At 29.8% G+C, this 72089-nt stretch overlaps 1 long non-coding RNA gene across 2 annotated transcripts; it reads right to left on the bottom strand.

Moving 5' to 3' along the window:
* Positions 1–33732: 33732 nt before the first annotated feature.
* Positions 33733–41724, bottom strand: LOC126748642 (uncharacterized). 2 transcript variants are annotated; one of them, XR_007664787.1, is made up of 8 exons: positions 41571–41724; positions 41347–41517; positions 40088–40230; positions 39953–40010; positions 39762–39894; positions 36364–36440; positions 34844–35250; positions 33733–34766 (listed from the first exon to the last, which is right to left on the bottom strand). It is a non-coding gene; the product is annotated as an uncharacterized LOC126748642 (long non-coding RNA). The 2 variants fall into 2 exon arrangements; XR_007664786.1 differs by lacking the exon at positions 33733–34766 and having other exon boundaries at positions 34787–35250.
* Between the last annotated feature and the right edge of the window lie 30365 nt (positions 41725–72089).

Genomic DNA, 72089 nt, shown 5'->3' with positions numbered 1-72089 from the left:
AACCCTAACAATGAATTATCCAATTAGACAAAAGGTTGATCAGCGACATATGGCTGCCTAAGAAATACAAATATTTATTTAATTAATTCCGAAACATTAGGGGGTGTGTTAAAACGAATGGCAAAGGGCTTGAGAGGTAAAGGTTCAGGTAATTTTGAATTTATTTTTTTTTTTTTTAATGAATGCTTTTATTTGTCCAGTATGTCCTAATTAACCGAGATAACTCCGGAGTCTCTCTGGGTGTAATCGATCATAACCTGCTGTCTTTCCGTATGACTTAGCAGCAAAGTCATTGTCCGAAACAAAACACTATTCCCTGATAGCCACATGTTCGAAGACCATTCCCTACAATTTTCGACAAAGAGAATTGAGAAAGATATCGAATCCATCATTGCTTTCGTGTTCAAGTAACGTTTTAAAAGCACAGATGTCGAAACTGATATCCGATGTGAAATAGCATATGTGGTTTTGAGGGTGGTTTTCTGATAACGCCATAGGAGAAAATAAAAAAATAAAAAACTTTAGGAGGAAAGCAAGATGAGGCGAAGTATGTGTAATAGGATATTTTTATTATCAATGCATGCCAATTTTTAGTTTGGGTGCTGGACATGGCAGGACAGATTTTCGGTTTATATAGAGTTCACTTTAAAGGTCAAGATAAATATTTAGTAAAAAAAAAACCTATACAATAGAAAGTGGTACATCACGTATATACACAGCTCCAAACAGTCATTTAACTTCTAGACACGTCCTTATAGAGCGATAGGGGTATTACATCGACAAATGTGTTTACAAGACTTACGTTTTTACTTTTTATAACGCTTATTTTTAGTACTCTTTATTATTCCAAGCATAACCCCTAACAAATTAATTTCACCCTAATTTAATTTCAGTATTATGCTAATTGCATATGCATATAATATAAAACTAAGACGCTGCTTATAATTAAGGGTAAATAATGTAGAAATTGTAGCGTGCTTAAAATTCAATTTCGAATTCCGGATTCTCTTTGTAAGTTTGCTCAAGTCATGTCGAGCAAGAACATCGAGGGGGGGACAAGGAAATTCGCTTAGATACTATAGGTATTAATGCTGGAAAGTTCACATGAATAACCATAAATATTTCAAATGTAATTAATTTTTAACTAGCTCTATACACATGAAAAAAATTCAAGACATTAAGGTTCATTAATCTTAATTTGTCTTTATTTACTGTCTTGTTAATAAGCGAAGATTGGCTGAACCGGGGGTCAAGAACAATCTCGAAATTTACGTACAAGATTTAAGCTTAGATTGTTTAAGAATCCATGTATTTTTGTCAGTTAAATTTAACGTTCCGTAAAACATTGCTAAAGGAAAAAACTCCCCTGGCACCCCAAACATTATCGAAACAAAAATGATTTATGTCAAATCCCTGTACTGTGTTCGGGATGCACCCGGCTCTTTATTAACGCAAGAAGATGCATTTCTCCACTCTGCCATTACCCTAAACGGGGGGGTTACGTAATGTTCTTTTTGGACTTTCCAACGTTGGCGAAAAACTTTTATCTTAAGGGTGGAAGTTGCGCCCGAGTTGCTCTTTTTTCCCCCCCGAAACATAAACGTGATTATTTTTGGTAAAAGCGGAAAATTTACGCGTGAGAGCGACCTAAAGTTTTCGGCACAAAGTGGAAAACATGGCGGAAAATATCATCGATGATATTGGCGGAAGGGGTGACACGTTTTCTATAAGGGCTGATATGAAACTTCTCGAATTTTCATCGTAAACTAAGAAAAGCAATTATTGCATGAACTTCGTCTTATATTACTTTAACGTCATATCAAGTCCGTGAGTTTTATTAGATAAGGAAGTGTATAAATATAAGCAACTGCTATTGTTTAGACACTTCTTTTTATTAGTATAAATATGCAATAATATAAATTTTCTTGCAGTCAAACAAATACTGGCGCAGTCGGGTGGGATTTTTTTTTTCAAAAATGTATGAAATTTTTTCATTCGATTTTTGCAGTTTACTCTATAACGTAATTTAATGTTGAATTCCAATATATGATAAATAAAAGAAAAACTAATATTTACAAATCCACATAATATTTTGTGGTCGATAATCTTCCTCATGTAATTCCTTTATTGCAGACAATTCACTATTTTGCTCAAAGTTTGTATCAGTAAAGTAATTAAATATTTTTTTGTAGATGTCGGTATTTTTGTTAAAATTGCCGTTTGTCAAGGAAAATCAAGAGTAGCTAGATCCGGTTAGTGGCAGGGCCAATGCTTCATGGGAAAGTAGTATATTTGATAGGAAGTACCGATTGTCTCTTCTGTGCTATATACGGATCTTGTTCAAAAAGAATATAGGGCACTTAAACCCTTAGTGCTGAATATTTTAATTGGTTTGAGGGTTTTAATGTTTCAAGGTGAGACAAATCACTCGTTTCCTGAAAGAAAGTTATCATAAAAATTACAGGGTTTCCAGCCCAATTATTTGGATGAAAATTTTTAAGACTTTAAAATTTACAGTCAAAGAGGCTAAAATCGCATTTTAAGAAAAAAACCTCTATACAGCGATTCCTAATTTTCTGTTAAACGATTGGTAATATGGAGAATTTTCTTTTAGCATTTGAATCTAAATTAAAAAATGAACAAATGATAAAAAATAGTATTTAGTCGTAAACCTCGAAGTAAAGAAGTTATGCAGGATTTTCGGAAAACTGGACAATTTTTAGGTGAAAAATTTGAAAAATAAATTTTTGAGGAATTTGAGTTTTTTTTAAATAAATCGATTAATTGCTTAAAGGGCTCGAAAAAAGTCCTATAAAAGATTTTTGAAAAATGTACCAGAAAAAAGTTATACCCAATTTTCCCGAAAAAGTCTTCAACAAAAAATCCAAAGGGGCACCCAGGGGAAAATGTTTATAATTTTGGTTTTTAATTTTTTTCCTAGAAAACTATTGGATCGAGAAAAAAATTTATGAATCAAAAGTTGTTTGGAATTTCAATGCACATTAGATGCAATAAAAAATTTATTTTTAAGTTTAACAGTTTTTCAGGAAATTGGGAAAAACCTCTGAACAGTTTTTTCTCATTTTCTCAAAAACTAGTGGGAATATGGAAAATTTTCTTTTGTCATTAGAATGCCAGTCAAAAATAGAACAGATCACAAAGAATAACATTTAATCGCAAATCGAAAAATAAAAAAGTTATGGAAGATTTTTGAAAATTTTTCTAAAATTATAGATTTTTGAGTGAAGAATTTGGAAATAATTTTAAGTAATTAATTTCAATGGTTCAAGTAATATTCCGAAAAAACCAACTGCTCAACCAACACATATATTATTATCGTAAATATAATGTTTATTCGACGATTTTTTAGTAAATTTTTGGTTTTAGTACATTTATCAACCGTATATGGTGAATGTTGTTATGCCATGTATGTTCTGCAAAAACATTGTTTTTCAGCAACAAAACCCTTACACCCCCCACCCACCCCAAACATTTGCCCAGTAAGAAATTTTTTTGAAAAATCACTGTTTTTCGTCCATAATATCCAATCTAATATAGCTCTGTCTTTTTATTAAATATTTATTAATATAAATATATAATTATATTAAATGTAAATAAGCAAACTGTGTTATTAGATTAGATATTAATGACGAAACCAGCTGTTATTCATGCATATTATTTTTTGGAAAACAATGATTTTTGAAAACAATTTCTTAATGGTAAGTCATGTGGGGTGGGTGGGGGGTTAAGGGTAAGTCTAATAAAAAACGGTTTTTTTTGCAGAAAATAATTGCCTGAGAAAAAATACTTTATAAAAAAATTATAAGTGATAAAAAAATCTATAGTTTTTGTATCTATACTGTCTCACTTAAGGTTTTCCAAGGCATATCGCTATGAAAATTACAGTAGTTGCGCCATTTTCTTATTGCAAATAAGTGAATCGCAAATAAAATTATTGACAATGTTTTAAAACAATTTTTCTAATAATAAAACAAATTAATTTTAAACAAAAACAATTATTATGCGCAGTACTGAACCAATATACGTGTCTAAAGCTGCCCATCCGCGCAAGCCGGCCACATCAAAGGACAACTCGTATAAGACAGCTTGCATGAATCGTAGTAATCTTTTTAAACTGAATAAAGAATAGCAGTTTTAGGAAATTAGTTCCTTACAAACTCAATTAGTCATACTAAAATCACGCTTATCTAAAATAAGTTAGAAGGAAAATTATTTTGAATATTTAAAAAATTTAATTAAGCATAATTAAAATTTATTTTAATAGAAAATATTAATCATGCGTGACAGTGTATTAAAAGCGCTTCATCTGCGCAAGCCGGCAACATCAAAGTCCAACTAGTACAGGATAATATGCATGGATTACGCGGCTCTTCATTAACTGATTTAAATGAAATGCTGGGAAACTCAAGTAAAGTTTCCTACTAACAGATTTCGTCACATTAAACCCAGGTTTAACTAAAATACACTAAAAGGGCAGTAATTTTGATTCAAGACTTGCAAAAACGAATAATAGACGAATAAAAATTTACTTTTTTAACATAAATTAATTATAACAAAACATAGTTATCATGCGCGTCATTTGCGCAAGCCGGTAACATCAAAGTCCAACTGGGATCAGACTGTATGTATAAATGGTACGTACTAAATTATAGAGTAATAACTGAAGTGAAATTTCCTAATAACTGAATTCGTCACATTAAAACCACCCGCATCTAAAATACATGGCATGGCCGACATACGCTGGAAGGGAAATAATTTCCCGACTGAAGCAAAACAAAATTCAATCAGCTGTAGTGGAAAATACAGTTCAAATTGAATCCGTAATGCGTTTTGTGATTTACATTTTTCCCAAAACGCGGAAATATTGTTCGGCGGGACGGGCGTGCAACAACTTGTTTACCAGCATAATAAAAAAATGGCTTCCGGTAACAATTCATACGCGATACGGGGTAAATTCCGTTATCAATTTTGGAAAGTGTTTTTTTTTTTTACTTTTAGTTAACATCGGATTTAATCAGTGTGGAAAAAAACACTTTTTTACAACAATTACTTTAACAAGGTTCAGTGCACACGCCGTGTCTTATTATCTCCTTTCATTTCGTTTCTAAGTGAAACTAAGGGAGAGTTGGTTTCCTGGAGTGGAAATGTAAATTCTCCACCGAGGTAATCCTTTGCAAGATTTTTATGAAATTTACCTGGTCCCTTTTTAAACAGTTCCCGTGTATAGGGACATGAATGCAAATAGCTTCTTCTGGCAGTCAACTCGGAATTGCACTGACTTCTTTAAATTAAGCGCCATAATATTACAATGCTACGCTACGAATAAATGGTTATTTCATTCTGTTTGGACGTGTTGTTCAGTTTACTTTTCATCTAAGGAGCAATGCACCGGTAGCATTGAGGTCATTTTATTTGTTTTTTCCCACTGAGAGTCATACTTCTTGTGCTTTACAACCCTATCAATACTCTCAAAAGAAATTTAATTATTCACTGATAAAATCAGATGATGACTGTGCCATCTTTATAATTGTTTTTTTTCTATATCTAATGCTGACTTAGCATTATTAGCCCATTTTCATGCGCCAATGCGGTTTAATGCAATATGAATTATGTGCGCTATTCGAACATCTGTTCATTTTATCGTTAAGAAATAGTGCTCAAGTACTTACCTTTAGCACCGTTAAACCTTTATGTGCGCCATTTAGGATATAAAACGCCGCGGTGTGGAAAAGCAATATAAACCAAAATGCAAAAAGTAAAGTAAAAAAAAAACACTAAACAGAACAAATTTAGATTTGCGCCAAGGACGTGACGAAATTCCTTGCAGGCAATAAGAAGGAAATTTTGACAAAACAGATGTCCTAAATTTCTCCCCATTTGTCGTCATAAAGCCCTTTTGTGTGCAGTGGAACATCTTTTAGTTAAACGTAAGGATTTCTTATTTTAAAGTATCCAAAGGACCAAAAAATCGGGTTAAGAGTTATAAAATATAAATATTTTCCCGCTCAGAGGACCAAAAGGTATTAGAAAAAATAGTGAAAATTGTCGAAATTAAAAAATGTCGAAAACCATTTATTTACTAAAATGGTGAAAAGTTTCTTTTTTTTTAAATGGAACACCCAATATTTTATTTTATATCCTGATAGACAGTTAAAATAATTTTAATTTAATATAACGTATTCCTATACCTAAGTAGCCGCGTTTTGGAAATAAATACTTATTTCCATGATACGTATTTTGTATGTTTTATAAACTTTTTTGAGGTCAGTTTTTTGTATGTAGCTATTATGCTAAATAAACAATATTATTATTATTATTATTAAATTTGATAGTTTTAAGAATTTTTATTTTGTAAATTACTTAGTTATGAAAATATCACAATGGTATAATAAATACGAGTTTTTATTTTGCGGTTTTTCAAAAAATATACAGGGTTTTAAGAAAAAAATATTTTTGGAGAGAATCGTTTTTTTGAAAATTTTACAACAGACTCATATCTCAAAAACCAATAGAAATAAAGTTCTGGAAATTTCTGCGCATATTCCAAAGATAATTTTACTAAACACCTATTTCAGCGTTTTGTAAAAAATTAAGAGTTTTGAAAAAAAAATTTTTTTTAAGGAATTGTTTTTTTATTTCAAAGAATTACAAAATGTCCATTACTCAAAAACCAGTAAAAATTAAATTTCTATACAAGTTCCTGGAATAATTTAACTAATCTTTCAGCATAAAAGAAAATATTTTATATTTTTTGAAAAAAAAAAAATTTACACATTTCTAGAACAATTTAACTCTAGATACCTATTACAGCGTTTTCCAAAAAAATCACAGATTTCAAAAAACATTCATTGGAGAGGTCGAGTTTTTCCAAAATGCCCATATTCCTAGGACTAAAAAAAATTAAAAGAAAATATTCAATTGCCTGGAAAAAAAAATTAATTTCTCGTCGACGTCTTGCATGTCTCAGCATAACGGGTTCCATGCGGACGGCGCCAACTAGAGCGCTCGAGGCTCTGCTAAGTCTTCCGCCTCTGGACCTCGTTGTGCAATTCGAGGCAATGAGCACTGCGCACAGGCTATACGTCCTCGGCGAACTACGTGCTGGCGAGACCAGTCACGCAAAAATTTGGTCACGGGCCATACAGGAACGTCCTCTCCTTCTGATGGGCAGTGACTGCATGGCTCCAGTGACTATGGACTGCGAGGGATTCGTGACGCACATTGCAGATACAGAGGAATAACATGCATTGCTAAATAGGAGGACCATCTGGTACACAGATGGCTCCAGAATGAACAACAGAGCTGGATCAGGGCTTTGTGGTGGGATCCCATATACCAGTACGGCATACTCGCTGGGGGAGCATGCCACTATCTTCCAGGCCGAAGTATTCGCTGTATTAAAATGCGGACAGAAAATCCTAAGCTGCTGACACCGCAGTACAGTCGTATCAATATGCTCGGACAGCAGATCTGCCATTAAGGCTAACACGGCCGCAAAGGTAAGCTCCAAGCTTGTACTAGAATACATAAAAGTCCTGAAAAAACTGGTGCAGGTTGGCTGAAGGGTCCAGCTCGTCTGGATACCTGGCCACGCAGGCCATACAGGTAGTGAGGAAGCGGACTCTCTTGCCAGACTGGGATCCGCGAATGTGCCGGAACTCATAGTTGGTATCGCCAAATGCGTTGCGGTCGCGTCAATGAAGGGTCTGCTGGACAAGTGGACCCACCGAAGATGGACTGAGTTCCCTGGTATGAGACAGGCCAAAGCGCACATAGGTGGGCCCTTTGCCTGTCTCACCACTGTTTCGACAATTTAAATTAATTTCTGTAAAGCAAATGTCAATTTAAAAAAAAAATGCAAAAAGGTTTAGAAGACAAAAATCGTTTTTTTTTTAAATTCCTGTAAAGAAAAATTTATTTGTTTAGAGAAAATGTCAAAAAATCCAAAAAAAATTTAAGACATAGAAGAAAGAATAATTTTTTTGTTTAGAGAAAATGTCAAAAAACCCAAAAGAAATTTAAAACATGGAAGAAATTTTTTTTTTTTAAAAAGACGTCCATATACTCGGACAGAAAAAAATTATTTCTTAAGGGAAACCGTCAATTTAAAAAAAAAAATTGTTCCAAAAGAAAAATGTATTTTTAAGGACATTTTTTTCTTAATTATTCAAATACCTGGAAAGAAAAAATTATTTTTTTAAGAAGAATAATAATTTTGAAAAAAAAATGTAAAAAGGTCTAGAAGAAAAAAATCGTTTTTTTCCAAATTCCTGTAAGGAAAAATTTATTTGTTTAGAGAAAATGTCAAAAAATCCAAAAAAAAATTTAAGACATAGAAGAAAGAATTATTTTCGAAAAAAAAAATTGAAAAACAAACTTCCATATGCTCGGACAGAAAAAAATAATTTCTTTAAGAAAACGTCAATTAAAAAAAAAATTGTTCCAAAGGAAAAATTTGTTTTTAAGGACATTTTTTTCTTAAATATTCAAATACCTGGAAAGAAAAAATTATTTTTTTAAGAAGAATAATAATTTTGAAAAAAAAATGTAAAAAGGTCTAGAAGAAAAAAATCGTTTTTTTCCAAATTCCTGTAAGGAAAAATTTATTGCTTTAGAGAAAATGGCAAAAAACCCAAAAAAAACTTAAGGCATAGAAGAAAGAATTATTTTCGAAAAAAAAATTGAAAAAAAAACTTCCATATGCTCGGACAGAAAAAAAATAATTTCTTTAAGAAAACGTCAATTAAAAAAAAAATTGTTCCAAAGGAAAAATTTGTTTTTAAGGACATTTTTTTCTTAAATAGTCAAATACCTGGAAGGAAAAAATTATTTTTTTAAGAAGAATAATAATTTTGAAAAAAAATTTTAAAAAGGTCTAGAAGAAAAAAATCGTTTTTTCCAAATTCCTGTAAGGAAAAATTTATTTGTTTAGAGAAAATGTCAAAAAATCCAAAAAAATTTAAGTCATAGAAGAAAGAATTATTTTTGAAAAAAAAATTAAAAAAAAACTTTCTTGTGGTCGGACAGAAAAAAATAATTTCTTTAAGGAAAACGTCAATTTTGAAAAAAAAAATTTTTGGAAGAAAAAATAATTTTTCTTGCCAGTTTTTTTGTTTTTAAATTCATAATCACAGTTTTTTAAATGAAAATATATTGAAAATTCTGGGAACCAAAAATCAATTTCTTATTCTAATATGGTAATGTGTAAATGATTATTTTAGTATTCTTAATTATACTGTAAAATTGTCTTTAATTTTAAATATTTAGTTTGTATGCATCCATATCTAGGTCATGGTCTGACGCACTAGGGTGGTGTGTTTCTATGTTGCCGGGATGTCGTCATTGTCCTGGTGACCCGGACAAAACGTGCAGCCATGGAAACAGCGTGGGACTGCACTATTTTGGCTGAGTCAACAAGGCCGCAACCCGACCCGAGCGCAACCAAATCAAAACATCAAACATCGATTGGGGAATTACGTGTGTATGTGTGTATGGATGTAAATTAAACTAAACAAGCTTTGTATTTTTATATTTAATTCTGATATGTCATGTAGCATTTTTGCTAAATAAAGATTATTATTATTATTATTATTATTATTCTTATTCTCAACTACCCTTGCAAGATACTGAAGCACCCTCATGACTGCACCAGTAGGAGATTTCTTTACTCTAAACCCAAATTGGTTATCTATGAAAAATGATTTCTGTCAAAATATTCATAAAGTTGGTATTTTAAAATTAATCTTTGCAACAGTGAAATAGGCTTATAATTGGAGGGTTTATTGAGGGAACATTTCTTGAAAATTTAAAATTTTTTAGTTACCATTTTTAATACTGCAATTTATTAATTTTATCATGACTTCTTTTATTTTTTAAAACTATTATAGCATCTTTCACTTGAACCTTACTTCCCTAAAAGCAATTGTTGACTCTATTTGTTATCTCTATTTCAATAAATATAGAAATAATAATAATAATGTTTATTTATTTACCATTAATGCTACATCTATAACACAACAACAGAAAGAAGAAAAGTATTAAACGTGTAAGTTACAAATCGTATTAGGCAAAAAAATGTATATATCGCAAAAAGTTACGACAAATTAAAATGAACACTTACAATTATATAAGTAAAATAACATAACTAAAAAATAAAACAGGAACAAATATAATGAAACAGTTAAAATGTACCCAGAACATATTTTCTCAATAGGCTTTTTGACCGGTTTAGGACATCACAGTTTTTAAGGTCATGGACATCTTTTATTATTCAAAGAATATTAGGTTATAGTGCAGATTACCAACTAACCTTTTCTATTTTATGTAGAATTCTTTATATCTTGTCTTTTTATTATTATCAGTAGTAGTATCGAATGGCTTTTAGAGTAGATTGGTGCTACTTTGTACTTTTATATAAATTGCTGTGAACGAAATTTTTGGATTATAAATAAAAATCAAAATTTATGTTAAGTTTACTAAGTTTAACTTTTGATTTTTCTTTTTTTATGACAGTTTTTAAGGCATCTTATAAGATTATTAATGTGTTTTTATGATGTACTAAAGTATTTCGTTAATAAAAAAAAAAAAAAAAAAAAAAAAACTTGGTTTTAATTGGTGTATAATGATAACATTTTAGACTAACTCTCATGGCTCTATTCTGGATTTTTTTAAATTCATTTATTTTATACTGAAGTACAACAAAGTCGAGCAGAACTGTAAATGCAATAGTGCAATTGCATTGAATAATAATAATTTATATATTTATAGCTTAGTTCCGATTCTTGATATGAAGCTGACCTTCTTTGAAAACTTCCTCATGACATGATATGCATGTGCAATAAAATCTAAATTTCAATCTAAAATGACCCCCAAATATCCTCCACATTTACTGTCATTTTACTGTTAATTTGTTCAGTATTAATTCTTGATTTTTGGGTGAGTACACTAAATTTGGATTGATTAGTATTTAAACACAAAGTCTGCAATAAATTTTTTTATTAAATGTACCCTATGAATGATGTACAACAAAAACTGTAGTGGGGCCAATACCGTGAAATACTGATCAATAAACATAAACTCTACCGACTGTATTCGAGTTAAGACTGTAGTACATATTTCAAAAACATCACGATTTCCTTATAGAAATATCACCTTTAAAAGGTCAATCCTTTCTACTGAAATTTTATTGAATGTTTCCACTGTTCCCGTACTTGTTCCTCACATCGAAAAGGCCTTTTACTGCAGAAGGACAGTCGATGTCGATATTTTATCTTTTTAATTTTAAAAGCCGGCCCCGGAACAGAGAGAATTTTAAAATTCGCCTGCTTTTGATGCTTTGGAGTTCCAAAGTGTTGCATCTCTCTTAATTAGGTATTCCTTTTCGTTACTTCTTTCACTTGGGTTTATTTTTTCTCTCCCTCGCCTGCCGAATTGGAAAGTTTCACCCCGATAGGGGATGGTCCCGACCTTAATTTATTATTAAAACGATAATTAGCAAGTTTGTAATGGTCGGCAACAAAAATATTGCCTATAATAATTATACACTTTTTATAAGTTAATAAAAACTCAATATTTGTTATTCAAATAAATATTTCACTTTTATACATAAAATATTATTAAAATGAAACAATATAGGGCGGTTTTGGCATTCGGGCCCGTTATTTACGGCCGAAAATGGCTTAAAATCCAAAAACTAAAAGCTAGAAAACTTAAATTTTCTAAAAGCTCTTACTAATCATAAACGAAGTCTTACTCGGAAACTTTCCGGAGTTAGCGCCCCATAAAAACTTTATATGTACTACGTAAACGAAATTACTTCGTTCGTATTCGAAAATAAATCAAACCCTAAATTTTAGCGTCGTCGTGTATGCGATTTTAAAACACGAAAAGTTATAGTTGAGAAGTTTAGTTTACATAAAGTTCACCCTATTCGTCTATATAAGATCTTTTTCATATTTCGTTTAAGATAAGTGGAAAAGCACTTTTATATATTATCTAATATAAATCATTCCAGCACAGTGCAAAAACTCCCATATAAATTCTTAATAAATATTTCAGGTGGCTATCAAAACATCCCCCGATCTTTTTAGTTATATATATAAATGCGCACGACCCCCAAGGGGGGTGAGTTAGCCCCGTTGTTTAGTGTCATTTGTTATAAATTATACATTGCGATTGACAAGCAGACTAATATATTGCAAGGCATCTTTGCGGTTTACTTGAGATGAATACGATATGAATTTGGGGGTGGATATTTTGGGGTTGATAACAGGAGGCGGGATGAGGGTAGACTAGTATATGGGGTACCTTATTGTACGATGTGACGAGAGTGAAGCTTCTGTGAACAATTTCCTTTAAAAACTTATTTTGCTTAAAAATAAAAATAAAATCCACCTCTATGCTTTTACTTTAAAAACTTTCCAGCAGAAGAACATATTTTCTGGATAGAGCAAATTTTTCGGAACCAATAAAGAGTTCACTGGCATTTTTCGACCCCATCCCGGTTTTATTTTATATATCAGTTCACTCCCGTTCCCTTTTTTTTTATATATATATAAAAACGACGCGGCGAGGCAGTTTAGCAGATGGTGCAAGAGACCTGATTAGGCTACGAGAAATTTCATAAACAGGGCAAGTCTTTAGGGAAAATTACGGTTTGGATTTTTACAATTTCAATTTAGAGGACAGGACTTTATTAAAACAAATATTAAATTTCATTTGTCGCAGTTAGATAAAAAAAATCGGATTAAAAGTTTAGAAATATAGAAGCAGTCAAGGCATAAAACAATGTAGTCAAGGCTTTCTGAAAATTACAGAACTCCCTTGGCAAGATATCTTATATTGAAGGCATTTAAATGACAAGTTTTTTATAAGAATATCATAAAAGAATAGTCAAAGGTCTTCTGAATTCCATTTACATTATTTTATCTTTTCGTGAACTCAGTATGTCAAGTGAAACTAAAATTCAATAACAAATTAATTACCAAAAATACATTTGGTAATTACTTATTAAAAACTGAGACGCTACTGCCTAGTTAATACACGCCTCTTCCTATAGTAACGATGTCCATTGGGCCAATTAGAATCCAGCAGAGGCAGAACCACCATAGGCGTGCTGAAAAAAATTAGCAAGAAATCTTATGTGGAATATAGAAGCAGTAGAAGACTTCAAGGGAGTCAAATGATAATGAAGTTTTTTTTTAAATATAAGAAGCACAATTAAAGGCCTTCTAAAAATCCCTTGATTTTAAATCTTAAATTGTTTAACAAAATCAGGTTTACAGTTGAAAGAAAGCATATTGCAAACTAAGTGACACATGACAATTGACAGCTCATTGACTTCCAGTGTTTAATACTTTTGCACAGTTGCAGAGTGATGCTCATTTTTTTTCCTGAAGTTTTTTTTTGTTTAAATTGGAATGAAACATATTCCTTTAATGGTATCTTAGTTTATAATTCATTGAAAATTATGAGTGCTTCCTTTTGTAAAAGTCAACATCATTCATTGAAAAATAACCAAAGGACCTTAATTCTTGCTACTTTTATACCAGTATTGTGAATCTTGAAGATCGAATAGCCGCCTTAACCTCTAAAATTTTGCATTAGCATGTTTACATTTAAATTATGTCATTATCAAAAAATTTCAAGTGATGCATAGCCTCTAACTAAATAAGTTCTTTTAGGTGCATCTTTCTCTCGCATTAATGGTCAAATGTTCAAGATCTTAATAGCATTGGAGTAGCTGGGTAAATTTAGCCACAAGTTTCCGCGACACACACCACAAGTACAAGATTAAATCTTAGGTTATGTTACTAGTAAAGATGTACTATTATAAAGATGGATAAGAATGAGCCAAAGAGTGACAGATGGCAAATGACAGCTTATAAGGCTCCAATGTTGCCGTTTACTATATGTAAGGAACTGGTGAAGAGTGTTTTCTCCGGCTGAAAGGACCAAAAAAAAATTAAAAATGTTGGTTTAATGTGAAAAAGCATAGTCTGGTTTAAAGGACCAAAGGGTTTTAGAGAAATTTGTTAAAACTTTAAAGTAATTGTAATACTGCTAAATATTATTCATAAATTATCCAATAATACATTTGGTAATTATTTATTAAAATTGATACGCTACTGCTTAGTTAATACACGCCTTTTCCTATAGTAACGACGTCCGTTGGGCCAATTAGAATCCAGCGAAGGCAGAACCACCATAGGCGTGCTGGGAAAAATTAGCAAGACATATATATTCCATATAAGCAGTAAAAGACTTTAAGGGAGTCAAATGACAAGTTTTTTTGTTAAATTATCATTAAAAGCATAATCACGAGCCTTCTGAAAGTCGCAGAACTCCCTTGCAATCTTACAGGAGCATTAGAAAGAAAGAAAGAAAGAAAGAAAATGTGCTGTATTACGTAAGAATAATCTTGTGTACAAGCATCCTACAAGCTAAAAAAACAAAACACAAATACAATTTCAAAAATTGACAACGTTAAGAGATAATTTTCTTAAAAAATTGCTAGTATAGAGAACAAGCTTGTAGCGTTTTTATATTTCTTTGGTTCCTTTTATAATGTAATAATTTAATATTGTATGAAAATAGGACTGATCGCGACATCTGGTGTAAAGTCGGTTAATGACCTTGGTAAAAAATAAGAACTCCTAGATGGCGTTAGCTGTTGAATTTTTCAGAAACTGATAGTCATCAAGTTGTTTTTGTTTCTCTCTCTCTGTCACTGACTAAAGTGATTTTTCTATCTGTCTGTCCTGGTCAATGGTCACGTACGCCATTCTTAATTACCAATTTTTTAGGTATTGGCATTTTCGATACCGGGCTGTTGTTGCACAAAAAATTTTATATGAAATATAGACGCATTTAAAAACTTTAATATATAAAATAAACAGTCAATCTGGATATTACTTATTCCATTTACACTATCTTCTATACCTACACTATCTTTTCCTTAGGTCAGGATGACAATAATCAAGTGAAAATTAAATTAAAGAAACAAATTAATTGCCAAAATTTTTAATCAAGTTTATATTATATAAAAAAATACATGTGGGTACGCTACTGCTTATTTAACACACGCCTTCTCCTATACTACGGATATCGGTAGGGCCAATGAGAGTGCTGTGGAGGCAGGACCATCATAGGCGTGCTGAAAAATAAAATATTTTTTTAGTAAGTTGAAAATTAATTAATTTTCTTAACGAATAAAAGTGAAGTATAAAATGGTTGCCAAGATGCCACTAATTTATTGAAAACGCTCATACGGGCGGTGACATTTTACTTTTACTTACGTAAATAAAAAAGAAATAACCGTATCTGTGGGTAATATAATTCAGTGCACATCGAAGCAAGATTTTCGGTTCGATGCATTTTAAAAACATGTAGGCGGGTGAAATTTTTCCTCGGCTGATGGAATTTACCAGCAGCAGACCCTGCAAAATAAGGCAGGAACTGCTTCGCGTACAAACGATACACTTTGAAATTTATTCCCCGGCCAATTTTCGAACAAGGAATACTAAATTACCCGATGTTGGTAAAATAAAATTTGTTGCGAAATTGTTTTTACCAAAGAATTTTAACCTTGACGGACGCCATGCTGTAATTGGGTCTAGTTAATCCACAGCTTAGCCACGATGTTAGGTGTCATGTTCCGGCTCGAAGGACCCAATAATTCTTATAAAAATTTTCGAAATAAAAGCACGTTTTGACTTGAAGGAGCAAAAAATATATTAGGGACTCTTTACTATTAAAATGCCTTTTTATTGTATATTTTTTAAATAAAATAGTTTGCCAAATAAGCAGAGTGTGAGTTGGAAAATAGTCATTTATTCAAAAGAAGTTGAAAATTCTCATGCCTCGACCAATATAAGGGCTACGATCTTGCAAATGTTCTCATTGGTTTCAGGATTAAAATATAAAGAACCTATTGGAATTATGAAGATAGAGCTGGCCTAAAGTGAAATCCGCCATATTATTATTTCAATATAAGACCAAACCCGAATATCCCAAAAGTGTCATAATTTTTGTTTAAACTGACAATTAAATAAGCCTCTGTGCAATTTGCGCCCCTCTGAAACCACCCCTTCGGGAAGCGTCATCAGTCAAAAATAATAGTAAGGCATTTTCCGGTTCGGGCCAATTTATATTTAAATTTTTACTAATTTAGTAAGGATTTATAGCAGAGAGAGGGGAGAAACTAATACTAAGCCAAGTTCAGAAATTGATATGCAGGATCAGTTTTTGAGTGGGTTTATCAGAATTTTCATCAGACCTAATTTCGAATTGTCCTTTATCGGAAACCGGGTCAGATATAACATAAATATTTGATGCGAACGGGTCGGTCACTTCCCGACATTTTGATAAAACAATGCAATCTTATCCGTCTCCAGGGAAATTCTGAATACGACAAAAACTCACGATGATAAATGGCGATTATATAAGTTATATAAGAGTTGAATTCAGGACGCCGAATCCGGATGCTTATTTGATAAGAACGGCACAGTTTCATTTTATTTAGATTAAGCCGTTCTCCTTTTGCCAAAAGGAGGAATTAGAAAAACATGTCGCCCTTTCACGGTCTGGAGTTTTCCACGGTTTTCCCCGGGCCGATCTACGAACTTCCAAAATTCACGTTCTCTTTAATTTATACTAATTTTATGAGCCCGGTAATGATCCGTAAAGCAACGACACAACCAGACTGACATTTCGGAATTTACTGTCGCAGATGTTTCGTGCCGCACAACCCGGAAAAACAAAGTACGAATTTTCCTCGTCATTAGTTTAGTTAGCTTTAAGCTAAACCGAAATTGAACCCCGCGACAAGATAAATATTACATACTTTTTAAAGTTTACTCACTAGTAACGGTTTCTTAAACTGTACTTTTACACAGTTTTATGTGCAAAGCGGGACATTTATTATTTTTACCCTTCGAGGAAATAGACAAAGAGAGTCCACGGACAAGCATTTTGAACCCTTTGAATATGCTGCTTTCCAAGTCTAAAAAAAGCAAACTGAATCACTATAATTAAATGCGACATAATTGTTGATGTAATTCGACATATTTCGATCTCGCATTATTAATATTTATATTCATATTGGATTTCAAAAACTCTTATTGTTTTTTATTGCCAAATATTATCCCAGATAGCACCGTTCGTCCAATGGACATCCAAGCACAAAAAATACATATTCATTGGACCGGATTACCGGTTTAAGATATCCATTATTTCTTATTATTGTCCAATGTTAAAAACATGGATTTCTAAATATTCTTATATATATCTATAACTTTTGGTTCATCTAGCTGCTAGTTCATGCTGTTTTCCTTGTGTATTAGAGCTGAAAGTATAAGCAAATTTTTCAAAAAGTTGAAATATGTAATAATTTTTAAGTTGACTATTGGTATTGATCAGTTAGAAACTTTTTACGCGTCTTTAAAAGAACTACCAGCATATCTTAAGCCGTTTTTGAGTGGCACCCAAAAGTTTTTATATATTTTTGCTGCTTGGGGACTTTGGCTCATAAAACTGACTATAACTCAGAAAGTTTTTGAGCTGCAAGAAGTGTTTGTATATGAGAAAGCTTATGAAGGAACAGCGTAACCGTGGGTCAAAGTTCCATAGTAATGTCTGTAACAATTTTTTAAATATCCTGATTAGAAGTTGACTATTGATAAACAAAATTGCCAATAAACTTGCCTCTTCCAACTGAGTGGTAATTCAGAAAATATTTAAGCTAGAAAGACAATTTATGCCTGAAATACGACTGGGAGTAACGGACCATTTCTCCTATTTTATTTTGGCTATTTATTTGAATGCATATTTACAGTATATTAAAGCTTAAAAGTCAATAGAATACACCCAAAAATCAATAGTATACTCGAAAACAAGATTTTCGGTTGCAAATATAAATTATTTTATTTTTTCCAGGCACTCCAGTAAGAAAAAATTTATAATCTCGATTTTTAGGGTAAGGATTTTAGTTAATTTTTCAGTAGTTGCTCGAAAAGTCCTTCGCGTATCCTAGAAATCAATAATTGCAATATTTGAGCCACTAGAAATCAAGATATTCACTTGCCAATAAGAGACAAATTATTTTATTTCTTCCAGGCACTCCTGGACTAAGAATTTCAATATATTGACTTTTAGTGAACGGATTTAAACGATTTTTCATAAAATACTTAAAAAGCCCTAAAATATCTCGGAAATCACTAATTACAAGATTCCGACCGCTAGAATTCAAGATATTCACTTGCCAATAAGAGACAAATTATTTTATTTCTTCCAGGCACTCCAATGAGAAAAATATCAATATTTTGATTTTAATTATATGCATTTTAATAATTTTATCAGATAATACTTGAAAATTCCTTAGGGTATCCCAGGTATCAATAATTATAAACTTTTTACTTCAATAATTAAGGATATTCACCTGTCAGTAAGAGACAAATTATTTTATTTTTTCCAGGCACTCCTGGACTAAGAATTTCAATATCTTGACTTCTAGTGAACGGATTTAAACGATTTTTCATAAAATACTTAAAAAGCCCTAAAGTATCTCGGAAATCAATAATTACAAGATTCGGACCGCTAGAACTCAAGATATTTACTTGCCAATAAGAGACAAATTATTTTATTTCTTCCAGGCACTCCAATGAGAAAAATATCAATATTTTGATTTTAATTGTATGCATTTTAATAATTTTATGAGATAATACTTGAAAATTCCTTAGGGTATCCCAGGTATCAGTAATTATAAAGTTCTAACCTCAATAATTAAGGATATTCACCTGTCAGTAAGAGACAAATTATTTTATTTCTTCCAGGCACTTTAGTCAGAAAAATATCAATATCTTGATTTTTACTGTATGGATTTTATTAATTTTTTTAGAAAATACTTAAAAAGCCCAATTTATCCCAGATATCAATAGTTATAAAATTTTAATTACCAGAATTTAAGAAATTCACTTATCAGTAAGAAACAAATTATTTTATATCTTCCAGGCACTCCAGTGAGAAAAATGCCAATATCTTGATTTTTAGTGTAAGGATTTTAATTGTTTTGACAGTTATTGCTTAAAAAACCCTTGGAGTATCTTAGAAATCAATAATTAGAACATTTCAGCCACAGGAACTCAAGATATTAATTTATCAATAAGAGACAAATTATTTTATTTCTTCTAGGCACTCCAACGAAAAAAATACGAGTATCAATATCTTGATTCTTACTGTATATCATTTTGACAGTGGTTGCTTAATATGCCCTTGGACTATCCTAGAAATTAATAATTATAACATTTTATCCACTAAAAATCAAGAAACCAGCTGCTTCTTCGTAATACCAGAATGACACAAGTTGCACGACGTCTCGAATGTTGGCGAGAATCTTCCGGAACAGCATTCTGCCGAGTATATAAGGAGCCGCATCGCCGATGGAAAACAATTGTCAGTGAAGTAAAATTTGAAATATTGGCGCGAAATTTAAATAGTTGTGAATAAATAGAAAAAAAGAGTGATCGCGTTTTCGTAGTGAAGTGTGTAAATAAATTAGTTGATTATTTTCGATTGTTTTAATTCACACCTAAGGAACCGAAAAAACGCTGCAATATCTACGGATTTAAAGAAAAACTGATTTTTCTAAAATTGTTTTTTTTTTTGCAATGAAAAATAGTGAATTTTAAAGAGTGGTCAATGTCTTGTAGAAATGGAAAAGTGACCGTGAAACTGGGTCAATTATTTTAAAATACCTATTTAAACAAGACTAAAAAAAGAAAAACTCTACTTTCTTCCAACTTCTATCCTTCTTCTTGTATTTACCTAATTTAAATGAATTCGTTTTTTTTAAGGAAATTCTTAGTGTCCAAAATTGGTACGAGGAAGTGTACATTATAGAACAAATATTGGATTCCCAATGAGCGTCCAAAAGTGACTCGTTTGACTCTCTATTGAATATCATTTGGACAATATTCGGACGTCGTAATAAGGTCCTAAAATAGAGCCTGCAAGTAATGCGTAGTTATTCAAACTCTCTGTTTTCATAAAAATTGTTTGATAAATATGATTTATAGTAGGATGGGTTTTAATAAAAAAAAACTCGAAATTACTAAAGCTTTATTAAAATTATAAAAAGAAAAATTACACTGTGGTACACACTAAAATTTTCAAAAATTATCTCCTAAAACTTTCAATAATTCTTGCGCCATATGGCAACAATGCTACGACGAAGATCCGCGAGCCTGCTCGATTCAAATCCCTCCCGTTCAATGTAATAGTCCGGGCGTATAAGACAACTTTCTTACCTCTACCTATACATAAATGATTATTTCCACTTAAACTTTCAATAATTCTTGCTTTAATCACTCGCGTTTTATTTAATAGTCCGAGCGTATCAGACATTTTTTCCGACCTGTAGTACATATTAATAAATTCCTTCCTCGCTAAAATATGTATTAACGTCTCGAAATACTTTTGCTCGTAAACTCGCATCGACAAAGTTAGTAGGTTGGCATACAAATTTAAGAAGTCGACGTATATATTACGGCACAATAAACATTTTCATGTATATTTTTCCGTGGCGCCGCAGTAAAGCTGAGTATAGTGTGTGCCTTCCTTTTACTTTAAGTCGTAAAACAAAATGTTTCAAGTTATGACACTAAATGTGGAATAGGGTCTCAACACTTTACGAAGAAGCACGTTCTGTGTTAGGGTAACTTTTATGGTCTTTACTGACTCTTTTTAATCACCCTGTATTTATATAATTTTATAAAATTCTTAGGGTGCAAACCCCTTTTGACCCTGATGCGGTAGGTCCACTATATAATCTTTATAATTGTCCTGCGGCCCTTTATAAGGCTTAAATAAGGGATTAACGCCTAATTCTTTCACTTTAGTTGGTTAAGTCAAATTACAGGCTTTTATTTCTGTGTCACAGTTACCAAGGCCTTCTTTTTTTATCCTTGTTTTCCTTGTTTTTATAGGCGAAGTAATTATTGCGCTTTAATTGGCTTTTCATTCAGTGTGTAAATTGGTTTAGTAGGGAGGGCGAACGTAAACTGTTTTCTTGGACAAATTAGTCGTTGAAAATCATTTTTGTTGTTGGAGGATGTAAGATGCGCACAAGTTGATTTTGAGTCAACGGTCATATGCTTGAGAAGTTTTATAGTGTCGGTTCCATTCACGCACTCAGTATATGGCAAAATTAATTAATTTCACTAAATTTCAAAGAAAACTTATAATTTCGAAAAGAATTAATTCAATTCGTTTACCTCCTTAAGACCAAAAAATCTAGTTCTAAAATTTGCCATTTCTAGGGGTGTATAAATATCGTAATTGGTAACATCTTAATGTGAAGAAGACCCTCTTCGGGCTTATTTAATAATGTAAGTATATTATCTGTCCTTAATCTACGAACGCCCATTCACAAACGGGTAAATTAATCAACCCCAAAGCCCCAAACTGGTGAAATCGCCCCTATTTCTAATTATTCTAGGCGTACCGGACAATACTACAATGCGAAATGAACCCATAGTCTGAACGTAATGACCAAGACAATAATAGAAAACGGGCCGATACAAAATTGACTGCGACGACGAAGATTGCGAAAATTTGCTGAGTGTGACCTTAATCAAATAGTCATAAATTCTAACGACAATAGAGAAATTACCCTCATATTAGCCATAAAAGGTGGGGGTGAGTTATATAGATTTTATAACACACAATATTGTTCCTATCAATGTTTTATATGTAACCGTATCACGCATACATAAAAAGTGCAATACCAACATAGGCATAGAAATAAAGTAATATTTTCAACTGATGTGTGATAAAATCTGATATATTATGACAATAAATACATGCAACGGAGTTCTCTTGTTCACACCGTAATTTTTCTTTTATTTTTTAAATAAATAAAATTGAAAAAAAGCACACAATAACTCTTCCAGGTTTATGACTGATCGGCAAAGGGGTTGTAAAAATGTCATGTCCCGAATCAATCCTCAAGCCGAACATTTTACGGTCAAACCTGCCCGTATTTTGAGGGTAAAGTGTGAATTTCCTCGCGATTTTCCGCCAAAGGAAGCCCGGTAAGTATCGCACAGCAACTATAAACCGGTGAGATATTCTTATAGTTTTCGAAATTTTCGGTTTTTATTGTGGCCGTTACATGGAGTTTAAGGTATATACGTGTTACGAAGGCATTGTGTGTTTTATATCTGCCTTAATAAAATGCTGTTGACTTGTTCAACATAGTATTTGTTTTCTTTTATTAATTTCTTTTATTAAGAAAATGATTTGAAAAAACATGACGGCAAGCAAACATTAAGGAGGCAGGTCAATTCCGAATAATTTCCTTTCTTTACCATGTTATTCTCCTCATTACATTAGGCGAATTATTTGTCTTATTCAAAAAATTAAACTGATTTTCCAGGCTTTCTTTCAATTTTCCAAAAATTTGACGTAACTTTTTATGTGCTCCAGGGATTTAAAATACCCATTCAATGTATCCAAAATCATTTCTCATATATTCTAGGGATTTTCTTATATTTTTTGATTATTTGTGTATGCATTCCTCGGATTTCAAATAAATTTTTTATTTTCATATTTCTACTTTAAGTTGATGTTTTATAGGCAGTGGAACTATTTCTCCATATATTACAGGGTTCTAGAGTAATTTTTTATATCTTCCAGGAATTTCAGGCAATTGTGTATGTATTCCAGGGATTTCAAAAAATTTTCACGTATTACAAGCTCCTAGACTAATGGAAATTTGACTTTACTCTTTAATTTCCATCCGAAACAACTGATTAACAATATTTCTCATATATTCGGTAAAGTTTTTATGCTTTCTAGTATTTCGGACTGAACATTGATGTTTTGAAGAAGTTGCCAATTCAATGTTTTTAAGTCTTTCAGGAATTCGACGTAATTTTGTATATATTCCAGGAATTTCAACTAATTTTTTTTTATGTATTTCTGTAAATTTTTAGTATATAGAGAAAATAATTTTTACTATATAATGAGGTATGTAAATGATGTGCGGCAAACACTAAGTTATAGAATGATTTTCATCAAATAATTTGGCACGCCTATGGTGGTTCTGATTCTATTTGATTCTGATTGATTCAACTAATATTGCCATTGTAGGAATAGACATGTATCAATTAGGTAGAAAATTATAAGGCGACCTTCTAAAATTAACAATTGTGTTAATTATATAAATATGTATATCAGATCCATTTAAATTATGCACAAGTTTTTTCTTGATATGACAATTTTCTGGTAAAAATTTGCGTTTGTTAGATACTTTGAACAAATGGAATTCATACAGATCGTATACCAACAAGTTCAGCGTGTCCATTTAAATTGTGTATTCATTTTTTATTTATTTGATGGAAATTGACATACTTTCTGTAAAAAGTTGATACATATATAAAAGTATATTTTTTTTAATTTAATTACCTCATTCCTTATAATTATATAGCTTCCTTAATTTCAAAGATATGAATATTTAGTCTCTCAGAATTTAATTATCAATTAGCATTTAGAAGTTCAAATTATAAAAATAATTGCGCCACATTTATTTTAATTATACATGACTTTTTTTTAAATAAGGCATTTGGCAGTAATGATATTGCGTTGGTAAGGTCCTTAAAATAAATCAAATTGATAGAGAAATTGTTTATCGTCTTAAAGTAAACGAAAGACTTTAAATGAATAAATATAAGTTTGTCGTGACCACTTAAGTTATGCATGAATTTTCGTATTATTTAATTTAATTTAAAACAGAGATATGACGAGCGTTTTGTTTCTAGGAATTTAACTTTAAAATTTACTATTTATTATTACATTTTAAAAATAAGTGTGTTAGATCCAATTAGGAGTTTCATGTGTTAGATCCATTAGAGGAGTTTGGAGGTAATAATATTGCGTTCTTAAGGTACTTTAAATAAATGGAGTTAGTATAGAAAGTATTTATCGTCTTAAAAAAATTGAGAAAATTTATATAAATTTTCAAACGTTGAGGATATAGATGTTTAAATCTAATAAAAGGTGTGTTAGTCACATCCATTTAAATTATGCATGAGTTTTTTTAAGTCAACAGTTATAGTAGCATCAAGATATTAAATGAATCTTAAAATGTGTGTATTTGACAAATATACCTTGTTCCACTCTTTTTAAGATTAAGTAAATATTCAAATTAAATATTTCATAAATATTTAAATAATTTTTTTTTCCAATGATAGTTTAAAAGTTCTTAAAATTGGTATATTTATCAATCGTATATGGTCAAAGTATATATATTAATTTATTATAACTGTAAAATATACTATTCTGTTTACAAAAGTGAGAAAATTACGGCATTAAAAAAATTGACACAGGTTTATCTAGTTTTTAAACTTGATTACTACACCTCAAATATTGTTTTTATCCTAAGTATTTTTTATATAAAATTATATCAAATTTAAATAAACTGTTATTAAAGTAAATATTGCATATATATGTATATTTACTGCAAAAACATTGTTTTTCATCAACACAACCCTTACCGTCCCACCCACCCCAAACATTTTCCCAGTGAGAAATTCTCAAATAATTACTGTTTTCCTATTAAATATTAAAATAAATATATATATAATTATATCAAATTTAAATAAACAAACTGTGTTATTAGATTGTATATTACTGACGAAACCAGCTTTTATTCATCATGCGTATTATATTAAAAAACAATGATTTTTTTATAAATTTCTTACTGGTAAATTGGTGGGGTGGGTGGGGGGCTAAGGGTAGGATTAATGAAAAACGGTTTTTCTTGCAGAAAATAATAGCTTGAGAAAAAAATGCTTTTTCAAACAAATGCCCTCTGATGCTTAAAACACATTTGCAAATTAAAAAAAAAAAATCTTCATTGGTAGTAAAGTTATTTAAAAAAAAAAATCCTGTAGATCACATCCATTTAAATTATGCATGAGTATTTTTTTAATTCGATAGTTTGGTATTTAGAATATTGCATTGCATTGGTAGTAGCCTCAAAATATTAATTGACTATTAAACTGCAAATATTTGACAAATATATCTCCCCACTTTTTTTTAAGATTAAGTAAATATATAAAGGGTGTCCCAATAGGAACGCACCTTTTGAACTGCGCAGCATTCTTTTTTTATCGCAGTATCATTTCACGGAATGGAGACCAGAACTGGCCCGCAAGATCATGCGATTTAACGCCTTGTGACTTTTTTCTTTGGGGTTTTTTAAAATCCCTCGTATACGCTAATAACCCAACAACAATTCCACAGTTGAAAAACGATATTAGACGTATTATTAGCGAAATTGGGCCGCAATTATGCGAAAATGTAATTAAAAATTTCTCAAAACGAATAAGAGGCTGTCACGAAAGTCGAGGCGGCCATTTGCCAGATATTATTTTTCACGTTTAATTGCAGTGTATTAGCTTTACATTAAAATCTAATTCTGTTGTATTGTTCTCCTCTTTCTTTAAAAAAAACAATGACAAATATAAGACTAACAAGATTTGATTTTTAGTAAAATATTTGTACGCCTATGATGGTGGTGCTTCCATTAGGCTAACACGGATAAAGTAGGCGTGTACCAATTAGAGAGTGGCGTATCAATTTTATTATAAAATAACTTTTAATATGTCGAATGCATCGTTTTAAAAATATTTTGATTATTAAATTAAGTATGAAACACATAATCGTGCCTCACAGCTCAAACAATCAAGATTCACGTCGGTCATTTATGACAGACTTTATCACCCAGGGGGGTTTTAGTAATATTCGACCCTGCAAAAGTTGTGGCTGGATTAAATGAGGTCAAAATTTTTTTGATAGGGTTTTTTAATCAATCAATCAATCAATGCTTTATTGTCAAGAAATTGTTACAATTTGTAGACAAAGCTGTAAAACAAAAAAGACACAAAAATACAAACAAAACACAATTAAAGAAAAGAAAAATAAACAAAAGTAAAAAAAAAATAAATAAATAAATAGAATAGAATAGAATATCTACAATATATACACATTAATACAATTAAAAAATTGTAAGTAGTCAAAAATATTATTATAAAATATACAATTTAATGTATACAATGTCAAAAAAAAAATCTCTCTACGTTAAAAAAAAATGTAAAAAATGTTTAAAAAAGTAAAAATTATAAACAATCCTAAAATAGCTACACAAAGCAGTATACCTAAACATGTATAGATAGTAAAAATACATAATCAGCTAGTGCGAAATTTCAAATCAATGATTACAAAAAAAAAATCGTTAACTATGTAAAAAGCTCTCTCCAGTAAGAATGCTTTTAATGCTTTACGAAATGCAAAAAAAGATGTGATGGATTTAATTTCCAATGGCAGATGATTGTGCATTTTTTTTGCATTATATAATATGGAACTTTTTACCAACTCTGAATGTGGGGTAGGCAGGTATAGATCATGTTCCGTGTTTCTAAGTGGATAACTATGGGAAGGCCTATCAGATGCTGAAACGTGTTTGCGTATTAATGTAATTATCCACCATCACAGGCTCACCAACATGCATTAATGTTCAGTTATGGCAACGATTTCTGGAAAATGAATCTCTTCTAGTAAAAGAAATAAATCATTAGTTTTATGTCTTAACGACTGAATATTTAGAGAGAAAATACAAAGCTTGCCATTGTCCAGTATTTCAGAGGGTGCTTGATCCTCTGTTCGCGTCAAGTCATTTAAAATTTTTTATTCCTGGCGGGAGATCCACCAGAATAATAATTGCTATGACTCTCTCTGATTTTTTGAAGGCGTAGCAGCTTTTCTGATGAGAAGAAGGACCTGAAGGCTGACAGATCTGCTTCAACTTCAGTTGGACCAATACCATAGGCATCATGGTACCGAAAGTAGAGCCTCCGCAAAAAGTCTAAAAAGAAATTGAAAAAAACAGAAATTGTTAGGGAATAATTAATTTTTGCGCCATTATTTTGACTAGTTTTATCAGCGATAATTTGCAAAATACTATTAAGTATCTTCATACAATGTTGGCCAACTATTTGGCGAATCCCACGTAGCACTTCACATTATATTTGAAACAAATTGAGCGACTTATTAAAGGAACCAACGCTTTGCCGCGAATTGAGCCAAAAATCTCAAGAAACGAAACAAACAAAAACAAACCTGAAAAAAAAAAGAGGCGAATTATTTGCGACATCAGACGCTCGGTATGGGAACTTCCGCAACGAAATGAACTCGGGGGACAGTGCCTCATTGTCAGCGCAACTAAATTGACTCATGAATCTCGACGTGGAACTTTTCCAGACTGGATGGGCGAAATTTGCCATACTTACTGCCACGCTTGGAGTTATTGCATTAGCTTTGAATTAACATCGCGACATTATTGCATTTTCCATGAACTTTCCTCACTGCCTTTTGATATATGCGACGCTATGCAGCGCCCTGTCGTATGGTTTGTGTTCATTTGCTGTGTGATATGCCTTCGGATATGGATGGAACGTCACCCCTTTATTTTTTGTTTTGTTTAGAACTTCTGATCTTGCCAGGTATTGAAGTTATTTCAAATATATGCAAAGGAGTGTCAGAATAATTTCCTTGATTTTCAGACGTTTATTAGGTTAAATCAATTTTCATGTGCTCGGGTTTTAGGGGTAAATAATAAAGTGGAAATGTCTTATTATAGCAATAAACTTGTATTTTCATTTATGTAGGTAAATAATGGCTATCGTTAGCGGGTAATTGTGGTTGTTAGCAGGGCGTGGCCCGCCTGAAGCTCCAAACTACATCTCAGCTTCGCTGTTCTCTTATTGCATGCGGCTTGGTGCCCGAAGTACATTTTTTAATGGGAAAATTCAGTCAACTGGTCTAGGCTTTTCAAGTTTCACTTCAATTCAGAAAACTATTGTACAGACAAAAAACGCTTTTGTACTGTACTTAACTGTATTTGCAAAACCTGAATGACATTTGTGATTTAATAAATGAATATCTTACTTTTATTTGTGCATAAGTCTTTGAAACATAAGAATCATTGAAGTAAATTGTGATCTGATTGAAACATCATCAAAATGTAATTAAACTGACATATGGAATGACTGAAGGTCCGATTCATTAAAAATAGGTGTAACCTTGACCGAATATTAGGTGTAAACTAAATTATTGTTTAAATACAAGTGTTTCAGTGACTAAATATTAATTTAAAGTCTATTTGAATGGTGTCTGGGCTTAGATTTTTGAATCAATTCAAATATCGTCGTATGGAAACCAAGTTAAAAATCGCATAAAAATTTTCGATCCAGATATTTCCATTTTGAAATGCGGATCGTTAATTTTACTCGATTTTGACTCAGTTCCATAGGAACGAAACTTGAAAGGAGTCGAAAATTTAAGCCAGAGATGGAGAGGATTTTTTTTTAAATAAATAAAACAAAAATATATTCGGTTATCTTTTTTATTAACGTTTTTAGAAATTATAGTTTAAATAAATAGCAACTAAAAAAAATATTTCTGTAGGTGGGTCATACAATAAAATACATAATAACGCAATATAACTATCAAACATAACAAAATAATTTTTCTGAATATAAAAGGAACAAAAAGTAAAAGGCAGTAAACTCTTTGTTATTTTTATTTACATTGGCAGTAAACTCAAAGAACAATTTTTCATTTTTCATGGTAATTGTCTTGGTATAAACAAACATTGACAATTTAAAAAGTAGTAGATTTTATCAAAATTTTTATAAGGACCTTTTTTGTTCCCCCATTAAAAATCCTTATTAAAAAAAAACAATAAAAATCAGGTCAAAATTGGCATATTTTTTCAGGAAACTCGTGAATTGTTGAATGAATTTATTCCAAATAAAGAAAACGTTGACTTGGAATAAATTCGTTTAAACACTATTAACTTTATCAACATTTTCATAGAGAAGTTTTTTCCAATTAAAACCTGTTGAATTTAAAATAAATTTCATCGAAGTTAAAATTGCCTTAATTATGGTCGTTCTTATAGGAAAGTTCGCCAACCTAGACTTGGAACAAACAAAGGTTGTCCATTTAAAAACTACTAATTTTATCAACATTTTCATAAGAACCTTTTTTTCCCAATTAAAAACTTCTTTATTTAAATCAAACTTTATGAAAATCGGGTCAAAATTGAAAAATTTATGGCCAACCTTTACTTGGAAAAATTCAAAAACTTTACTAATATTTTCATTAGTTTTATCAAAATTTTCATAGAGACCTCTTTTGTTCTCCATTAAAAACCCTTTACTTTAATCCAAATTTCACCGAAATCGACCCAAAATTAGCACATTTATGGTCATTGTTTACGAAAATTAGTCAACCTCCATTTGGAGCAATTTTATTTAAAAAATATTAATTTTACTAAAATGTTCATTGGGTCTTTTTTGTTTCCCATTAAAAACTCCTCAATATACAACAAATTTTATCAAAATCTGGCATGTTTATGGCCACTTTTTCTGGAAAACTAGCCAACCTTGACTTGGAACAAATTCATTCAAAAACTCTCAATTTTATCAATATTTTCATAAAAAACATTATTTTTCTCTCCATTAAAAACCCTTTAATTCATAAAAAATTTCATCGAAATCGAACCAAAATTGGCACATTTATGGCCCTTTTTTAGGAAAATCGGTCAACCTCGACTAGGAACAAATTTATTTAAAAACTATTAATTTTATTAAAATCTTCATAGGAACAAAATAATTTTTTCTGAATATAAAAGGAACAAAAAGTAAAAGTTAGTAGGTAGATATAAACTTAAATTACCCTTTTAATTTATAATCTTATTGACACTAAGAACAGAATAATTAATCTTATTTTCAAAGAAGTACAGATTTCCCTTAGTTTTAATTATATAGGATCATTTACATAATACCAAGGAATTTTCTTTTAATACTATTTTGATATTGTCTTAATAATTAATTAATTTTTTTTTGGACAATCAAATACTATGAATTGACAGGGGTATTTTGACAATAGTGCCATTAATAGATTAAAAATTTACACCCGAGGTTGACGTTCAAGAGTGAATTGTAGTAGCTGTTAGCGGAGTTGATCATAGTCGCATGTCGTGTTGACGAAACAAATATTGCGTTACTTGGCATATTATCCGTACTTCCAGGATAACATACAATCACGGCTTTCGTCAGCCTTAATTTTGTTTACTCACTCTTTTTGCACTGGGATAAGTATGAGAAGATGATGATGAGAATATTTGTTGGTTTTGTCATGTTATTCTTCATCAAAATCTGGCCACGAATAAAACGACAAGATCTAAACATAATGTGCCGCTTTAAAATAGAATACAATATTAAATGCGGAGCATTCGAATAAAATCCGGAAGTTGCAAATTGTTTCGCAGTTTCCAATAAAACTGTCTCGTTCGGGCGCAATTGTGACCGTTTCCAAACCATTTTATTGTTTTGATATTTCCAGTACTTTCTTCCCTCCCTGGGAAATCGTCGCCTGTTTTATAGGTTTCCACTTTCTGTTTATCGAGTTTCCCCGGCAAATAAAAGATATGAAAATTTACTCCCCAACTGTTAATTTTGCATGCTTTCGTTATTCCGCCGTCCTGAATATTACCCGGGAGGTTAAATGCCGATGTTTTAAGTTTTATCTTGAGTTTTATTGCTCGTCGTTCGAGACCTATTGTTAACCATGAATGTCTCGGGAATATGGGATTTATTTTTATTATAATAATCATTGTTCATCATTTTCAATAAGGTTTAGTAGAGGACCATATTCCATTTAGTTTAAAGACCAATATCCAGAAAACTGATTGGACTATTTTGTTAAAATAAAATGGCAAATTTTGCTTAAGGTATTAACCAGTTCAAGCAAAAATTTTTTAAATTATGGCATTTTTAAGTAGTATATTATTATATATTATTTTCGTTAAGTATATATTTATTCAACGATTTTTTTGTCGTATATGGTCAAGGTATATTTATTAAACTGTAGAATATACGTATATCATATAATATTCCATTTACAAAAGGGGAGAAAATTTCGGCATTTATAAAATTGACACGGGGTTTGCAGATGTAGATTTTAAACTCGATTACTACACCTCAAATATCTGATGAATTTCTTCTCAAGAATCACTGTTTTTCGTCCATATTATTTAATCTAATGACGCTGTCTTTATTTATGAATATTTATATACGTATAATTATATCAAATTTAAATAAACACTTCTATTAAATCAAATATTAAATATATATTTTCTGCAAAAACATTGTTTTTCATCAACACAACCCTTACACCCCCCACCCACCCCAAAAATTTGCCCAGTAAGAAATTCCTTTGAAAAATCACTGTTTTTTGTCCATATTATTTAATCTAATGACGCGGTTTTTATACTAAATATTCATGTATAAAATTATATCATATTTAAATAAACAGTGTTATTAAATTAAATAATGAATATATATTTCTTGCTAAAACATTGTTTTTCATTAAAATAACCCTTACCCCCCCACCCACCCCAAACATTTACCCAGTAAGAAATTCCTTCGGAAAATCACTGTTTTTCGTTCATATTATTTAATCCAATGACGCTGTTTTTATACTAAATACTTATATATAAAATTTTAATAAATAGTGTTAATAAATTAAATATTGCATATATATTTAGTGCAAAAACATTGTTTTTCCTTAACAAAATGTCGGTACATTTTTAAAAAAGGATGTTTTTGATTTCTTGGTCCTAAACCCATCGCTACGCTACTTACTAAGGACCCTACTTTTAGTCCTATATCCAACAAAAGCAAAATCATGGTTCTTCATTAGAACTAAAAGTCAAAACTTCTTAAAAGCATGATTTCTATAATGCATACAAATAGATTTAATCTAAAGCTACGCTCACGACATCAGCAATAACCTGCAAATGATTGGTCGACGTTAAACATATAAGAGCAAGAACGTCGCCGTATAAAGAAAACTCAAAGTGAAGTCACGTCGATTTCAGAGGCAGATATGAAGCGAATTAGGGTTAAGGCAGTTGATTACGTCATTACATCATTTTCCGTTGCCGTGATGTAGTTCAGAAAGTCGACGTAAAGGGCAATTTATGTTTAAAAAAAAAAAAAGTCACACATCCCAAAATTATAATGGATATTAATCTGACGAGGGGTAAGTATTAAGTCTGACTTGAGGCACTTCCGATTTGTACACAAGGCAGTATGAAATCAGTTGGAATCCTGGTGTGAACATCAAAGCGTGGCTGCCCTAATTAATTAATCACAATTGAGTGGTGCTAATTAATGTATGTACGCGAGGCGGCGGCGTTTACGGTTATTGGATGACGTTTCCCCCTGTTTGTTAGTCGGTCTCAGTTTAATGTCAACATGTTTATATCAGTGGAAGATATTTTGAGTAAAACAAAATATAATTAAAAAAAAATTCTTTGGACTATATATATATATATATTAGGCCTTCTTCAGGGCGAACAGATCAAAGCTCTTGTTAACTGTTGGAAATTAAAGGAAATTTTTTGTAAAGCTTCGATTTTACAAAAATTGACCCGATATCCAACTAAATCCTTAAAAATTAACCAAATTAAAGTGGGTCACTAAAACAAGACAGAAATTAAAAAGAACTTGATTACGAGGGGATTGGATTAAAGATTTATGCATTTTGGAAATTGTATTGTTAAATATAACTTCTATAGCATCTACCATTACCGGATAACTTAAAAGTAACTAAAATTGTAGTTTGACAAAGTTAACGTAAATAAATAATTAAAATAGGCTTTTCATATAAGCTGTAACAACTTAGATTGAAGGGTTGACAACTAAATTTAAATACCCAAAAGACTGCTTAAAAAACTAAATTTCCACATAATAGGGATAAAAAAATGCTGCAACTGCTGCAATTTTCACCGCGAGACGTCTTGTTTTCCAGAAATAAAATGGTGTTTTTTCACGTTTTACTCGAAAACCTTAAGGTTATGTGAGAAAAATATGGATACAAAAACTAAAGATTTTTTTATTATCTACAATTCTCTTCAAATGCATTCTTCTTTTAGGCAATTATTTTCTGGAAAAAAACGTTTTTTAAAAATCCTACCCTTAGCCCCCACCCACCCCACACGACTTACCAGTAAGAAATTATTTTAAAAAATCATTGTTTTGCAAAATAATACGCATGAATAACAGCTGGTTTCATCGTTAACATCTAATCTAATAACACAGTTTGTTTATTTAAATTTTATATAATTATATATATGTATATTAATAAATAATTAATACGAAAACAATGCTATTAGATTAGATATTATGAATGAAAAACAGTGATTTTTGAAAACAATTTCTTACTGGTAAGTCGTGTGGGGTGGGTGGGGGGCTAAGGGTAGGATTTTTAAAAAACGTTTTTTTGCAGAAAATAATTGCCTAAAAGAAGAATGCATTTGAAAACAATTATAGATGATAAAAAAATCTATAGTTTTTGTATCAATACTTTTCTCATATAACCTTAAGGTTTTCGAGTAAAACGTGAAAAAACACTATGTTCATGTTTGCGTCATACATTTGGAATATGGCGTAGATAGCGAATTTCCCATAAACTGAAAGAAGTAAATTGGCTTAATATGTAGATTAGAAGAATTCTACTCTCGTTATGTTTTTTTAATTAACTTTTAAAATACAAAACCACCCTACTTGGCTAATAAATAGATGTACACAATATTAATATACATAGAAAACATATTTTAACAATTACTTTTCCTAATAAACAAATAATATTTAAAAAATCCTTTCATATGTATCGACATACATTAATAAAATCAAATTTCGGGTTTCTCTGCTCAACTCTAAGAAACGAATTAGGGACTTCTACTTCTTAGTCAGTGACCTGGTGTCACATTATTCCATTAAATTATATGTAACTAATTATTTTAAGTTAAAGTATGTTGGGTACTATAGGTAGGCTATAAATTGCTTAATTCTTACTTTGCGTGCCTCTACTATAATAATAGTTAGATTTTTTGTATTGTTAATATAGTATAGGCTTCAACAGCTCTCTTATGACATAAAGGAAGCTGATGAACATCTATTGGTTTTTTTAAATTTAAAACCATTATTATATCAGTGTAGTTTTTTTAATGGGTTAATAAACATATTATTATTATATGGTAATTTTAAACATTATTGTGCTGCATGGGCACGATACTAAATCTCAATATTTAAAGTAATTGTTTAATTACACTATCATGAGCGTTATTGAAATAATCTAACTATTCCGGCCATTTCCATAATCAAGTTTATTAAAACCTTATATTCCGAGATATCTCACTTTGCATAATTTTACCCGTGGCGCCGCGCCGATCCGGTTTAAGAAGATTTCCCATCGACATTTCTTCGCCAGAAGACGTCCGCTCCGATTTTTATTAAAAAGGGAACAAAGGTCTTTCTGATTATGGAAAATTTGAATAAAAAGCTCTGAAAATGGCAATCATATTGATTTTATGTTACCGGTCAATTCTTAAAAAAAGTGAGCTTCAGATAACAAATGGTTAACTGTTCAACCGATTTTCCCGAAAACACCCGTTAATTTGCGCCCGGCTAGGTCTCAATTTCATTTTAATGTATTCAGTCCTCAGGAAGTTAACCTAGTTTTAACCGCTGAAATTGTACTGCATGGTTTAAGTTTGAGAAACTTAACTTGGCTCGAACTCACTTTTTGAATTTATGCATATTCAAGAGCTTGACCTAAAAATAAAATACTCGAGTTCATCAATTATCCAATTCATTTAATTTAAACACTATCAGGTAACAAAAATACTGACGAATTAACGGGAACCCTGGAGCCCTAAAACGTGTTGTTCATATTAACATGAAACGAATGCCGCTAGTCCATCTTAATACCATCTAAAAGGGGGACAAGGAAGTCAGGTCCAAGAAAATCTGGAATCTGGAAACGATCCGGAGCCTAATTTAATGATTTGCCGGAAAGTTTCCGGCAGTCCAAGACCCCTTCCGTGTACGTGTGCAACTATAACTACTCGCATAACCAGTTTGACTTTCTTCTTGTTGTTGTCCAGGCGGGCATGTCACTCCCTAACTTTCGGCCCGGTTTGGGACAAATTAGTTTTCCTCGACCTTGTACGTGCCTGCACCCCCAATGCAAGGGGTCCGACGCTGATACTTTCACAATAAAATTGCCTAAAGTTCCGGTCGCCTCCTTTTATTGATCCTGTTGGGGCAAACAAAAGTTTCAACTTTAAATATTTCAAGCAAAAATAAAGTTTCGAAATATGCTTATCACAGGTAATTTAACTCCAAGCAATCCGCAGTAGCCCGAAACTACACGCGGTACACTTTGCAGAGCAGAGAACACAGTAAGTGTTTCTCGTCAGCAAGTGCTTTCCTGTTTTCTATCTACGATGCCATATGCAAATTCGGGACATATTGGGAAAATATAGAGGAAAAGTTCCCAGTGCATATATGGCGGGATAATCTCGGGAAGTTTAAATTACTTCGGCTTTAAAGTTGTTTATATAAAGTAAAGTGGCAGTTAAAAGGATTTAGATCTGCCGAGGCGAAGATTTTTGGCAAATGATTTTATTGCCGTCGACTTGATTTCGGTTTTATTTTAAAGGAAACGCGACTCGCTTTTTAATAGCGGTAGTATAGGAATTTAGTTCGTTTTTCGTCCATTTATTATGGCAAAACTGTTTCGCAACCCTTAATAAAATTCTGCGTTATTTTAAAATCATTTACAAAAAAAGGGACGCAGATTCTTGTACTGGATATACTATTTCTTGATTTATTGGTGAACAACAGGAAATCTGGGGTTTAACATAATGACATTAATAACCGTTAAATGATTTGAATTTTTATTACTTCTCTAGTTATTTATCAATAAATAAATAATTTCTTTTAACTACCCCTTATTAGTTACAAAATCAATTTTTAAATTACCCTAAGCTAAGACATTGCATTACTTTACGCATGTAATGGTGAACGAGGAACAATATATTGTCTGTTCCACCAAAAAATCAAGAAAGTAAAATGAAAAATCATTAAATCCGCTCTTTGAGCATAATGCTTCCTAATTCAATACTCTAGTCTTAATAATACAGAGGGTTAAAATAACCGTAACCTTAACAAGAAATACTTAAATGATATTATACTGTATTTAGATAACTGGCCACGCAGAGTCAAATGATTTAAAATATCTCTTAAGGCCATCACATCAAAAATGCATAATCATTAAGTTAATAAATTAATAGATGAAAAGGGTTATTTAATATTAAAAAATGTTGCAACTTAATACAAAAGCAAACAAACACTTTATACTACTTACACTTTTATTATTGCTCTGATGTACTTCCACGCCTATTCCTTCACTTCAATAAATGTTTTTGTCTTCTGTGGCATAATCTACAAAATAAGACAATCGATGTAGTATAAACTTTTATGGGTGTAAAAGGCGTTACTACTGAAAACGCTCTAATTGTTTTTAAAGTCTGATCAGTACGTTTTCTCTTAATTGAATCGACTGTCAAAGCATACGTTTGGAAAAGACTATCAAACTGCAAGAATTTATCATAAAACAACTTGTCCTCCTACTAAAACCTAGACCCAACAACCAATAATAACTTAATTAGTGCACCTTAACCACAAAATAAGAGCAATTAGTATAAAAATCATGGTCTTTTTACATGCTATTTAATTTTTGTCAATTAACCCTAATAATTTGCCTTGATTTTAGGTCAGCTAATTTACATCTAAAAATTTATAATATTATGCCTCTTGAATTTAGAAGAAAACCCTATTTCAAAATTAGGTATAAAATTAAGCCTTGGATCAGTTTTGAGCAATTAATTTTCTTAATTAAACATGTACTGTAATTCTCCTTTCGGTTTTCTTTTTTTAATAATTTATTAAGAAATTACAATAATACATAGCAATAATATTGATAAATAGAAAAGGGCAAAGTAATCTCCTAAATGGTCTAGCTATTCAATACTGTTTAAACACTTATATTTTATTTTGTCCGAACTAGATATATGCATATTTTTTGAATGGAAACACTTACAAACTTACAAGTGCAAAGCAAAATAATAGACAAAGAGTCCTGTTTACTTCACAATCTTTATTTCAAAAATCCCGACGCGTTTCGGTTGTTAAACCATTGTCAAGGGAAAACTGATATTATTACAAAATGTCCATAAAAAGGCCAAAAAATGGCACACACATAACATGACGATACATCAATCTAAAAACATGTCATCACACCCACAAAACAATAACGGATTTTGGTTTTTTAAAAAAATTTACATGGGTACTATATTATACACAGATATTTAATACTATTACTAACAGGGACATCTAGGATTAAATGCGGTTAACATAACATTTTAAAAAACAGTAAATTCACAGGAATGTGGAAACTACTTAAATAAATTTACAATTTTGGCCGCTTCTCGGTAGTGAAGGTGAACGAACCTAGTTCAGACAATTAACTCGTGTATTTATTTCTAGTTTTGCTAATTTTTCTAATATATTTAATTTTTCGCTTTTATTTAGGTTGTGCAAAACTTTGAAATTGTCGTCTGTATTAAATGAATGACCTGTTTCTCTTAGGTGCAATCCAAAGGCAGATCTTTTATCATTAGGCGACTTCTGAGAATTTAAATGTTCCTTAATTCTTAATTTGAAATTTCTGCCGGTTTGACCAGCATATTTGGCTGGACAAGAGTTGCATGATAAGAGGTAAACGCCACTGCCTTCTAATGGGCTTACAAAGTCTTTTAATCTTGAACAAAGATTTCTTATATTTTGAAACGACTTATACACAATTTTTATATTATTGTCTTAAGGACTTAAGTAAATTACCTATTCTTAAAGAAATCGGACCAATAAAGGAAATTTTTACATAATATTTCGAAGGTTGGTAAGGATGGATGGTTTGAACAAGGGGCTCACTAGAGAGACTGAAATAATATTTTATTGAACTTTTTGTATCCATTGTTAATTGTAATCTAATAGTGTTCTGTTCTTTAAGAATTCCAAAGGTGAACGAGGGATCGTAAAGAGTCTATGAATTAATGCATGAAAAGCTGCCAGTTTATGTCCAAAGAAATGGTTTGATTTTGCAGGAATGACATTGTCGGTTTGTGTTCGTTTTCTATATATGGAGTATTGTAAGCTCTTACTTATCCTATTAATAGTTAGATCTAAAAAAATTAATTTATTATTGCACTCTATTTCGACCGTAAATTGAATTTTCGGATTTAAAGAGTTGAGAAAAACGTGAAATTTCTGCAATTCTGCTTTGGAACCTGTCCAAATTAAAAAAATATCATCCACAAACCGTCTCCATATTAAAATCTTGTTGATAAGATTGTATTGTATGTGAAATAAAGATTGTGAAGTAAACAGGACCCTTCGTCTATTATTTTGCTTTGCATAATGGTATTTCACCCTGGAGAAATTTATGGTAAATTTAGAAAGTTCATGATGTTTCTAATTAGATTCATAATAATTGCTTTGTAAAATTAATTTTAAAATGAACATTATTATTATTCAAATGAAGGAACCCAGAATAGGAACAGAATCATATCGACTGTATGATTTGCCTTAAATGTTAGCACTTAATGCGTGGTAATTTTTATTGCACTTTAAGATATTCCAGATAATTTATTGGAGAAATAGTATTTTTTTACTTGGAATAAAACTTATTATTTAATTTAATTTATTGCCAACTTTACAAACGCCATTAAAAATTAAACATAGGCAAAGATAAAAGTAAAATTAAAATAGTTACCTACTAAATACTTGCAGCATTGAGTTCCAATTTGGGAATAAATTGCAAATATATTGTTTATGGAACATAATGTATTGTAATTTTGGTATTTATATTAATTTATTCATGTACTCCAATTATATAATTAGTATAAGATAAAGCTTGTTCTTTTTTATGAATTAAAAGTTTCTGCTCATAAATGGTGTCTAACATTTCAAAAAGGAATTAAAATCACTTTTATTATCCAGGGCATATTATAGCCTTTTATAAAAGGTAAAAAACACGAAATCTACAGCATCACAAATAATATTTGTGATGCTGTAGATTTCGTGTTTTTTACCTTTTATAAAAGTGTATGACCAGCATCTTTGGGATAATGGATGAGTTTTTCGAGTTAAATATTATAGCCTTGACGATTTTTTTAATGATACCTTTTAACCTGTGCTCTGACATCATTTTAGTGTTTTAGTTTCGTTTCCTGTTAAATAATGTAATTTACTTCTTCTAAATTCTGTTTTATTGACAGCTTTACTTATTTTTTAATTAAATTTATCAAAAAGATGCTTTTTTTTCTCAATCTGTTTTGTTATGATTAATTTTGGTAATGTGTGTAAATTTTATGGTAAAGTGTTTTAGATGTTATGTTTGTTTGAAATTTGAAATTTAAAGGGAATTTGGAATTTTTTAGTTTTTAGGATGCTTGTACACAAGATTTTGTTGTCTTACGTAATATAGCACATTTTCTTTCTTTCTTTCTTTCTTTCATAGAGACCACAAATGGGACGACACAGATTTTAGATTCTTTAGACACAGATATGTGAGAAACATTTCTGTAGTTTCTGTAAAACTCTTTCCTTCACATTAACAGGTCTTGTCCTAGTTTCAATACTAAAAGATATACTATTGTGCAACAGAAATCCAACTATAACTATATACTGTATCATCTGCAATACCTTCTTGGTTCTTGCTGTTCACATGCAGGAATATCTTAAGACTTCTTCTTTTTTATTAGCACCAACTGACTTGATGTTCCAGGTATTTTAATTTCCCCTTAGGTCTAACTGATTAAAAGTATCAATTAATTGCCTATAAAGAATACTCTAGCTTAAGATATCCTTCATATAAAATACTTTTTTACTATTACCCTTGTTTTCAGCACTATATTCTTGGGCTCCTTTATTCTTTAACTTCCTAGTCTGCTACTGCAATAAATGCAAACATATTAATTAAACTGGTTTAACCAACTCTATATTTCTTATATACAATAATGAAGTGTTACCTTTTTACAATATTCTCCTGTCTATGTATTGCACTAGGAATATCCTAGCGCCTCCATTTAAGGAATCTCTTTTACCGCCATAAAAATAGGTCTCTTCTTCTCCCCAGCAACATAATATGCTCCGTCTATTTCAGTATTTCAATCTGCAATAAATACAATTGCTTTATTGCTTCAATCATGGATTTCAAAAAATAATAATATTTGTGATCTATAATCATGGTTATGATTTATTCATTTCAAGAAAGGCTGGTAGAAGTAAGGTAAAAAAAACTGTATTACCAAATTGGGAGCGTTGCAAGAGCTATTGTCTGATTGTTTAGTGAGTTACATCCAGACAAAAATATTAGCCACAATTAAGTTTTGCATTTTTTTGCATTGTACAGTATATAGGTTTTAATTAACTCTAAAGATAAAGGATGTTTCTACAATTACTGTACCTTAAAGAGTGTGGTGTCTATCCAGAGAGAGATTTAATAATGCTGTTTTGCTATCACAATTTACTATTCAATCACTAAAATTCCTTGTCTCTTTAAATGTCATATAAAATAATTCATAATCTTGTTGATTGTCCATACCTTTACCAGAAACTTTTTATTGTCAAACAATTTAAACTAATATTACTAAATCATCTCCTATTTATTTGATGATATAGTCCGGCAAGACTAACCACCGGTTTACAGGCGATATTTCTAGGGAGTTCAGTTTGTTGGGCAGTCTTGATTTCAAAGTTTTAAACAATAAGAACAAGTTTGTAGATCTGACAGGTTACAGAATCCCTGTTAAATTAATTGATAAAAAAAAGAAACTTATACATACAATTTTTTAATGATAATATTAATTTCCTGGACATATTTGAGCCTATAAACACCATCAAATGAAAGAAAAAATATCTTCCATGAATAATGCAGAATGTAAATTCATGATGAAACTTCGAGATAAGGCAATATTTTTGTTTAAAAAAAATAACTGACTGGAATCTCACAAGAATTATTAGTATTCCATTAGTATCCACATTCTCTACTCAAATGTAGGGTAGTTGTGAGAGGGTCTTCCTCGACTTGCTGATATATGCCTGCATATTAAACGGATTCAAATATGAATGAAAAAGGAAGATTCTTGACTGGCTATTTTAGTAAGCAAGGCTTACATTCTTGTCATAGTGTTTGATAATATAAAATAACCCTAGAGAAAATCTTGGTGTAGATGTCATAGATATCAAAAATTTGCCTACTATACTAGTTACATCTGAAAGTTCTTACCAGTATCTTGTTTGGTTTCAGGTTTGGGTGAACTCTCGCGATGATCTTTCAGCTATCTTTGGGATGTAAATTCCACTTAGTAAGACCATGATAAACAGGTTCTGTTTTATGTAGATTAAAATGGATAATTTATGTTCCTGATATGCACTCTCCCTGCTGATCTTCACTTATCTAAAACGTTAAATTTTTAATCTATTTCCTGTTGGACCAATGTTATACTCAACTTGGTTGGTTCATTTTTCATCACACATTATAATAACTTATAACACTATAACTATAACTTCAGACATAAAGAGCTTCCTGGACCTTCTTCTACTGCTTCCCAGGGGATATCCATTCATTGGGATTCCCTTATATTGTACCTAAAATAATCATACAACCAGCAAACAACTAAAATATAAACAAATTGTTTTGACATCCCAGTGTTGCCAGTAACACTGGTGACATTGTTAAGACAGATGACACAGAGTAAAATCATGGAATCAAGTTCGTTCGTTTAGGCTTGGTTACCATCGAACGTAAGGATTCACTCGACTATTACGTTAATTAAAAAAAAGGATTTAAAAAATAGTAAGTTCTCAATCAAAGTGCGACCAAAGTGTATAATGTGGCATGGCGGCCAAAACTAGACTTTTATTATCAGGAAACCAGAAATATGCATGGGCAAAGTTTTATCTAAGGAATAGATGGTGCCATCTATTACTTACATGGGAAATATTATCCAGTTTCATCGATTATTTGGATTTCTTTTTAAATTCAGTTGCAGAGTTTTCCTTTATTTTATTGGGAAGTTTCAGTGGGAGATGTCGCTACATGAGAGTTATTTAAAAGTTTTCTGACTTAAGCCAAAGAAAACTTTAAGCTGGATTTAGGTCTTGGTTACAACTCCAACCTAATATGCATAATTAATGAATGCGTTGTTATTTTGTTATGTAATATGGTTTTGACGCTTTTTTGCGCAAATAAAAGCAAAACACCGAACCATTTATTTAACAGGAACAACGAAAAATCTATACAATAAAACGGGATAACAAAAACCTATTTATTTAAAATGCTCAGGGTATTATACACTAAAATATTTGGCAACAACATTTAGTAAACACAACACGCGGGGGAATATATCCTCCATGTCCAAACGGGGGTGCAATTAAATAAAACCATAACAATACAATTGCAACCACTAAATAAACAATAGGGCCCCTATATGCGTGACCCGAACAACGCGCGAATCAATATTTTAAGCGCTGGATAAACTGGGAATAAAACCAACAAGGGTCCAGTTTTGATCCAGTGTGATAACCACACCACATTATCAGGTTTAAAGTTTTATTTATATTCATTTTTCAAGCCATTAGCATGACAAGGGCATTAAAGACTTACAAATCTTTTAGGCACTTCAGGGTAACTAGTTAGCTTAATTACGGTGGTCTTACGGTGAGTTTAAATCCTCGTAAAGTGTGAAATTAAAATATTTGCTGATGATGCTATTCTGAAGTACTCTTGTAATAGGTCAAAAATTTCAGAGTACTTAAATGCTTGGGTCTATATCTTGACGAAACATTTTCATGGGAGCCTCATATAAATAATGGTATATTAAAAAGAATTCATGTATTAACTTATTGTACAAAGTACAGTAAAAAAATAATAATAATAAGGTCTATCTTATTTTATGCTTTTGATGATTTTTTTTAAATTTTATGACACGCATTTGAAGCTATTAAAATAATTTGAATTTATTTTATACTCCTAAAGCAAATATTGAATTTTGTTACAAGCATTTGAGGCCATTTTAATTGTTTATATATTCCTGGCATTTAAAGCCACTTTTCAATTTTAGGATAAGCATTTAAGGTCACTTTTAATTCTATTTGACGCTATTTTTAAATTTTATTGCAGTCAGAAGTTTTTTAATTTAATAATTTTGGAGTATCTGGATCTATATTCAAGCATTTATAGCCATTTTTTAAATCTATTACAACTCATTTTCAATTGTATTCGTAGACATTTGAAGTCTTTTTTAATTCTCTTTAAATCGATTATTGCCAATCCCAGGCATTGGAAGTCTTTTTTCTTTATTTATTTCATACTCTTAAAGCAAATTTTTAATATTTTCCAAGCATTTAAAGCCATTTTCAAATCTATTGCTCGTTTTTAATTGAATTCTTAGACATTTGAAGCCATTTTTTTATTCTTTATTTCATGCTCTTAAAGCAATATTTAATTTTAGGATAGACACTTAAAGCCATTTTTCAATTCCATTTAAGTAATGTTTATTTATTTAAAAATAAAGTCAATAGTCTTACAATCATTTAACGTAATTTTTAATTATATTTCAGACATTTGAAGCTTTTTTCAAATTTTTATGCAGTCATTAGAAGTCGTTTTTTAAATTTTTTGAAGCATTTAGATCCATTTTCATGTTCTCGAAGCAAATTTTTATTTTTTCGGAGCATTTTAAGCTATTTTTTAAATCTATTACAGCTCATATTTATTTGTATTCCTAGACATTTAAAGTCATTTTTCAAATATCTTTGAATCATTTGAAGCCATTTTTTTAAATTTATTTTACACTCTTGAAGCGATTTTTAATTTTATTTCAGGCATTTAAAGCAATTTGTCAACTCCATTTGAAGAATTTTCATTTATTTCATACTACTAAAGCAATTTTCCAAACTTATTGCAAGTATTTAAGGTAATTTTTAATTACATTTCAGACATTTGAAGCCATTTTTTCAATTTTATTGCAGTCTTTAGAAGACTTTTGAATTTGGATCCATTTTGATGTTTTTTGAAGCAAATTTTTAATTTCCTCCAAGCAATCAAAGCCATTTTATAAATCTATTACAGCAAATTTTTTATTGTATTCCTGGACAATTGAAGTAATTTTTTTATTTATTTCAGGCATTTGAAGCCATTTTTCAAGTTTGTGACAAGCATTTTAAAGGAGCTGCAAAATTGTCCCAGCTAAAAACTGACACGTTAGTGTTAAGATTTAAAATGCAAGCAGTTGAGAAAGGTAGAGTGTATTTACCATTAATTCGATGATTCGATGGATCTTGAAGAAGTCAACTATCTATACTATTATCAATAGCACAGTTATATAATTCAATAGTATGAAGATTTTGCTAGTAAAATTTTAAATTAGTTTTTTAATAAACTTTTATCCTCCAAAATTAATGTTTGCCTTAATATGCCCATTTGTCGTTTATAAGCCATAGATTTACCACCTCTAGGTCTATATAATTAGTGCCTTAGAATGTAAATCAATCAATTCCGCTTGCTTTTTAAAATTGTCTCCTATTTCAACAGAATTCTTGAGCCTCTTATCTCTGTCTATTTACTGATGCCATTGCGAGCCTTATGAATTTAATTACAGTCCTTCTCTATCTTTATTTGAAGGTCTTTTTGCAACCCACAAATATGCATATTAATGGAAATAAGTGCAAGACGTATTATCTCAGTGTCTTGCTCTACAAGCATAGAAATCAATGTAATATCCTCTGTCTCAAAGTAGGTACTTCTTCAAATTTATAAAGAAAAGTAAAGTTTGCATATTTTCATGCCTATTGGACAGATAACAATTTGTTGCAACGATTTCTAGTGACCAAAGAAGCATGTTATAGAGCGGACCAATTTAAAATCGATTTAGCAATTCTCTAGGGGCATTGACAGGCTAATTAGTATGAGAACCGCACCGAGACCGAACGTCAAACAACTTGATTGATGATGAGATTGGAACAAACCTAATGCATTGCGGGTTCGGTTCACTACTCTTTAGTAAGAGCAAATGGGGATTTAATAAAATGTATTTTTTGAATAAAACTAATAGAGTTATATTATAAACAAAATACAAACAAGCCACGAAAATCCGCAAATTACAAAGCTAATCAAGTCTAATTCGATTGACCCCATCACGGAACACCAACTCCGAACAACAAACAACATGGCCGCTTCGTGTATTCATATTTCGAAGTCTAATTTGATTAACCTAAACCTGGATTAGGCTTTATGTTACGAAAACCGCGCTCTAACTCAATTTGGGCCGACTTTGGAAATTCACGAAATTGATGGCCGTTCGTTTGTTAACGAGCGATCTGCTGCAATGGCGGGATGATTCTCATTGCATGGCATTGATGGAACTCTCGGTATATATTAATGGTTTGCATAGAGGATTTACTGAGCGAAAGATAAACCTCGCGGTTTAATTTATTTAAATTGCTCGATTTAATTTTAAATGTTCGATAACCATTAAGTTGTTGAAAATTCATTTTCTCGATAAGTCTGTATAGGAACTATCCTTTTTTTATTAGTAAAATTTTTGACGCACGGATGTCACCGCTACTACTAAAATCAAGTAGAAATACCCAGAATTTTCAATTTCTTCAAAAAATTTTTTTTTTCAGATACTAAGGCAAATTTTTTCATTGTTAAAAAATTCTGACAAAAATGCTGAAATATGTGTCCAATAATTTTATTAAAGGCAGTTGTGTTTAAATTTTGGACTCTCTAACTGGATTAGTTTCGAAGATATAAACTTTTTGTACCCAGAATTTTCAATTTCTTCAAAAAAATTTTTTTTTTCAGATTCTAAGGCAATTTTTTTTATTATAAATAATTTCTGACAAAAACGCTGACATAGGTGTCCAATGATTTAATTAGAGGAAGTTGTGTTTCAATTTTCAACTCTCTAACTTCAATACTTTCCGAGATATGAGCTTTTTATGCCTAGGATCTTCAATTTCTTGAAAAAGAACATTTTTCCAAATTCTAAGGCGAATTTTTAAATTGTTAAAAAATTCTGACAAAAATTTTGAAATAGGTGTCCAATGGTTTTATCAAAGGAAGTTGTGTTTCAATTTTAGACTCTTTAACTGGATTATGTTCGGAGATATAAGCTTTTTGTACCCAAAATTTTTAATTTCCTCGAAAAAATTTTTTTTTTCAGATTCTAAGGCAATTTTTTTTATTATAAAAAATTTCTGAGAAAAACGCTGATATAGATGTCCAATAATATTATTAGAGGAAGTTGTGTTTTAATTTTCAACTCTCTACCTTTAGTAGATTCAGAGATATAAGCATTTTGTGCCTAGGATCTTCAATTTCTTGAAAAAGAACATTTTCTCAAATTCTAAGGCAAATTTTTTCACTGTTAAAAAATTCTGACAAAAATTTTGAAATAGGTGTCCAATGGTTTTATCAAAGGAAGGTGTGTCTCAATTTAAGACTCTCTAACTGGATTACGTTCGGAGATATAAGCTTTTTGAACCCAAAATTTTCAATTTCCTCGAAAAAAATTTTTTTTTCAGATTCTAAGGCAATTTTTTTTATTATAAAAAATTTCTGATAAAAACGCTGACATAGGTGTCCAATGATTTTATTAGAGGAAGTTGTGTTTTAATTTTCAACTCTCTAACCTCAGTACTTTCCGAGATATAAGCATTTTGTGCCTAGGATCTTTAATTTCTTTGAAAAAGAACATTTTCTCAACTTCTAAGGCAAATTTTTTCATTGTTAAGAAATTCTGACAAAAATGCTGAAATAGGTGTCCAATGGTTTTATCAAAGGAAGTTGTGTTTCAATTTTAGACTCTCTAACTGGATTACGTTCGGAGATATAAGCTTTTTGAACCCAAAATTTTCAATTTCCTCGAAAAAAATTTTTTTTTCAGATTCTAAGGCAATTTTTTTTATTATAAAAAATTTCTGATAAAAACGCTGACATAGGTGTCCAATGATTTTATTAGAGGAAGTTGTGTTTTAATTTTCAACTCTCTAACCTCAGTACTTTCCGAGATATAAGCATTTTGTGCCTAGGATCTTTAATTTCTTTGAAAAAGAACATTTTCTCAACTTCTAAGGCAAATTTTTTCATTGTTAAGAAATTCTGACAAAAATGCTGAAATAGGTGTCCAATGGTTTTATCAAAGGAAGTTGTGTTTCAATTTTAGACTCTCTAACTGGATTACGTTCGGAGATATAAGCTTTTTGAACCCAAAATTTTCAATTTCCTCGAAAAAAATTTTTTTTTCAGATTCTAAGGCAATTTTTTTTATTATAAAAAATTTCTGATAAAAACGCTGACATAGGTGTCCAATGATTTTATTAGAGGAAGTTGTGTTTCAATTTTCAACTCTCTAACTTCAATACTTTCCGAGATATGAGCTTTTTATGCCTAGGATCTTCAATTTCTTGAAAAAGAACATTTTTCCAAATTCTAAGGCGAATTTTTAAATTGTTAAAAAATTCTGACAAAAATTTTGAAATAGGTGTCCAATGGTTTTATCAAAGGAAGTTGTGTTTCAATTTTAGACTCTATAACTGGATTATGTTCGGAGATATAAGCTTTTTGTACCCAAAATTTTTAATTTCCTCGAAAAATTTTTTTTTCAGATTCTAAGGCAATTTTTTTTATTATAAAAAATTTCTGAGAAAAACGCTGATATAGATGTCTAATAATATTATTAGAGGAAGTTGTGTTTTAATTTTCAACTCTCTACCTTTAGTAGATTCAGAGATATAAGCATTTTGTGCCTAGAATCTTCAATTTCTTAAAAAAGAACATTTTCTCAAATTCTAAGGCAAATTTTTTCACTGTTAAAAAATTCTGACAAAAATTTTGAAATAGGTGTCCAATGGTTTTATCAAAGGAAGGTGTGTTTCAATTTTAGACTCTCTAACTGGATTACGTTCGGAGATATAAGCTTTTTGAACCCAAAATTTTCAATTTCCTCGAAAAAAATTTTTTTTTCAGATTCTAAGGCAATTTTTTTTATTATAAAAAATTTCTGATAAAAACGCTGACATAAGTGTCCAATGATTTTATTAGAGGAAGTTGTGTTTTAATTTTCAACTCTCTAACCTCAGTACTTTCCGAGATATAAGCATTTTGTGCCTAGGATCTTTAATTTCTTTGAAAAAGAACATTTTCTCAACTTCTAAGGCAAATTTTTTCATTGTTAAGAAATTCTGACAAAAATGCTGAAATAGGTGTCCAATGGTTTTATCAAAGGAAGTTGTGTTTTAATTTTAGACTCTCTAACTGGATTATGTTCGGAGATATAAGCTTTTTGTACCCAGGATCTTCAATTTCTTAAAAAAATGTTTTTTTTTCACATTCTAAGGCATTTTTTTTATTATAAATAATTTCTGACAAAAACTCTGATATAGGTGTCCAATGACTTTATTAAAGGAAGTTGTGTTTCAATTTTCAACTCTCTAACTTCAATACTTTCCGAGATACGAGCTTTTTATGCCTAGGATCTTCAATTTCTTGAAAAAGAACATTTTTTCAAATTCTAAGGCGAATTTTTCCGATAACCATTCAGTTGTTTGTCGAAAATTCACTTTCTTGATCAGTTTGCATAGGAACCATCGTTGTTTTTAATAGTAAAATTTTTGACGCACACATGTCACCGTTACTACTAGATTCAAGTAGTAATAGTTAAACATGATTAAATACTTAAATCTGCAAAGAATTAATGAAACCTTAAGAACATAAGGTTTGTTTTGAAATAATTTCGTCGATGGCAAGTAATATTGGAGGTATCCAAAAACGTATAACAAATAAAACCCTAATACCTGGGCGATAATTGAACAAAAGCGAAAATTTAAAAGCATTTAACCGTAAATTGGCGTTTTCGGCCACAAAGAAAACACAGAACGCACGGGCTGAAACTACAAAAGGGCCCCTTAAGGGAAAATTTAGCGGTGCGCTTGTTTTAAAATATATTTTTCGGCATCCCAATGTGAAACTACGTGCTCGGAATAGGCGGTGCAAACCGTTTAACCTGATATACGTCCACTTTTGTTACGATATATAACTACCTTTCGAGTGTCGAATATACTTTTATAATACATTTGGGTTATTGTTCGAGGCAGAAAAATCGTAAATTGAATATTGTTGGAATTTTTATTGTGAGAGCGGGTTTAGGAGAGAAATCACTTACAATTTAACCTTTTTTTTTCAGGTGCAAAGTCTAAAGTTTGTTTGCAAATTCTTCTTAATCAGTCTGTATAATACTAACTACGTTCCAATATCCAAATTTATGAAGCAAATTTTACGGAATTACCTCATAGATTGAGCAATTATTTTTAAAAATAGTCTAGAATCAAGTTGTTTTTTTCAAGATTCATGTAGTAAGGTATAGTAATATAATATTTAGAAAGAAGTGTAAATCACACTGAGAAGGAAAGCTAATGAATCATGAAAAGAGAAAGAATATGGTAAAGGAGGAATATAGAATCAATATCATTGGATGTTCCTCCTATGTCCATTGGAGGTTTGTCTTGACAGAACTTTCTTAAATTTTAAGACACACTAGTCGAGTGACCCCTCTTTTCATACAGTTTTTGTATATATTATACGATTTTGTTAAATATTTAATTTCGTCTAGGCATTTGAGTGCGTTTAACCATCTTAGACAGAGAAATAAGAATAGGAGAGCCTGGAAGCTTTGTTTTATTTCTTCCAGAGAATTGAGTGCATTTGGCCACATGACTGAGAAAAAAGAGAGGGATTCTTGTTACTTTAATGCCTGGACGAGTATTATTATCCATTTCAGAGAGAGAAAAGAGGAAAGGAAATCCAGGAAGATTTGTTTTATTTCTTCCAGAGAATTAAGCGCATTTGGCTACATATATTATAGGATTTTGAATATACATTTTCACAAATATTTAATATCGTCAAGGCAATTGAGTGCATTTAACCATCTTAAGAAGGGAAAAGAGAATAGGAGCCACTCAACTGCCTAGACAAATAATTTAATTATTCCAGGCAGTTGGGTGCATCTCTGAGAGAGAGAAAGAGAAAGGAGAATAGGAGAGCGTGGAATAGTAGTTTTGTTTCGTTCAGAGAATTAAAGGCATTTGGTCACATAAGAGAAAAAGCTGCCACTCAACTGCCTGAACGAATATTTTAATTGTTATAACCACCTCAAAGAAAAAGGGGAATAAGAGAGCCTGGAAGACTTGTTATTACTTTCAGAGAATGGAGTGTGTTTGATTATATACCAGAGAGAGAAAAGAGCTGTTATCTAACTGCCTAGAAGAACATTTTAATTATTCCAGGCAGTTGAGTGCGTTTAATCATCTCAAAGAGAGAAAAGCAAATAAGAGAGCCTGGAAGATTTCTTATATTTCTTCCAGGGAATTGAGTGCATTTGGCCACATGAAAGAGAGGGATACTTGTTACTTTAATGCCTGGACAAGTATTTTAATTATTCCAGGCATATTGAGTGCATTTAACCATTTCAGAGAGAGAAATAAGGAAAGGAAGCCCTGAAACATTTGTTTTATTTTTTCCAGAGAATTAGGTGCATTTAGCTATATGACAAAGAGAGAGAGAGAAGAGAGGGATAGCTGTTACTCAAATGCCAGGACGAATATTTTAATTATTTTAGGCAGTTGAGTGTATTTAACCATTTCAGGGAGAGAAAATAGAAAAGGAAGCCTTGAAAGATTTGTTTTATTTCTTTCAGAGAATTGAGTGCATTTGACTACATGACATTAAAAACATAAAAACTACATGAAAAAAAAGAGATAAAGCTATCACTCAACTGCCTAGACAAATAATTTAATTATTCCAGGCAGTTGGGTGTATCTCTGAGAGAGAGAGAGAGAGAGAAAGGAGAATCGCAGAGCCTAGAGAGTAGTTTTATTTCTTCCAAAGAATTTGCTCACATAAGAAAGAAAGAAAGGAGAGAAAAGAGAGTGATAGCTGCCACTCAACTACTCGAACAAATATTTTAATTATTTCAGGCGGTTGGGTGCATTTAACCACCTCAAAGAAAAAAGAGAATAAGAGAGCCTGGAAGACTTATTATTACTTTCAGAGAATGGAGTGTGTTTGATCACGTGACAGAGAGAGAACAGCTGTTATCTAACTGCCTGGACGAATATTTTAATTATTCCAGGCAGTTGAGTGCATTTAAACATTTCAGAGAGAGAAAACGGAATAGGAGAGCCTGGAAGATTTTTTATATTTCTTACAGAGAATTGAGTGCATTTGCTCACATTACATAGAGAGAAAAGAGAGTGATAGCTGCCACTGTAATGCCTGGACAAATATTTTAATTAGTCCAGGCAGTTAAGTGCATTTGAATACATGACAGAGAGAAAAAAGAGCTGCTACCTAACTGCCTGGACGAATATTTTAATTTTTCCAGGCACTTAAGTGCATTTAACCACAATCATTTTTAAAAGTTTCACGATTTTCGCCCTAGATAAAATGACTTAAAATATATTATTAGAGAAATTAAATTAATTAATTAATTGTGCAAAGTCTTGCTATAGGAATGGACTTATTTAATCTATCTTAAATATTACTTGAGTTTTTAGTCTGATTTTTAATGGACATATTTAAATTAGGATTTATACAAAAAAACAAATCAATTGTCTAATGAGTAAAAAAAATATTTAATTGTTTTAATAATTAAAAATTAAACTTTCAGCAAATATTCCCTATTACATTTCTAATTAGAGAGCAAACGTAGATATTTAATAAGAAAAAACGAGAATAAATAACATTTTAAGAGTCACTAAAGGAATAATATCAAAAGGGGTTTAACCATGAATGGAAGGTTTACTATGGCAACGTATTTACCATAACAAAAAGACTGTTCGTGGAAACTATTATTTACAATCGTAGTTTGAAACAAGCCAAGAGAACTTTACCACGCTCGTTTAATTCCATCATAGTAAAAACTAATGACCGAAGTTTAAATATTATCTCGCTCGTTCCGTTATGAAATGAAATGACTAAAAACGGCAAAGAGAAGATGATATCGACTTTTTAATAGGCAATTAGAGATACACATTCGACGGGTAGATACCTATATTGCCTTCGTTATCCGAGAGAGAAATTATATGAGAATTTCAAAATGTAATTAAGTTAATACGAAAACCGGGAATAAGATGATCGTTTGGCATTTATTTGCGAAGTTATGAGATGCTTGTGTATACGAGGAGGCTGTTGACTGCTACGGTGTAATTGGAAAGACGATTCAAGTATAAAATTATAATAAAAAAAAGAGGATTTTTATTTATGTTTTAACTGAGTTAAAACCACATGAAATTTACTCGTTTTTGAATTATGCATAAGAATCTATTGCTAGTTGGGTTTATTTTATTACATTAAAATAAAACCTAATTTTAAGGGCCAATGAACACTTGCTTGCTTCATAATTAACATTATTTTGAGTAGTGAATATTTTGAATTTTTTACCCTTATGACTTAATTAATTAATTAATGTTCGTCTCTATATAATATTTTATATAGGAACCAAATTTGTATTTATTGTTATTGAAAATCACACTATATTTCATCGTCTTGAATAATGAATAAAAATCTAATTGGGTTTAATTTTTTTTAATTAAATTTATTTATCATGTAAAACCTCGGTAATATTCATCTTGAGGATTTTAAATAGTGTCAAGACTTTATTATTTAATGGTTGATTTATTACTGAGTGTTTCAATATTTTTGGAATAAATTAATTTTAAATAATTAATTAATTTAAGGCGCCAATGAAATTTAATTAAATTTATGAATTAATAAATAGGATCATTTTAGACGATGCATATTTTTAAATTTTTACCCGTACAACTTAATTAGTTACTGCATCTTCGTCTTTATTATTCATTTATGTAATAAAGAATTTTTTATTCATTATTAATTAAAATAGAATTAAATTTATTCGTTTTTAAATAATGCATAAATAGTTATTCCTAGTTAAGTTAATTTTTTTTTAATATTAATTATTGTCCAAATAAAAAGTTGTTAATATTCAACTTAAGAATTTTAAGTAACAAGTACATTTTAATTTTTTAATATCTATTTAATGAATAATTTATTACGGAGCATTTTACTAACTTTTGCTTAAATTTATTTGCTAATTAATTTCAAGTGCAAATTTAATTTAAAAAGTTACAAAAAATTATAACTTATTTAATTAATGAATTTTCGTCTCTCTTAATATTTTACATATTAAATATTTTATTTATTACTAATTAAAATAGCATTAAGTGTATTAATTTTTGAATAATTAATAAAAATGAATTTCCAGGTGGATTTAATTTTTTTTAATTAAATAATAATATTTAGTTACCAAATATAATTTAAGTCGATAATGTTCACTTTTTAATATTATTTATTGTCCAAATAAAAAGTTGTTAATGTTCAACTTAAGAATTTTAAATATTGAGTACATTTTAATTTTTTAATATCTATTTAATGATTTATTCATTACGGAGCATTTCACTAACTTTTGCTTAAATTTATTTGCTAATTAATTTCAAGTGCAAATTTAATTTAAAAAGTTAAAAAAAATTATAATTTAATTAATTAATGAATTTTCGTCTCTCCTAATATTTTATATATTAAATATTTTATTTATTACTAATTTAAATAACATTAAATGTATTAATTTTTGAATAATAAATAAAAATCTATTTCTAGATGGATTTAATTTTTTTTAATTATATTTAGTTACCAAATAAAATTTAAGTCGATAATAGTCACCTTAAGAATTTAAAATAATCTTCTTTCTTCTTCTTCTTCTTTCAGCAACCCTTCACAGTCCACTCCTGGACATAGGTCTCCCCTATATTCTTCCATGTTTCTTTGTTCTGTGCCAGTTGGTGCTATCTGTTGCCCACTTTGTTTTTGACATCATCGAGCCAGCGTAACTGTGGTCTGCCAACGCTGCGTTTACGTATGCGAGGTCTCCATTAAACAATGTGTCTTGACCATCTCAAGTCGTCCTGTCGGACGACGTGTCCTAGGCTATGCGTGTTATGACGTCTTCAACTTTAGTTCTTTGTCTAATACTCTCATTTGTGATATGGTCTCTCAGGCTTATTCCTAGCATCATCCGCTCTATGGCTCTTTGGGTGGTCCTAAGCTTGTTGGCTGATTTAACAGTGAGTGTCATGGTTTCCATTCCGCAAGTCATCACGGGCAGTAAGCAGGCACTGAGGACTTTTCTTTTCAAATTAATTGACAGTTTACCAATGGCTGCCCATGTCAAACGAACACGTCTGTCTATTTCGGCAGTTTGATTTTCTTTGCCCAATTTAATGCAATGTCCCAAATATACATATTCTTCGACGTTGTCAATAATTCGGTCTTCTATGTGTATGTATTCGGTCTTCTATGTTTGAGAAGCGGCTTGTATCGAGAGTCGATTCTTGCATTGTTCATGGCTTTAAAAATAGCCCACAACTCTACGGAGTCAAAAGCTTATTGGGCGTTTCATTTAATTTTAACTAATTAATTAATTTTAAGAACCAATAAAATTTAATTTAATTTAAAAATTGATAAATAAAATTATTTTGAGCAGTGGATATTTTTTATTTTTTAACCTCATAACTTATACAATTAATGAGTGTCTAATAATATTTAAAATAATAAAGAAAGTATTTATTCATTATTAATTAAAATCACACTAAATTAATTGGTTTTTGAATCACGAATAAAAATATATTTTTAGTTGGGTTTAATTTTTTAAATAATTCAAGCTGCTAAAATTCACCTTAAGAATTTTAAATAACGACTAAGGTTTTATTTTTTATTAACTATTTAATGATTAATTAATTACCGAGTGTCTCATTAATTTATGTTTAAAAAACTAATTTTAAGTGCTGATTAACAGTGGCTGATTTTTTAAAATTTAAATCAAAAGTCCATAAATAATAAAACACCAATTTTTTATTTACTGGTATAACTTAATTATTGAATGAATTTTAATTATTTAACCAAATTTTATTAGTTATTAATTAAAAGCGCACTAAATTTATTGGTTTTAAATAATGCATTAAAATCTATTCCTACTTGTATTTTTTTTTTAAATATTAAAAAAACTCAAGTCACTTTTTTAGAATTTTAAATCATGATTACATTTAATTTTAATAATGATTGTTTATAATTGATTTATTATTGAGAGCCTCATTATTTTTTTTTAATTAATTTTACATAATTAAGTAAATTTAAACGCGAGTGCACATTCCTCGTTTTTCAATCAACTGCCTGGACTAATATTTTAATTTTTTTAGGCAGCAGAGTGCATTTACCCATCTTAGACTAGAAAAATCATTCATGATTTTCATAATTAATTATTATATTTTCGTCTTCATTAGCATTTAATTTATTAAAGACATTTTTAATTAAGATAAATCTCTAGTGTCCATTTTTTGTAAAACTGAGAATTCTAAATGAAAATTTTTATGATATTTAATACTTCAATAATTATACAAATTATTCATTATTTTTTAGCAATTTTATAGAAAATTAAATAATTTCAAATAAAAAATTAAATTTTAATTGTTAAGCAGTTTAATAAAAAATTATGAGATAATTCTAATGCAATTTTTCAATTGTTGGGAGACAAATAAAAAGAAAAAGATCACATTGAAAACTTAATAAAGTAAAGTAGTAAACATGGAACATAGTTACTACTATTCATGCTGATTGGGAAACTGAAACACTCTCAAAATATACGTTAGGACAGAAAATAATTAATTTCAGTTTGAAACAAAGCAGAGAGTAGTTTCCTGCAGTGAGTAGGAGTTTCATTTATAAACCAAGTGCCCATGAAAGTTTAAGTGCGTGCGATGAGTTTACAAGAATTTTTTAATATCAATATAACGGTAATGAATTTTACAATAAAATCGTTCCGTTTTAATTGAATAAACTCGCATAAATCGAATCCTTACCGGTGCCAAATTAAAAACCGTTTTGTCGAAAGTGCCAAAAAAGTTTTTTCGAGTTTCACATGCATAATTTAGCGGTAGTAATGGAATATCGCGTCGGAACAAAAAGTGCCAATTTGTTTTTCAATACTCCATGAAATTAAATGGGGAACTAATCGAAGCCCGGTCGAGTACTCGCAAATAATAATATTCTCTCCGGGGTGAAATTGCCACGCGGGTTCGCCGAGTTCTCTCAAGAGCGAATAGGAATGAGAATATTTTATATTTGCAACCGGTAGAAGCGATTGATTGGGATCTAAAATCTCTCTCTATTCCTTTTTTTTTCCCTTATAAATATTGGGATTGACAGCCCAATAATCAACGTTGATTTCTCAAGTGCTTATTGGGACTTTTAAATTATAACGATGTAAATTTATTAAAAAAATGCTGCGTTTGGAAGCCTCTTATAAGCCTTTGATATTTTACTTTTTTTATTTTTAATTAAAAGTTGAAAGAAAATATAAAGTTTAATATACAAGCTGATTGAGGAAGTGAATTCTTTAACAACTTTTACAGGCTTACTGGTCATTTAATTAAAATTTCCATGCTTAGGTATTTGAAGATTGGAAAAACTTTAAAAGGCGAATGAGATATTTGAAGGAGAAATTATTTGTAATTAAAATGATTAAGTGCACGCTTTAATATAATTATAATTTAATTTTTCATGATATTCTTACACAGATAAACTAAGGAAATGCATTTCTCAAAAGTCCTTACATGTTTAATTTATCATTTAAACAATTGGGAGTAAAAAATCCTGTTAAAAATATTTTTGTTATGAGCCAAAAGGAAATTGGAACGTAGTCAATATCATACAGACCGATCGAGAACGTTAATTTTCAATTATTAAAATATTATTCATGCTACAATTTTATGTGAATAATGAATTTATATTCTTTAGAATTTTAATTGAAATTAAAAAATGTATTTTGAATTTGGATTTAAAAAATTATTACTTTAATTTAAAAAATACCATAAATATTAATAAACAAATGAAAATGTACCGTTAATTGTTTTAAATTTATTTAAAATGCCAGATTTGCAATTGAAAAATCAGTTTATTACTATTATTCTGTTTTGTTCATTCAAATAATTTTAATATACCTAAATTAAAAGTAACACTTAACAAAAATAATTACTAGCAGACAAATTATGCTTATTTAAAAAATAATTCAATAATAATATTTAATTTATTCTTTATATTAAATTTCTCAACTGCAGTATACAAATCTGTTGGTAATTTAAAAATAAATTTTAATGAATTCTAATTGACGATTTTATCAGTAATTATTCCCAATTAGGACTAAGTTAATATTTCAAAAAATAATAAACAAATTGGGTTAATATTGAAAGAAAAAATTTTAATTAACAAATTTTGTTAATTAGTATAATTTTTTCTTATTATTATTATAAATGTATAGTATCACAGATGTCGTAAAATTATTATTTGTCTGGTAGAAAAATTTAATTCCTTGCATATCATAATCATAAAAAATATCGTCTTTAAATTTAACAAAAATATTATAATTTCATTGACTTTGTAAAAATGTATTGTATTTTATATGCAGCTTTTTTTTATGCTAAACAAAGATTATTATTATTATTATTATTCTTTACTATTAATTTTTTTAATGAAAATTCTTAAAAAAAGTTTGATAAATTCAACAATTTTTAAATTAATAATTAATTAACAAATTCAAAAACTACACTACTTAAAGCAATATCTAATTACGTAAAAATTTTTGAATAATAACTTAAAATTGATCCTTCGTTTATTATTAATTAAAAATACATTAATCGTGTAGAATAATTAATTACAATAATAGGATAATAATAAACTAAAAATTCATTATTTTTTAACATTATTTATAAAGTATTTTTTCAAATAATATTTTATAATATAAAAGCCAAAATCATTAAACCAATTTTCAAGGAAAATTCAATCATAAAAAAAAAAATAATTTAAATTTATTCATTACATAAAATTATTTCTTTCTTATTTGCAGTTTAAAAATTTATTTTAAAGAGATACAAAAATAAGAATGAATAAATAAATAATGATTCTGTTCTATTTATTTAAATAAAACTAAAGTAATAATAATTTAAAAAAATATGTTGCCAAAAAAATACGAATATTTAGAAATTAATTCAATAATAAAATTACATTTATTCTTTATTTAATTGGGAAATTAATTGCCGTATAAAATCTATTGACAATTTTAATTAACGAATTTACTTTATTAAAAGATTATTCAAAAAAAACATTAAATACAAATTTTCTTTACTATTAATTAATTAAAAGTAAATAATTCATTTAAATACTACCATTAATTTTAGGTAGTCATTCATCATTTAACAAGTATTCAAATTTTATTTCAAAATGAATTTTTCAATAGATAACTTTTTTGACTGAAGAACTAATTTTTGTTGAATATTATCGATTTAATTATAAAATTATTTTTAAAATAATTAAAAGTTAATTATTCACTCAAAAATATTTAAATGAAAAATTAATTTTATATTAAAAATTATTTACTTAATTGATTAAAAAAGGTACATAATTAATAATTAATTTCAGGTTAATATTAATGTATATAATATACCATTGGTGTCCAAAAAATTTAAATTTAAATTTTACTAGAAAAACAATTTAAATCATTGTCTAAATAATTAAAAAAAAATATTTCGACTTAAAGTGATTTTCTTTAATGACAAATTCAATGCCACTAATTATTCAAATTTATCTTTTCTCAATTGACGTGAGCATTATTTGAATATTAAATTGTAATATGTTTTCACTAAAAATCTATGTATTTTGTATAGTTTAAAAATGTTAAATTCCTTTTTGGTTAAATATTAATTTAATTATCAATTATTTTTATAAATAAGTGAAATTTAATTATTAATTTAAAACTGATTTAATGGCGAATAAAAATTTATTCCTTAATAAATTAAGCCTAAAAGAATATTCATTCAACCTCTAAATAAATAAAAACAGTATTTCCATTCAACATTAGTCTTTATTATTAAAATCCATTTATCTTTCAACAACTAAATTAAAATTAATTACGCTTTAAGCTACTTTTAATTAGTATTCAGACAGCAACTGTTAGAGATATACCAACAAGAGATTATTCATAAAAATACAAAAATAAATTGTTACGAACTATAACATTTTAACATTAAATTTTATTAAACAGAAGACTTTAAAACGCATTTAACTTCGTATAGACTTTACACGTGTGTCGCAGCTCGCTTCTATAAATTACCCTTTATCCAACCCAAAACCCGGTCACCAAGTTATGAACTCCTCGGTGCGAGAAATGCATTCCATACTCGACTGCCTTTAATTATAAAGTTTCCAGACCCACTGGTTTTCTTGAGATAATGGATTTCAAATACATGCGATTTAATGGATATTTCCACACTAAGAAGGGGGTTTTTAAACTAACTCACAAGGTGATAGGAACGGCCTGATTTAAGAACGTCATATTAAAAAAAAAACTGTAATTAATTTAGCGAGGATCTCAGCCAAATTAACAGCAGCATATTGCCGGAGTTTAATATTGAAATTCCTTAAGTCAAAAGCAACTTTCCGAAATCGATTTGGCGAAAGCAAGAGCTCTCACATATCCACACGCTGGCTTATTAATGTTGGGTTCACGTAAGATTTTGGCTTTCCAGACTCCAAAGTTTGCTCTAATGTAACTTGTACGCTTTCCTATTAAATTATTTAGGTCTGCTTTTAGCTTACAGTATGGCTATATAAGTCGCATTAATACTTAATTAGAATTGGTTTACGTATATGATGTTATGTACGGTCAGACGTATGCGGGGTGGGTTTATTAAAAACTTTTAATGGCCGCCGAACTTTACGTCCGATAGGGTAAAAAGTCAGGGCAGGTCCCGAAACTCGCTAATTCCAATTTGATAAACACCAGATGTAAATTACTGGAAACAGACCGAACAGGCCGAAAGCTTGGCAAATATTGTCCTAAATTCGTGAATGTATTTGCAAATAAACGTTTCATTACCCAGTTTGCCAATTATTTCGGCATGACCAAAATTGTAATGCCATTTCGTGTCTGGGTGCTGCCCCAGACTGATATTCCCTGATAAATTCGGTAAACAGGAATTGCTTATTATTAAAGCAGATTGCTGATTCTGATCACAGTTATTTTTCGCTTATTTATTTAAAGTATTGTCCTGCATAATTAAAAAATTAAAATAAGATAAAAGTATTTTAAGTCATTCCCTCTTTATCCCAGCAATTTTACAATATATATGATCCCAATAAAATGAAACTCCTCATCCGTACTTCTAAATTTCAAGTCAAAAACTGTCCCGTAATTCAATTTTCTAAAAGCAGTAATTTCATTTTTACTATTATCATTATTACCTAAAGAAAAAGGGAGCAAAATACACCTTCAATCTCAAACTGTATCAGATTTTCAATCGGGTAAGGATTTGCCCCCCGTTCAGCTTGACAATTTCGTGGTCGGGTGAACTTCATCAATCAATTAACGGGATACAAAAGGCGACACATAGAGAAGGTGTAAGCGGTAGACAAGGAAACAAAATTAGGTTTTCGGCGAAAAAAGTCGAATAAGGGAGTTAACGACATTTGTTTTTTTTTTAATCGAGGCAATTTCTGGGATAAATTATTGATTTATCTGGAAATTAAGCTCTCAAGGAAACTCTCCTGATATTTCTCTTATACACTGATTGAGGCAAGGAATACACAAATATTTGCATTAAATTCTTTAAAAAAAAATCAGTTTTAAAGTGGCTTACGGGCAAAACGACACCAAAAAAAATCATATTTATCCAACAAAACAGCCCGTCACGTTTTTTGACAGTCGTTAGCCGGGGTTACGTGCGAAACCGGCCAATTGAGTCTGACCCTATAAAAATCGAGAAAAAAAACCGTTTTGCCCAAAAAGAAGCAAAACACACACATTGTCTGTCGTTTTTTTTTTTCTTTTTTTTTTTTTTTTTTTTGGGATTTGCCCCAGATCGGTGTGACAATTTGCCGGTCGAGCGCACCTCATCAATCAATTACCGTGGCTTTTGTAGACAGAAAGCACAAAATAGGGTAATCTAGAAAAGAAAATAGCTGGATTGGGTAGTTGTTAAAGGGTTATCGTTTGGGCTTAATAAAGGCCAAAGGGTTAGTGGTTTTCAGTGTTTTTAAGGCATAACAGACTTAATTTATCTTAATAATTTTTAGTTTAGATCCTTTAGTATAGCAATGAATTATGACAAGCAACTAATGGTCCTATGGTTCGAACCTTTGGTGTGACCCTCAAGTCACAAAATAGTTTAAGAAACAGATGTCGAGAATAAAATAAAAAGTCTTGGTTCTTTGTGATTTGACGAATGATTAAAGAAAAACATGTATGAATTTCGTAGCCATTTAAATTATGCATTAAAGTTGACCTAAAGTGTCGAAAAATTGAGCTATAAATTATGACCAACCTGATGGGTAAAATTCAGTCCACAGATATTGGCAACTTAAATATAGTTGGACTGAAGATACCGAAACATTCGAAATTTTAGTGTATTATAAGCTGATATACCAAGCAGGATTAAATAAAAAAGGAAGATAATTAAGAAAGATAAATAAATAAAATTATTATTAAATGTCAGTCGTGTCCATTTAAATTATGCATTTAAATTGAGCAGTTAGATTGACAGCTCGAACTTTCATCTTATTTTCCATTAACACAGTCGATAAACATATTTTAATCTTATTGGAGCGGACCAGCAATGAATAATGAAGCTTAGACTAACCTTATTTGTGTTAAATTATATTTATAGCTAATTAGTGTTCATAAAATTATTTCCTCAAAAAAAAAATAATTTTTGCTATGTCGGTTCTTATTAATAAAACTTTTAATATTTAACGCATAATTTAGTTCGAGACGATTGACATTTTATAATTATTTCCTTTAAAGCTTGACTCATAAAACATACCAATCTCAAGTATTTTTTTTTGTTTACAATTTGAAGGAAATAATAATTAAAAAAATTATAAAATAATATAAAGAAAGTAGGTAATACCTTTATGGACTCTTAATAGAAAATAATAATATTATGACAATCGTGTCCATTTATATTATGCATACATATTGACTGATAAGACTGAAAAATAGGGTTGAGATACTCCTTTGATTTCTGTGTCTTTTTAGTCAAATTTTTTATTTAACGCATAACGTAATTGTAAAATATTATTGACACCTACTTATCGTGCATAATTTAAACGGGGGTGATTAACATTAAATTTTTTTCAATTTATAATTATATTAAGGGCATAAATTAATTTTAAAATTATTGAAATGTATGCTTTAAAGGAAATTAAAGTTTTGAATTTACTGGCATCTTCAGTGCAACCTCATTTAAATAATTAACTTATTCATCGACAAAATCTCTATTTGAATTATGCATGATTCAATAAATATATATAAAGTACATAAAAAGTGTTTTCTATGTAAAAACATTTACCGCGAGTAATACATTAGTCTAAATAGGTTTTTATAAGTATTTTAATCATAAGTCGGGAGCTTTTAAAAGTCTCAGACTATAAATCCGACGAAAGTAGGTTACTGTGCCTCGGAACGAACGAAACAAGTATTCAAAAACCGCACGTAGGAAGCCGAACACCCACGGACAGAAATCTGGCGAAAAGTAATCTTGGAAAGTTATTTCAATCAGAAACACGGCTTTCTCTCTTGGATGGTTTTTATGGCGGATTTAACATTATGCACACCAGAGCTAAGCGTCTTACACAAAGTCTTAACCGAGTTTCGGAGAATGTGGCGACAAGAAGTTTTGTAACTGAAGTTTCATGGCGAGACTCTCATATTTTGCTGTTTGTTAAATTTTAGCAAAGCATCACATCATATATTATTATCGTTAAATATGATTTTAGGAAATAAAACTTCGGCTATTTAAACTGGATTACTATACCTTAAATATTTCATGAAATTCTTCTGAAAAATCACTGTTTTTGGTCCATATTATCCAATCTAATAACGCTCTTTTTATACTAAATATTTATATATAAAATTATATCATATTTAAATAAACAGTGTTATTAAATTAAATAATGTATATATATTTTCTGCTAAAACATTGTTTTTCATTATCGCAACCCTTACCCCCCCACCCACCCCAAATATTTGCCCAGTAAGAGATTCTTTGAAAAAGCACTGTTTTTGTATTAAAGATTTATTAATATACACTATTATTAGATTGGATATTAACGACGAAATCAGCTGTCGGGCATGCGTATTATACTGAAAAACAATGATTTTTCAAGTAAATTTCTTACTGGTAAGTTTTGTAGGGTGGGTGGGGGGTTAAGGGTAGGGTTAATAAAAATCGTCTTTTTGCAGAGAAAATTACCTGCGAAAAAAATACATTGCAGAAATCGTACATAAATTTCATGCTTTGATTGTTCATATTGTACTAGCTAAATAACAAAAATAAAAAGCAAATAAACAAACTGAAAAGGGCAAGTAAAAAAAGATCAAAATGTCACTGCGGGATCTCTTGATCTCATCTCAGCTCTCGAGGACAAAGCTTTGAAAATTTTAAAATCAAATGGCCCATAACGAACAAAAAGAATGGCCCTTTCGCTGGAGACTGGAGACTTATAGCGATTTTGCAAGGCGACGAAGAAAATGTAAGAAAATATAACGAAATAAAAATAAAATTCCGGAGACGCTCCGCTATAAACAAGAAAAGTTTCCCTTTGTCGGAGTAATGAGCGACCGGTTCTTCTTGTTTTTCAAATTGACTGGCTCTCTCTTTAAGCCATTCGAACTTTGCTTGGAGCCAAACGAGATAGACTATAATATTCAATTTAAATTGGATATTATTTTATTTATTCAAAGATTAATAGAGCTTCTAATTAGGTTGATAATTTAGACAACTTTTAGCGGCAAAATTAGTTCAAATTCAATGTTATCTCGTTAATCTAATATTGGATTAAAAATGAATAATCTTGATTTTTCCTTATCCTTCTAAGTTATCTTAAAATGATGTAATATGTATAATCATTATGTTCGTCAATGATATTTGGGTCTTATATGGATGAAAAATTTTTGTCATCTCAATCGCTTCTAGTTTACTTTTATTCATTACGATTAATTTTATTTGTAATTGCATTACGATCATCAAAGGTACTTAGATTCAACATGCATTTATATGCCTAGAAAACAATATGATTTTTTAATATTTTCCTTATATTTACTGCATGTGATTTCTCTCTTACTCCTTACATCACCTTAAAATAATATTTTCTTTACGTAATTAAGATCTTTCAAAGAACAGGTACCATTTTATTACAATTGTTAATCACACTGGAGCTTCAAATGTATTTATATGCCCGAAAAAAAGGAAAGAAAATTTGTTTTTTTTCAAAATTGTATTTTTTTTTAATTATTCTTTCTTTCCAAAATTTTAAATTTATTTTGCTTCAAGAAATGTTTTTTTTTCAAGGACATGAATTTGACTATTTCCAAACAAGTTATTTTTTTTTATTCCTAGCTTTTTAATATTTTTTTCAAAATTGACATTTTCCTTAAAAAAAAACGGTTTTTTTCCCTTATAAGAGGGTAAATGTGTGTATAGGTAGGTTGCTAATAAAATACTTTAAAAAATTTATAATGATTTATAAAAAAAAAAAAATTAAAAAAGAAGCGTTTACACTCCTGAAAGAAAAACATTGTCAGAAAAATGACCATTTTGAAAAAGAATTTTTTTCTTCTTTTTTTTAAATTAAACAATTTAATTTTTTATGTTTCACTGCTCCTAATACCTCCATTGTTAATGATCCGTTTGTTTTTGACATTTGATTGAAATTAATTAAAAAGTCCATAAAGCTGCCAAGAGTTCAAAGATACAGTACATTGTATCTCATGGTACTTAAAAAGGTCCTCAAATTCAAAAACCTATTTTTTTGTCATAAGTCAGTTGTTAATAGTGTTAAAAATGTGCATTTTTTCCTTGGCGTTATTAATTATTTTTGCAATAAATAAGGCACTTTTCTTTTTTACAAAACAGAGAAATCAGGGAGAAAGGAGAAGTATTTAAGGGTGATTTCATTGATTATCCTTGCAAGGCATCAAGATAATACTAAAAGCGTCGCTGTACGAGGATTATTTTTCATTTTATTCTGGTTTTTGTTAAACCTTTTTTAGGTTTTTCGATTTTCTTGCTTAATTTTATTATTGTTTATTAGTTTGCTTTGTATTTTTATTTTAACAACTTATTAAATCTGCTTAGGGGGACCATCTGAAAATATTTTTTTCACCCTGGGAAAAACATTAATAATTACTAGATTAATAAATAAGCAAATAAATCAAGAGCGTTAATTGGACAATAATATAGAAACCGATTGAGAAAGTGAATTTCCCATAAAAAATACATCACTAATTAATGCAATTTTAAACGACAATATGCTCAATAAACTTCTTGTCCAAATAGATTTAAAACGAAAAACCATACAAAAGGCAATTAAAGTTGAAAATGGGTTACGCGACAGGAGTGAATCCGCTTCTCAGCTCACTAAATACCATTTTTGGTACATTAGCAGTCAGATACAGCGTAATAATTACGGACAAATGCGCTGCGTATGTGTGCCAACGGAGGCATTGTCTCTCGCCCGTGCTGTTTCCGAATTATCGAGATAAGTGCTCATTATTTCGGATCGGACAATATGCCTGTTTGGGCATTTAGGCAATTCGGTTAGCTTCGACGACTGGGCATTGAATCGAAGCTAAATGTGCGGTTACTGCCAAAGATAAGGCCGTCACATGCCACTAACCAACAGTCACTCTATGAAAGCATAATTTTTTCATTGTTACCATGTTTCCCCTTTGAAGGTTTTAGCTTATTATTGAAAAATACTTGGAACGTCTTTGCTGCATTTCGAAACAAAAGGCTCTCCTCCGCGTTATTTTCAACAAACTTAAAATTTAATTATGTTCATAGAAGTATCTTAGTTAGTTCAGTTGGTCGCTCCAATTTCTGAGAAGCACATTTAGCAGCGATAACGTGGCGGGCAATACAAACGGAAATATAAAACTTAAATGGGGAATATTTAAAGCAGAAAGCGCGACGACATAATTAAAGAAAACAGTTCGGTGTCGTTAAAACGCTGCGTTCCAGTATTCGGAATATTTTCATTCTTAGTGGCATAATAGGCAGCATCTAAGGGAGTATAAGAAATGGTTGGAAAATTAAAGAGGTCTTTTAAGAAATAATTTTTTTTAAGGTTTCAAATATTGGTTTTAAATAATTAATTTTGCTAGAAAAAAATTTTATTTATGAAAATTAATATTGTCTTTAAAAAAAATTATTATTTCTTTCCAAAATTTTAAATAAATTTTTCAAAATAATTATCTAAAAAAACGTCTTTTGATCCGGGCTTTTGAATTTTTTTTTTCCCTAAACAAAACGATTTTTTTTTCCAGGCTTTTTAATTTTTTTTTCTCAAAATAATAATTTTTTTTTTGAAGAAATGAATTTTCCCTTTCAGGATTTTGAATACATTTTCCAAAATAGTTATTTAAAAAAATATTTTTTTTTCAGGCATTCGAATATCCTTATTTTCTTAAAAAGGTTCTAGGTTTCTTCCTTAATTTTTTCCTTAAACAAATTAATTTCTTTTTAGTGATTTAAATGTTTTTATTATATTCTTCCTTAAAAAAAAATATTTTTTCTTTCCAGGCATTTGAACGTGAAAAAAAAAATTTTTTAGATAATTTCTTGCATAATCAATATTTTGAAAACTCTATGTCTTGATCCGTCTATATATTATTGGGATGGTTTCCATGAAATATTATATAATGTATTTTTAAAGAATATCATTTTATTTATATATCTGTGTAATAAATTTTTTTTGCTAAATAAATATACATAATTATTATTTGTAATGGATATAAAACTTAAATCCTGTAAAATATGATTAAGTATGTACGTAAATGTAATGTTAAAACTAGTAATAAAATTCCAAAAATACGTGAGCATTGCGTGATTCTTTTACATAAAGTTCAATATGTCTTCAGCAAACTTTATTTTGCAATATTGTGTCATCCGCAAAGGGGATAAATCTGCCAATAAAATCAGTATTTTACTGATGAACCTTTGATAGGTGCATTATATTGATGAATCTATTAAGAGTTATTGAAACTTTTAGATGATCTTATACTTCACAATTATAATTTTTATTAAAATAAAAATATTTTTTCTCACAGACGTTTAAGAGCTTTTTTGTTAATTTTTGTTTTCACAAAAATACATTATTTTTTCCTCAATTTTGAATATATTTTCCAAAATAACAATTATCTTAAAAAAATAATTAAATAATTTTTTCAAAATCTTTAAAAACTTTTTTCATTTTTTTTTCAAGATTAATATTATTCTTCAAAAATTATTTTTTCTTTACAGGCATTTTATTGTTTTCTTTATTTGTATTTTTTTCCTTAAAAAACGATTTCCTAAGCCTCTAATTTTTTTTTCTAAAATTAACATTTTCCTTAAAAAAATCTTTCTCTATGCAACCTACAGTATCAGCAGTGGTTGATATTTAAGTAACGAAGTTATATGCAATGTTTAACAATTTAAATGTGTATTTTATTTATTTTCTGTTATGTATAGCATGTTTGTTAAATAAACATATAATTATATTCTTCTAGGATTTTAAATTTTCAATTTTTTTTCCTGAAAAACGATTTTTCCTTCAAATGTGTTTTTCCCCTTAGAAACTGATTTTTTTAGGCCCTTTAACAATTTTTTTTAGAAATGATTTTCCTTTCCAGAATTTCAAATTTATTTTCCAAAATAATTATTTTTAGGATTTATTTCTTTCAAAAGGTCAAGGTATTAGTCAAAAAAATTATATGAAGTAAAAACTTAACAGTTGACCTCAGAAGAGTCATATTTATAAAATTCAAGATTTTGATAAATAGATTCGGGGACCATCTTTCGATATATGCACTTTTATATTTAATTCTTTACATAAAATAATAAATATTGATATAATAAATTAATATAATAAACATTGGAGCATACACATAAAAAATAATTACATCCTTCTAAAGTCTAATACTTTAAGTGCAGTTTTTTACATAGAGAGTGAAAATGAACATAAACGATATACGGCCCCAAACAATTTTTTTTTTAACAAATATATATAACATTTTTCGAAATTTAAAAAAGAGGGGGAGAAGGTAAAAAAGACGGTATGTGGCTTTTCCAGTTTCTTCACTTATAAGCTCATCTCCAGCTTCACAGATTGCCTTAACAGAGGCTCCAGGGTGACATTTTTTTATTATTTGCTTTAAGATCTTATTGACAATTTCTCCTGCCATTTTATATTTGACCACCAAATCTTCCGCAATCGTTTTTTCCGCCACATCTTTGTCGTCTGCCATTTTTGCACTTTGCACCATCAAAAATTCGAGATTTCTTCCAGGCATTTTAATATATTTTTTTCAATTTATATTTTTCCTTTCTAGGCTTTTAAATATATTTTCTAAGATAATTGTTTTCCGTAAATAAATTTTCTTCTTTGAGGAATATCAATGTTTATTTATTTCACTTTTTTTCTAGGCCTTTTAACATTTTTTTTTCAAAATTGAAATTTTTTTTTAATATTTGGATTTTTTTTCTTCTAGGTCCTTTAATTTTTTTTTTTTATTCTCACTGTCCTTTAGTAAATTTTTGGAAATTCACATGCAGGGAAATATGAATAGTTCCCTGGACATATCAGTCAATAACTGTAAACATTTTTAGGAATAAAGCACCACTATTTTTATTTGAAAAGAAAACAATTTTTTTTTAAAGATTTCAAATGTCTTTTCCAACAACTGTTTTTTCTTAATCCCTATTTTCTACAGAAAAATTATTCTTTTCTTCCAGGTTTAAACAATTGACACTTATATGTTTTAAAAATTCCCTGTCTTGATCCGTCTGTATATTAGTTTTAATATATAATGACGCAGTAAAATAATAATGATCTGAAAAACTGACTACTCCAGTGAAAAAATGAATCACGGGTAGATTTCTAAGTCACCAAAGAGTGTAATGTCCATATTTTTTAGGAAAAATAGTCACTCCACCCTGCTGTTGCTATATACAGTGGTTTTCTGCCAGTAAATAAATAATTTAATCAGTATTTCAATAAAAAAGTTTGAAGTATCCCCCTAATAACTTTTAAAATCTATTCCCAGTCTATTAAACAGCAATAGCCACTAGTTATAACGCAGAACGGCTTTTATGGCCGTGAAATACTCGACCATGCATTATTCCGTTTGGATTTAGATTTAGGGCCTGCGAATACGGCAATTAAGCTCGTGCTTTATTGGTTGTAAAATATGGGCCATAGAAAAAGTTCTATGGGCACCTATGTTTCTATTACACGTAGAGGTTTAATCGATTTTTTTTTTAGTCTGGAAATTGATAAATAATTTCGCCGAAAAAGAAGCGGTAATTTTACCCCCCCGGCTACTGTAATGGAAAAATGATTCCGACAAATACAATAATAATTTTCCAATCTTCCATTAGGTGTAGCGTCACGTCACGTCTTTTGGCGATAAACCGACACGGAATCCGGGATTCATTCTGGAGCGGACAAAAATGCCGAAATCCGGAATATTGGCAATTTTCCTGGCAATCTGGGCAGCCATGAAAACTTGGAACAGATCTTCTCGCAATCAGATATTTATTGTGTTCGAGACCTGACGTTAAGACATATTTTGTGCCCGCAAAACCTTGTAATGGCTTCATAAAAAAATCATATTGAGGTAAAATGAAATATACATAGTCTCCATCCACTCGTTCATTCTTAAAAAAAAAAAAAAAAAAAAAAAAAAAAACTTCACAAATTATTGACACATCATGGTGTGTGTGACTTGTGCTAATTTTAAACATTTGTTCCCCTTGATATTGGATACTACTATGTATCTGTAGAATAAACGAGTGGAGAGAGACTCTACCTTAACATACGACTCCTTCACTATAAATTGACTCTTTTGGGTGTCCTCAACCAGTGGGTTTCACTAGCAAACAATTTTTGATATAAAATATATTTTTCTTTGCCAGAGGCAACTGCGTAATAAAACCTATACATCTCATTTGCCTTTTTTCTAAAAACACAGAAGGTATTACAATTTGATGGCCCCAGGATGTGTGCTTGCCAAACAAAATTTGTCAGGAGGGATAGAAAAAGCCGAATGAATATTGCCAGACAAAGAAATAAACAGAGAAATGTAATATATGTTTGTTCTAGGGGTGCTTTAAGCCACCCCGTGTAGCTTTACGCACGAATATCGCATGGGCTTAGATTTTTCTATAGCTACAAGGTTTGTAATAAAATTTTAAGGGCGATGATACATGTTTGTTTCTATTATTGTATTTTTGTACTATACAGTGGTATTTTATTTCAAATCAAAAAACAACTTTTTTCCCAAGAAGTACAATATATTTTTCATTTTTCAAAAGCAATTTTTTTAAATTTTTATTAAATATTTAATAATTTATTAATTAATCAAAGGTACACAAATCCACGTATTGCTCCAAACATAATTTTTTTTGTTTTATTTCTAATTCAACTGCCTGGAAAAAAATAAAAAATTACAATAAAGAGGTTTCGTATATTTTCTTCAGATGGTTGAAGCAGAAATATAAAAAAACCTTAATATTCTGTAATAAGTTAAGGATCATCAACTGGTTGAAAAAAAAGCAGATATAAGCAGTTGAAGACCTTCTTTTATTTCTTTTTCAACTGCCTGGAATAATTACATATTTGCAATAAAGTAGTTAGATTCCAGTAAGATTAAAATATTATTTCTTTATACTTCAAGACAGTTGAAGAAGAAATTAAAAAAAGTCATTAATTATCTGAAATAAGAATGTCAACCGCGTAGGAAGTACTAGGAATTAGGAATTTATTACCTAAGATAAGTTTATGAACCTTAATATATTTAATTGTAAAAAAATACCAACTACGTTGTTGACAGTTGAAAAAAAATACAATTTGCACTAGAATAAATTTATGTAAAATAATGACATTGCTATAGTACTTATTTTCTCCAGGCAGTTAAAAGAGCAATAAAAATGCCCTGAACTGCCTGAAATATATTGAAAATCGTCATACCGTTTTGTTGATTTTTTTAATATTTAAAAAAAAACACGTCTTGGACTTAAGAAATAAATTTAAGATAATCAACTGCTCAAAAAACAATGAAGTTGTCTTAAATCTTTTATTTTCTGTACAGGGTTGATAGCACGAAAAATATAAATTCCTGGACTAAATTGAAGCCTGGAAAAAATATGAAAAGCACATTGGTGCATTTTTATAATTTATTACAGGCAGTTGAATAGGAAATAAAATCATATCTGAACTGCCTAAAATAAGTAGCAAACAATGTTAAATCATTTTCTCGATTTCTGTAATAAATTTAAGATTGTTAACTGCCTGGAAAAGAAAAAGAATACTGTGGGTAAGAATACCTTAATAGCTTTTGTGACTTTTTATTTTCAAATAGAATATTTAGGAGAGAAGGGTAACAAGAAACTTGCAAAATTAATATAAATAAGAGAAATCTGAAATTGTCAAAAAATCCATCCATGATTAAATTTTTATGACCAAAAATTAAGTTTAATGTTACTTCCAGGCAGTTGAAGCTATTTATTCATTTAGAAATTTCAACACAACAAATTTTTTTCTGGTATATTTTTGAAACAGCTGGATCTTTTTATTATAAATTTGATTGGTCCAGGCAGAGCACATTTTAAATAATTGTTTTTCCAAGCTGTTAAATATTGCAAGTTGTACGGAACCACTTTTAAAGATATTTTTAATTTTTCATAAGCACACAGTTATATAAAGTATTTAATAAAAGCTTTGTGGAGGGAATTTATGTTGAGAAATTATAGTTTTAATAAAATCCAGCTGGAAAATAGTTTTACTTCATGTGAGGAATTTTT

This window comes from Anthonomus grandis, chromosome 22 (assembly GCF_022605725.1).
Source record: "Anthonomus grandis grandis chromosome 22, icAntGran1.3, whole genome shotgun sequence".
NCBI lineage: Eukaryota > Metazoa > Arthropoda > Insecta > Coleoptera > Curculionidae > Anthonomus > Anthonomus grandis.
The sequence above is the reverse complement of the archived record's forward strand: the minus strand, read 5'-3'. Positions and strand labels throughout refer to the sequence as shown.